Source organism: Brachionichthys hirsutus, chromosome 10, assembly GCF_040956055.1.
Source record: "Brachionichthys hirsutus isolate HB-005 chromosome 10, CSIRO-AGI_Bhir_v1, whole genome shotgun sequence".
Taxonomy (NCBI): Eukaryota; Metazoa; Chordata; class Actinopteri; order Lophiiformes; family Brachionichthyidae; genus Brachionichthys; species Brachionichthys hirsutus.
The window spans coordinates 4,112,098-4,184,186 of NC_090906.1; the positions used below are offsets into that span (position 1 = coordinate 4,112,098).

General features: G+C 43.7%; 2 protein-coding genes across 2 annotated transcripts; both read right to left on the reverse strand.

Annotated features, from left to right (window-relative positions):
- Positions 1-2,321: 2,321 nt before the first annotated feature.
- On the reverse strand, positions 2,322-23,870 carry nsg2 (neuronal vesicle trafficking associated 2). The gene is made up of 4 exons (XM_068744573.1): positions 23,742-23,870; positions 16,325-16,435; positions 4,078-4,188; positions 2,322-2,519 (listed from the first exon to the last, which is right to left on the reverse strand). Exons 1-4 carry the CDS (start codon positions 23,868-23,870, stop codon positions 2,322-2,324), a joined length of 549 nt encoding a protein of 182 aa, XP_068600674.1.
- Positions 23,871-27,878: 4,008 nt separating this feature from the next.
- On the reverse strand, positions 27,879-55,419 carry cpeb4b (cytoplasmic polyadenylation element binding protein 4b). The gene is made up of 12 exons (XM_068744996.1): positions 55,005-55,419; positions 52,940-54,185; positions 44,394-44,484; positions 39,891-39,941; positions 36,635-36,658; positions 35,185-35,355; positions 34,926-35,015; positions 34,515-34,633; positions 34,260-34,374; positions 33,331-33,512; positions 31,856-32,128; positions 27,879-28,952 (listed from the first exon to the last, which is right to left on the reverse strand). Exons 2-11 carry the CDS (start codon positions 54,134-54,136, stop codon positions 31,901-31,903), a joined length of 2,268 nt encoding a protein of 755 aa, XP_068601097.1. The 5' UTR covers positions 54,137-54,185; positions 55,005-55,419; the 3' UTR covers positions 27,879-28,952; positions 31,856-31,900.
- Positions 55,420-72,089: the final 16,670 nt, after the last annotated feature.

Below are 72,089 nucleotides of genomic sequence, written 5' to 3' on the forward strand. Positions count from 1 at the left end.
TTGTTTCTGTTTTTCAGTTAGATTAGGGCCCTTCATTATTTTTGTTTGAAGGAATTATCAGTACACCGTCGGCTGATTTGAATACTTTTCTGCATATCACTCCATATTCAGTTTGCCACAGAGACCCAGCTGGTTTCTCTTTTTTGAAATAAGTGAAGGATCAATAAGTAGAAACTAATAATTATAAACTATAAAAGCACTCAGAGAGCGCAGATCTTCCCCGAGCAGCTCATTCCCCTCCAAATTAGATTTACATCGTCCACCTGGTGATCTGGATCATCATCAAAAGGTTCTAAATCGTTCTTGGTATCTTTTTACACCAACCATTAAAAGTAAAAGTGAATCGGAGTTGAGATGTATTTTTAACTGAATTTTGAATCAGTAAATGGAGTTTTTAATGTTAAAATGTCATATTTTTTCCTGCTGGGTCCGATCCAGATGGAATTCGGTCGTGAGATGGAGGCCCCTGCCTTACACGACGGTGCCAAATTCCATAAACATCAGTCAATAACAGATTTTGAAGCTCCATTGGCTGCAATGTTAGCAGAATTTTCAAGGTGATCCTGAATCTTTTAAATATTGAATCTGTTATATTTAAACATTTAGATGTACTAACTCTTCTTTTCTTCCTTGGTGTGTTTTCTTCTCTTTTCCCCTTCTTCTTTCTGCTCAGTAATGGAAAACCATTCATCAGATTTATTATAAAGTCTCTAATTAGAAAAGGCGGTGATTCTTGTCTGTTACTGACGAAACTGCTGTTATAGTGCTGTACGTGAGAAAAACGGGCGGCTCATCAGCCTTTCAGAGGAGGACCGTTAATGAAAATGATTTCCAGTGGCCGTTACAGATGCAGGTATTCATCTGGTACTCTGTTTTGTTGCTGCCAATCATAGCGGCTCATGCAGTACAGCACATGAAACGTTGACGAGTTTGACCGGGAACATCGGAGTAATATAACAAACCACACATCAAACCGAAAGCTGTCACTCTCATTCATTCTGCAGTGCTGAAGACACAAAAGTAGGACTGAAAGACATTCAGCACAGGTCACAGCTGGTTTTATTTCCAAACAGAGAGGAGAGGGACGAGGATGCACGATGAAAATTACATCAAGTATCTCTACATATCAACTAACGACTGCACAATGTCTCATAAAAGCGCTCTGGACAACAGGTCCAGTATTACCAAATGAAAAATAACAGTAGAGTAACAATACTCGGCTGCAGTAGAAGCCCAACAGTAAACAAACACAAAAACACAGCGGAACATTAGCAGTTTTTTGGCAAGGCAGTAATTCGCACTGTAATTCCTTTCCCATCTGCGTCCTTGTGTTCACGGAAGTTACACTGCCTCTGAAGCAACAGGGATGTAATTCAGATGGAGAAACTGCACATCTGATGAAAGAAAAGGAAACACATTCTTATAGAATGTATACACACACAAGATCTAGCATGACTGCACAGTTTAATGTAAAGGCTGGGTCACTGGGATTCAAATGTATCACAACACTCTGAAATGTCACCATAAGTGAGGAATGATGTGGAGAAAAAAGTCGTTCAGTCACCTCAGGGCTTTGGGATGGGCATCAAACCTTGTTAAGACAGTACAGGTTTGTGTTTAAAAATATGTCACAGCAATACAAGTCCATACTGGTGTTTTTATGTATTTATTTGTATTAGAATATGACTGTGTGGTGTGTGTGTGTTTGATGGATATGCCTGAGGATACACCGTTTGGACACAACAGGCAGGTAAAGGAGGCTACGGCTGGGAAAAACAAAACAAAACAACACGCCAAACTTTAGAGAATGTCACAAATAGGAAATATTGCACTGACTTGTGCTGTTATACAAAGAGAAACCTGAAAATCACACATAAATCACTCAGAAATTACAGTAAAAAATAAATATATCACAACGATTAATCAATAATAAATAAGAGGGTGTAAACATGGGTCACAAGAGGGCAGACTGTGCGTGCGTGTGCGTGTGTGTGTGTGTGTGTGTGCGTGTGAGCAGATAATAACTCCAAGACAGCAAATGTTGAATGGGAAAAGCCCCTTGACAAGAGAGCGAGCACATGAATGGGCAGTCAGGGGAAATCCAAATACAACCTAGCGTGTGCTTGTGTGTTGCTTTTTTGTTGTTGTTTTTTTGTCTGCATGCAGGTTTTTACTTTTTTTGTTTATTGGCATTCTATATATGTTGCTGTTGCTTTTATGTGCATCTCTTTCTCCCTGTGTCTCTACACATTGGTATATGTTTGTGTGTCTGCATCGATCGCTGCCTGTGTCATTCCCGCCGCTCCCTCCCTTTCACCGACTCAGTGGCCTTCACCGCTCGGGGGCTTGTTGTCGCGCTGCTGGCCCCCTGCCCCTCCAGGCAGCCAGGGGGAGACGGAGTGCGAGGTGGTCTGCTTGGCCATGCTGTAGTGGCTGATCACTGTGTAGAAGCGGCCCCTTGAATTTGCGTCTTGGGCGGCGTAGTAGGCCTCCAGGGACGCTGGGATGCACCGCTTGTGCTGTGAGCGATAAAGTCATCACTGAGGTTCAGATCATTTATCAATAAACTCATCGTTTAGCTCAAGCCTATCAAGGGAGGAAAATGCAAAATCTGCCATAACCTGTTTAAAGAGGTTGCTGATTTATTTAACGAGATGGCTGAGCTGATTGGATGATGAGGAGCCTTTGTTGCTGTAGATAATACAAACGTTAACGCAATACTGTCTTTTTATGCTGATATGCGAAATGTCTGGTATTTCTTTCTTAATATGACTTTTCGTTGAGGCTGTCCAACCAGAAATCATCCATCCTTCATTTTCTTGTAGACGAAACGATTGCGATCTTTTCACCTACAGCCGCTTTAGCCGCCTTGCTGGAGCCTATCCCAGCTAACTACCAACGAGAGGCAGGGTTTCACCAGCTCATCAAGGGGAAAAAAATAGTAACAAATGTGATATTCATAAGTGGCATGTATAAACGGGGTGATTTAATTCATTCGAGGTCATAAATATATAACATACTCCAATAGTATGTTCAGTTCAGTTCAATTCAAACAGATTATCTTAACTTCATCTTTTAAATTCAGTATTTTTTTATTTTTTTGTTTCATTAGCAAAAAAAAAAAGTGCATTTATTATTAATAACCAAACAAAAAATTAGATGAAATCTGCATATTGACTGTATAGTAAAGCTCTGTGAGGAAAAAAGGTTCAGGATTCTCCTAGTCATGTGAAGGAGTTTATTACATCACGGCGCGCCTGCATAGCGTCCGTGTGCATGTCCTTTTGTGCAGCTGCAGAGAATAGACCACACTGTGTGGATGTGCATGTGACACTTCTAATAACGCCTCTGCAGATTGCAGTCAGAGCCCCTGCAGAGGCGGTGGGCAGGAACGTAGATTTATCCCCCCCCCCCTTCAGACTAGATGTGTCCAAAGACTTCAAAGATGACCTCTAACAAACCGAGAAACTTTCAACTCCAGTGGAACTCTGGAAAAAGTGGATTTACGACATAACTGGTCATTTTCATCAAAACGTTGGCACAGCAACGACGGATGAGACGCCTCCGTGTCTTTCTTTAAAACACACCGTGAGCTTACGATTGATTATTTACTGATGGCTGTTGATATTACAGGCTTTGTTGGTAACATGGTGATGGGAGTATTGTGTGTTTCTCCTCTCTCAAAGGTTATATAGCGAGAGAAGACGCGGGGACAAGAACACTCGAATATGTAATTCTAGTGCTGAAAGGTCAATTGAAATCGTCAGAGAGGAGAGACACACTGATTGATATACGCAGAGGCGTCGTCTGACATTTTGACAAATGGTTCGTCTAAAGAGGATCGACAAGAAAACTGTAAAATACACGGCAACAAGCTGCCGTCAGACGCCTGATTGTTCCCCAACATTGTCAAGTCAAGGACCCCGAATCTGATTAATGTCGGGAACCATATTTTAAAAAAACCTTGTTTTAGCACATAAATCATGTACATAATATATAAAAACGTTGTGCCAGTTATGGATGATAGCTACTTTAATTCCTGGACTGTGAAGATGTAAAATGAAATGCAGGTCTCACCTTATAAATAAATCCATCTGGGCAGGCGTGGTCGTAGGTGAAGGCTTTATAAACCACCAGGAACACGATGCAGGCGAGGAAGGCCAGGGCCAGGATGATCAGGATCGTCACCTAGCGGGAGGACAAACACCGGTGAGTGAGTGTGTGTGTGTGTGGGTGTGTGTTCCTGATGAGCTGTGTGATAAACAAAGTAGTATTTGTGATACTATGTCAAGACACAGAGCAGATATTATGATTAGTGGCTGGTTTCTACAGGACGTCTCACCTCATCCTGCAGGTAGTCGTCGACTTCCGACCACAATTGGATCTGAGGTATCAGCGTTTGCCGACTTGGTTGCAAGTCGGGCCATGTAAAATTACCGTTCGGATATCATGCTGGGTCATGATTCTGTAAATGAGGAGTAGCTGGAGACTATTTCCTCTTGGAGACTGTCGTGCACTTGATTCGCGCGCTTCCTTTCTGTAGCAGCTCATGTCTTAAAAATACAAACCAGTCGTATGTCGCATCGGTCACTACCTGTCCTGTACATGCAGTATATGCAGTATATGTACTGCACCAAGACCATTTTGTGGAGCAGTCACACTGCAGGTCAATCCTGTTCAAGTGCATTGGTGCATTCAACTACTGTATAATCTCCATGACAACGTTCCCTCTTTAATGAGGGGGAACAAAAGCTCACGAAAGCTGTCGTTGACTTGTTTCAGCAAAACACAAAATAACCCTGGAACCATCTTCGCCTCCTGTTGCGCGCACACACTCACACTCTGTCATGTGATTTGAGTTTTAATTTACAGCACAACAAGCTGTGTTTCTAGTAATAGTAATCAAGGAGTGTGTGCAAAATGTACTTGTGATGAATGGTATTCTGTTTATTTGCCCTTTGTCCAATAGGAATATATATATATATATATATATTTAATGTTTTTTAATTGTTCAGTATCTTGTCTTCTCAGATCCAGGTAACATTCAGCAGCCTTCGTGGCTACAACCCAAAGCTCGATGTTGCTGTTCTGAAGTCAGCAAGAGAAATCAATTCTTGCTTCAACAACTGTCGTAATGTTTCCAGCTGCCGACAGCAAGAAGCGCACCCACGCACACACGCACACACACACACATGCAAATGCTTCTTGTTACTCTCAATGTGGAGGCGACAAACAGATTCATAAATCGCATTTTGTCAAAGAAAAGACTGTTTAGATGAGAGTGAGACTTCCCTGTGCAAAAGGGGAAATGCTTTTCCACAGCACAATACGCGTCAGACTACAGATCGACAGCAACCCAACAAAACAATCAACTGACAGTCTGCCATTTAAGGCGGCTAAAAAGGTGGCAGGAATCAGGTCGTTTCCACAGGGAGACCTTCTGCACCTCAGATCTGCGCGCCGGAGCCCTGAGGACATCCGGGGGAGGAGGCGGGGGGATCGAGTGGGGGGTTTATATCCCGTGATACTGATGCTGCAATGAATGCTATGTCTTTATTATTAAGGCCTCTGAGGTCCGGTGAGGTTTGCAGTTTATGTTGGATAAGCAGGTGGAACAGCAGGACGGTCGGGATGAAGCTCTGCTGCAGCAGGAGGAGGAGGAGATGAGGAGCGACTTGCACTCCTCTGACTGATGACATTTATGAGCTGCTCAAAACTGACCTTTCAAGCATTAACGTCTGCAAATTAGTGCTTTCACTCGCTGGTCTAACCCACAATTAATTATTGGGGGGGGAAATGGAACAAACTCAAATGTCGTGGTCAGTTTTCACAATAACGAACTGTTTAATATTATCATAATTCTTGTATAGAATAAAGAAAAAAAAAAAAAGCAATTCACCACAAACACCCAAAAGATTGGGGTTTGATAAAGAATGCGATAATAACAGTCTTCGTGAGAAGAGTAATCCAGATTGATGGAAGAACACCTTTATTTCTGTATGCTGGTACAAATAAGAACGTCTCGGTGAAGTCTGAAGCGTGAAATATTCATTTTCCTGCCGGGCTAGACAATAGCGCATTAAAGCAGATTAGCATATAAAAGGGTTTGTTTCATTCTACTTTTTACTTGGCGCCCCGGCTGCTTCTGAACAAGCAGTTAATTACAATTATGCAAATCATCTGTAAAGGATAGATTCATTTAAATATGGCGCCGCCGCTCAAGACACAAGTCGATGAGTTGGGTGCGTTTATTTATAAATGTAAAAAAAAAAGAATGATCCTTGTGAGACAACTGAATAGAAACTTCCAGAATGAATGAACATTTCCAATGTTTCTTCTTTTTTTTGGACATTAAATTCATCCATGATTTACTGCTCCCTGTCTGATCTGTCGCTTATATGTCACAGCAATTAGTCCATTAGCATTGTGAGGGTGGACGTGGACGCAGACGCGAAGTGCCTGCTTGGTGTCAACCGGGGGGGGGACATGACTCTCAGCTTTGGCCGCCGCTGGCACTGTGCAAACGACATCTCTCGCATCACACAATGCGATGCATTAGAAGTATGTCTTCAAAGTGATGGTGAGCTGCCTTTTAGAGCAGCGGCAGATGTGGAATGTCTGATCAAGACCCAGCCGGACCCAGAGGGATTGCTCCGGAGCTCCTCACATCATGCAAGAGAGCCATGAGCGCTTTATGCCAGGGGAGAACCACCTTCAGGATCTTTGAAACATGCAAAGAAGACTTCAGCTGGTAATAGCGGAGGAGATTTGCCCCTTTGCTCCATTTAAACTGCACACGTTTGAGTTATTTTTCTGTGTTGCACCCAATTATTCCTCAACAACTAAAGCCTTCCATACGAGGTGGCGTAATATCAAGGCAGACATATGACTTGGAGTGCAGAGAGGCTTGGTTAAGTTGTAGCTATGATATGAAAGTGGCACAACAATATAGGCAACATGAAAATGCAAAATAGATTCTAATGCATGTGATAAAGACGGTTCTGATCTCATCTCGTGATAACAGCCGGGGTTTGTGTCTTTCCCTTATTCTGTCTGTCTCCCCTTCACTTCCCAGCCAACTCAGCTTTTTTACAGCACAAATTAGTCATAAGATAATTAACAGGAGATAATATTTATATTTCCACAAAATAAATAAACTATTATAATGTCCAAGCATTTACAGACGCACACTAAATGCACATCAAAAGACATAAGCAGGACCCCACAAATGAAGTTCCAACTGCTGAACACTTTTTAATGATCCTGAAAATGACAGATTGGCGTTTGATCCTGGCATGGAGCGTAACGCCTACATTGATGCTCCATTACACTTTTATTGTAGATTCCACATAGCAGCGGTTCAGGCAAGAGCACACGGCCCTTTGTGATAGAAACGCTTGCTCCAACATCCTTGTCGATGCAGCCGCGACCATGTACTGTGTAAATCTATTAAACATCTATCCTGACCTTTCTACATTATTCAGACCCCCGGCTCATGTCTGCAGCAAACCTTGGGAGGTAGTCGTAAAGATGACGGATGAAGACTTCCTCCAAACATGAGGCGGACAGATATCAGTCAAAACCGTGCCAAGACTGTGCAGCTCCATTAACCAGGCGTAACAAAAGAGAACGAAGGATGCCTCAAACAGAATGATGTCTTCTTTTGGTGCATGGCTATAATGTCTGATAGTAAATCAACGTTTTTTTCTTGTTCTCTTTGTAATACAGTCAATATGCCCTTTTGTCCTTGGCGCGCCGCTTCGTGCCCTTCTGCACCATCATCGCCTTCACCACAAGCATCATCCTGTGTGCTGTGCAGCACAGATAACAGGCACACGTTTGTTTTTCCTGGATGAAGGTACACAGCATGCTGCTATAAACTGGGTGTGTCTTTAATGAGGGTTGGCTCCATCAGTAATACTTCGACCGAGTGCATCAACATCAGTCATTTCATCGAAACCAGCCTCCAGGTTTCATTTCCCCTTTGGTCACATGAACTTGTAACAGACAACAGATGCTTATAGATGCTTATGCTGTAGAAGCTCGGATTCATTTTAGGAGGCGTCTCTTTTTAATGCTTTTCAAGCAGAAGGGCCAGAGTGCATACAAAAACACAGACGAGTCGAAGCGTCACAATGACGACATAGCAACATAGAAAGCATGGCCTGAAAGGTTATGACATAAACTTGTACAATTATTGTTGCACAACAACAACAAAAAGGCAAAAAAAAAAATTGTTTTCAAAGAAGAAGGACACCCAACATTGATGTTGCGATTTTAACATTTCCAAAATGAACCGTTCCAATTTACAGTGAAAAGTGAATTTGATATTAAAAATCTAATAAATTTTCCTTAACTTTATCCAAAAAAAACAGGACGGAACAGGAAAAACGGTTGCTTGAAACCAACCATTTAATCAATAATCAAAACTGTCAATTGAGATTTTTCGGCCAACCTTAACATTTCTGCTTATTTTACTCACATTCATCTTCCCATTTTACTCCTGCATCATAAACCCCTGCTGGTGAAACTGTAGCCGGCTGCAGGGGGAGACAGTTGTGTGTGTGTTACGGAAGGAGGAGGCAAACAAATCAATCCAGATTCTAAAAGATTCAGTGGATGTTCCTCTGACTGCAGATTAACAGGCTACCTATTGTTTACGTTTACCCACATCACCAAATAATGTACTTTCTATCTCCTTTTGTAAAAGTCAAGCTATGATAGAAAGCAGCTCACACCACCCACGTCCTCACTTGCTGGAACTTGACAAGCCATATGGGGAAGCCGACACCTATACTCGCATTCACTTGAGGAGAGAACGAAGGGAATGTGTAAGTGTGTGTGTCTGAGTGGGAGAAAGGGAGGGTGGGTGGGTGTGTGACAAGAGAGAAAAAATGATGCTGATAAAAACAGATAACACAGACAGAAAGGAGCAAAGTGAGAAATAAAGGAGGCGGCAACAGAGACAATAAAGCAGCAACCAGAAATCAGACCGAGTCTCTACGAATCATGTTCTGCTCCATCTAAATTATGCCTTAGTGCAATTATTTATTATTATTATACAATTTAGTGTAACCAATTCACCTAATTTGCATGTTCTTGGTGGTGGGAGGAAGCCGGAGAACCCGGAGAGAACCCACACAGACACGGGGAGAACATGCAAACTCCTCACAGGCAGGCCGCAAGCCGGATTCAAACCGGTGAGGAAACAGCGCTATTTATCTTGACTGTAAAAATTGCATATCAAGCTTGATGATGAATGAAATTAATGACCGGTAAGAAAGTCTCCTTTGGAACATGGAACAAGTTCATGTCACTGATTGGTTCGTGGCAAAGCACAGAATCCATGTTCCAGAAGGTTAAAGGTCAAATTAGGACTCTTAACTCCCAAACCAGCTGTGAAATGTTAAAGCAGCTCATGCAGCAACCAATTTGTCCAGATTATGGTGATTCCAGTTCAATATCATTGTGTTTTAATCAACAGTATCACATCCATATTAGCATATTACCGGTAGCCTATCCAATGATGAACATGACTAACTGCTCTGAGGTTTAGCTGGGAGGCAAAATATTTATACCGTGCATAATTTGAGAAAATATGACTTGCCATTGTGACCAGACTTTTAATCTCAAAACATTCTTCATGGCTAATAATAAGGTTTCATGTCACGCACTCTCTCCAGCTTCAGTGAATATCAAAAGGTTTCTCAGGAATAATACTTTTTAGAAATGTCTAGGGGAGTACGTGAGGTTAAACGCACCATTAGAGGGTCTAACTGTCTTAGAATACCAAGTGTGCGTGTGTGTGTGTGTGTGCGTGTGTGTGTGCGTGTATAAAGATAACTGCTTTACCTCTTCTTCCATCTTTTATAAAGTGCGACATTAAAGAACATCTAAACTCTTTCTATCCCTTATGAACACACGCTTAGATCGGATGAGTGCACATTTACCCCGGAGATCGATGCTAACTATGCAAATGCATCCTAATTAAGCACACGTCTCTTCGGAGACAAAACATCAAAGGTTTAAGTCTGAGGACATTGCTGGGTGATGAGAGTGTGCAGACATCGAGTCACATCTAGGAGGTCGGCTTAAAATGAGATAAAAAGGAACAGCGGCAGAGACATAAGCGAGCAATCAGACAATGAAACCGCATCAGCCTCGCCTCTTCCTTTACACCAATGAAACTAAGGGGGGAAAAAAAGAATGTATAACTCAATAATAACAAATCCAAATGAATCAACACAAACACACAAACTGCATGACTGTCAGTAGCAAGGCTCTCGGGACACACTGAACATCTGGAACAATTTGCTAACCAGATTGTGCACGATTAAGATGTTATTGAGACATTGTTAATAAAAGGACATGACTCACACACACACACTCACACGCACCCACAGACACACACACCTACACACACAATCACACAATTAGCACACATCCCGGTTGTTTATATCACAGGACAAGGTTCATTCCTCTCATGCATCCCTATAGATCCAAGTCTCCTGGGTATGCTTTGTGTTCCTGTGCATGCTCACCATGTGCACCTCTGTGTGTGCTTATTCCACGTGTTTGTGAGTGCATGTGATGTGCTGATGCATATGTTTGCATGTCATGTTGACAAATGACTTAAAATTCAAGCGCTTGTTCTTTTCTCATTTACAGTAGGGGGTAGCAGTTTCTGTGCACAAAAAAAGAAATGTTGTTGTTTTCAATCCACTGAAATATAGCTACACGAAAATGGTCCAGTGATTGCCCTTAGGGTTACGGGAAAAAAATCACCTTTTAACTTCTCGGGTCTTGCAGGGGCCCGATGAGAACTAACTGGACATTCCATGTAGTCAGATACACAGTCTGTACTCATTGGTGAAGGATCAGACAGAAATCCACCTCCGATTGACTTGCTAAGAGCAGCAGGGCTGCAGCCTCCACTGCACTGCTGGAGGAAACATCCCAAGTTGTTTGGTCTGGAATCCAGAATCCTTTTTCCATCATCATAAAGTAGATCCCCCCCCCCCCCCTTTTCCTTAACCTTTGAAGTAAAATTGATTTGTCATGAAATTAACATTATTCAATATACCTCAAGCTGAAATGGTAAGAGAAGAGAGACGATTTATGAATGCCTGTTCACATCTGTAAATATTGACAGGCAGACCATCCGCTCTCCTTTGAGATGCGGTTTGATATTAAGGCGTCTGAAGAAAGAATTTGGTCAGAGAGGGAGCCGATCATCCAAATGATCATTCAAGCAGTCCATGTCCACCGGTCTGTGTGTTTTATGTAATATCTAACAGAGGGACTTAGGACAGTCTCAAGGAAGACCAACAACATGTGTGCCCATCCAGTTCTGAATTTTGACTTCCAGCAACAATTCTTTCCAATGTGTTTTATATTGATTATCCCAGCCACCTGGCGCCAATACAAATATTATATTCAGCTAAGGTCTAAACTGGACATCGGGGGGGGTTTTTGCATCACATCTGGTTAGTTTATTTTATCAAAAGCCAACTTAAAACAACACAAGGTCCAGGAATATCTGCCAGAAAGAACCTGGCACAGTTTCTATCAGAACTGTGAGTGTGCGTGTGAAATACCTCACGGCATTGAGCTTCACGAGAGAGTGCAAGCCACCAATTTCTGGCTTGGCTTCAGGCAAGACGGCGAGAATATGAGAACCAGAGAGACGAGGAGAGGGGTAGAGAATGATAGAGGAAATGAAGGAATACATGCCAAAATGACATCAAGACGCTAGTAAGGCTGGCGGGTTGAATCAATTACTTTCAAGGTGGCTGTGGGAAAAAACGCGGCTGCTGAGGGGCGGATAATGAAGCGCCTTCACGTCAGCGCGGGAATTAAAACCGAGTTAGTTTGTGAAAAGTCAGTCAGAAATGTAGTCCTAATCTTCCATAAGGGAGATCTTTAGTGTTGTTTCGGTTCAATCCTCTGAGCTGATTTGAAATGTATCCACGTTTACTACGGTGGCCGACAAGGGCCAAACGAAAGAAAACGACTTAAATTAATCGACTGCTATTAATCAGCGTTCTCCCTGTGTAGTCGACATGCAGATGCATTTCAGTGTGAGAGTCTCGCCTCACTGAGGCTCCAATGCAACTCCAGCTCTCTTGGTGTCGGCGAAATATGATCATCTCTGAATTTAGACGTGTATACGAGATGATTAACTTAAAACCACAAAATATCAGCGTGAACATCAGGGTCTAAAAGTAGCATTTACAGTTTACTGTTGCTTTGCATCCTGAGAGAAGCTCTGGTGCAGAATCAGCAGCTTATTCATATGCTCCTCCTTGTCTCCTCTGTACGGCTCCAACGATATGCCGGCTCCCCTTCATGATTAGGGTTGCTTAATTAGAGCGAGCTCGTCACTGTGGGCTTCCTGCTGCAGGAAAACACGGCAACATTCGGATGCTTGTTTTAAAACCCTCAACAAAAACCAGGAGTTTGTAAATTTACCGATTTTCAAAAAAATCAATGCTGAACTCCAAATGCAGAAAAGCAGACCTCCTCTTCTCTGTCTGATGTTCTCCAACCTTCAACAACACACGGGCTTCACAGGATAATCCCAGTGTGGGTAAAAATCAATCGCAAAAAACCTTTGCACACTTGGATGTCTGTGTGCGTGAGCATCAGTGTGGGGGCGTTCAGTTTAGCGCAGATGACAACCGAAAACTCCTCCCCCAACAATCAGCGTGCTATTAGTCATCCACACAAAGCGGGAAGAGCGATCTCTGGAACGGGAGGCTGTGATTGGCTTGGAACAGCTGCAGTGATTAGCTCCTGTACCTGACTAACAGAGACGGCCTTCTGCGGAGGTGGCAGAGCGCAGCGAGGCGTTCGGCGGAAGGCAAAGTGGGGCTATAATGGAATAATTGTTTTAGATGATGGCTGCCTCTCCCACGGTTGGATGCCAACACATCTAACTAAGTAACTTATTCTGGCACCAAACAGTTCAGATTGACAAGTTCTGGCGCGCGCATGTGGCGAGAGCTGGCCAAGGACGCTGTGCTTTCTGGACAGTGAACGTGCCAGGATCCAACCAGAACAAAAAATAAATGAATCTCTTCCACATCTAAATGTTCAGAGATGTTCCTGATTTATTTATTTTTAGAAATCTTCCTGTACGTTTGTGGTGGTGGTCGACATGGAGGACAAACAGAATGGAGCTCTTAAATCAAAGACCAGGAGTGTCACTGCAGGAGGAGGACACTGGGTAGAAGGAGGCGATGGACATATAGGGAGCAATCTGACAAATAGAGAGACATGCAAAATGTCTTCTGGATCTGATCCAGAATGAGGTGAGGAAAAAATATTACATTTTAACATTAACACTTTCACTTTTCATGGTTGGTGCATAAAGATACCAAGAACCTTTTGATGATGATCCAGATCACCATGTGGACGGTGTAAATCCAATCAGGAGGGGAATGAGGGGTGAAGGTTTGCGTTCTTCGGGTGCTTTTCTAGTTTCTAAATGGTCATGCTTTGTATTTAGTTAATAACACGTTGCGTTTTTTTGTCTGCCTCTATCCATGTATGAATGTGGATTGAAGCCTTGTGAACCAAAAAGGAAATGGCAAAATGGTCAAAAAATATATACAAAGAGAAGTAGCGGAAAAGAAAATAAAGGGATGGAGAGTGGCAGGCAGGAGCCCAGTAGAGCGGCAGGGCAGATTATAGAGCGTCTCACACCGTGAGCTCTTTATCTGTCAACACAATCTGTAAAGCCTTGAAGAGAGACGAGATGTGCAAGCGTTTCATTTGTCATCCAGGGATGTTTGCTCCATACTGCACAGCGTGTGTGTGTGTGTGTGTGTGTGTGCACGAACATGCCTGCAGAATCAGCTCTGCCAGTCAAGCAAAGCAAGCGGTTTAATTGAGTACCCAAAAACCAAATGACATCGCAGAAAATCACACAAACCCAAATGCATTCCTGCCTAACAAAAGCTGACAGGATGTGTTGGAGCCACACATAAAAGTGAACTCTCATGCCAAATGATGCAAGCGGCCATCTCTTCAAAAAGTTGCCTCAGCTTTGCTGCATGGTGATTCTACAGTGTGGATGTGGGACCTCTAACTCGCCACCAAATTACATCCGGATCAGATCCAGAATGTAGATACTGTTGCGATCCGGGCTTTCCCCATTTACTTATAATAGAGGCTCTTTCAAAAAAAAAAAAAACTTCACTCACCAAAAATCACAGTCATGAAGTGGTCCGATATGAACTATCATGCAAAATGTCTTCTGGATCTGATCCAGAACGAGGTCAGGAAAAACCCCATTTGTGAGGGTTGCTATGGTGACTGTTGCTGCAGGTTGAGGTCTGCTCCTGCGCAGCTGCCGAGGCTTGTTGAACTGAACAAGACGCACCTGTTACAGATCTCACCTGATCAGCTCCTGCCTCTCTGGACCTGCCTCGCTTCCAGAATATCCTCTGTCCCTCAGTATTTTCAGGCTAAATCGCAATATAGAGCGACTGAGGCGCTCGGCGGAGGTCTGCGCTCTCCAAGTGCTTCTCCAGCGAGTATAATGTGTCTATTGGTTGAATGTTGAGCACTAATTAGTCTATCAACACTAAATAATCGACTGGAAGCGTTGCGTAACGTATCAAATAAATGAGATTTATCTTGTGGTGGAGTAGAAATATAAAGTAGCAGAAGTACAACTTTAGATTTTTACTTTACATATACAGTATATATAGGTTCCATGTATCGGCCTGCTTACAGTTACCACTTTTATATTTTATATTCACTGCTATGAAGTATTTGTTCTTGATCAGATGTTTATTTATTAATCAACATGTCACACACATTCCCAGTATTAATAAAGTCTGAATTTAATTCAAATAAATCTTAGCATTTGATAAAGATGTACGTATTATTATTGATATTTGTGGTTACTACATGCAGCATGGCAGCTGCTTTTATCCCTCCCTCACTTCTTCAGCCACACAGCTGAAGAAGCGTGTTCCTTGTGCTGCCTGTTCCTGTTCCGCTTTCTTCCTTTCGACCTGTTCCCAGGCGTTCTCTGTGTTTTGTACTCATGAGGAGGATTTCCCCACTGAGGAATAGGAGGTGTTTGAAGTGGGGGCGCCTCTCAGCCAGTGATTTGTACTGTTGTTGTGTTTTTTTACATGGTTCATTTTTGGTCATCTTTGTTGTTTATCGTTGCGTTTATGAATCCCGTTGATGTGCTCGTTTTTGAAGGTGACATTCTAGTTAATTTGGGTCAGAGCTGCAGTCATTTTCTCCCCACAGCACCACTTAAAGTGTGAGTCATAACAGTAAAATACAGCTAATTATAGGCTGAGGGACTTCCTCTCCTTCACGTGGCTGGATTTGAAATTGATGAAGGTCTCCAGAACTTCATGGACAAAAGTGATTTTATATGTGGAAGATTCTCAACAGCAAAGTTTCTGAGACACCGAGCATCACTGCAGAGTTTATAGAGCACCATGTGATGCAGTGTTCTACATGACCTTGACAACATGATCTAGTACAATGTGTGTGTGTGTGTGTGTGTGTGTGTGTGTGTGTGTGTGTGTCATCCAGTCAGATTTCACAGTCTACTTTGGTGTCTGATGTATAATTCTCTCTCTCTCACTCTCTCTCTCTCTCTCTCACTCACTCACTCAATCAGAAGACAAGTTAGCGTAACCGATTCACCCAACCTGCATGTTTTTGATGGTGGGAGGAAGCTGGAGAACCCGGAGAGAACATGCAAACCCCTCACAGAAAGGCTGCAAGTGAAGCAACAGCGCTTACCACTGCGCCACCCCGTCCTGGATTCAAGCAGCTCCTTTGGGGCCCGAGTCGCTTAGTTTAAAATAGAGTGAACGTACCCTTACAGTTTAGTGCGGTTCTCAAGTAATCGACTTTCATGCTTGTGTGTGAAAGAAAATATGGAGGCAGCCATTCCTGTTTGAATGAGATCGTAATGCTCGCAGCTCTTCTACTTGTCGGTCTGCTGCTGTGCTGGTATCCATGTATGCGTACACAGAAGGTGTATCTCTAAAGCTGACTGAGAGTATTGCCTCTTCATAGCTGACTTAATTTCATAATAAATATCCTCTTGTACTCAGAGCTGAATATCGCCCCACAGGAGAACAGTTAATGCAACCTTCTCTCTCTCTCGATCGTAACCGCGGGGTTTCCCGCTGCTGAGTAAATGAACACAATTTCCGTTATTGCGTTGACGATGTAAACGCGTTTACATCCTCGCTGCGTCTCTTAACAGCACCGTTATCGCTGCAGACACCGATGCAGCATGTTGGATCCGTATGGCTCTAACTTTAGCACCAACTCCTACCTTGAGTCTCTCAGACACCCCGTCAGTAAAGCTGATGGTAAACTCCTCCACCTTGGGAACCTTCAGCCTCTTCTTCTCTGTCTGGTACTCGGTGCGAGTTTTCACCACCACCTTGAGAGAGAGAAAACAAAAGCGTTGGTCAAATATCCGGGAACGATAAAGGCAGCGATAAGGAGGGATAAGGATCCTATTAGCAAGTTGTCCACCTCCAGGCTCTAATTCTTAACAGTAATAAAATAAATAACTGGAAGATACTGTGTTTTGGACTCTGTGACGAGCTGGCGACTCGTCCAGGGTGTACCCCCACCCTCTCACCTTTTAACCCTGACCATGATTATTGTTGTTTTTTTTACTTTGACCTTTGTCTCTGGACTAACTGTGTTAGTTTTGTTCCTAGTTGCATCCCTTTAAGGAGTCTGAAGACTTGATGATCAGACGTGACGCCAACTTGCAGGCAGATTACGAAACAAATTGAGAGTTGAACAAAGACGGCTTGTGGTAATTCTAAATTGTCCATTGGGTAGGTCAAAGTTTTCCAGGAAGTGGATCTGAAAACTGCAGCGGATGAGAATTTAGGTCAAGATTTGACTTCTCTTTCTCATCAACAAACTTGCTCAGTAAATTGTTGTAGTTCTTCCATGCTGGGACGGCTAGCTTGACGTGGCTGGTGTTGTTTGTCAGCAGGACAATGGAAAAACTACCAGCCCAAATTTACCTGAAACTTAATGGAGGAGCAGGAGGGTCGGCGAAGAATCCATTAAATTCCTGAGTGGATCTGAATCCCTGGGCGAATAAACAAATTACTTTCTTGAGAATATTCTCCCGCGAGCTGTCCCCCCTCCTCGCCGACCCCAGAGAGCAAATTGTCTCCTTAACTTTTTAGCTTTAGCGGCACCTCCGTCTTTCGTGCCACTGACAGAACCGAGGAGAATAATTTCTGTTCCCAGGTTTCACCTCATTACTGCACGCACTAGAGAGAGAGAGAGAGAGAGACTCTGCTGCTTGGTACGATATTAATGGCCCCCACTGGACGGGGCAGACACAGAGATAGATGTACAGATCACATGGCAGAGGGGAGGACGCTGTCTCACTGTCCTCGCGGGTGATGGCGCTGCTTCAGCTCAGTTCGCCGTCACTGAGACGAAGCCACAAACTGCTACTGTCCACTGTCCATTGGCTGCAGAAAGCCCTTATCTAAAATTTGAAGGCCGCGGCGCATAAACCCCGACGACAGCACGCTTGATTGGGCCCCTGGGGGGCGCCAGACCCTTGTGGCGTTCAGTGCATCAACCCCCTCTCAACAGGCTCGTCATCGGCGTAACTAATCTCGCCTTGCCTTTCTCATTCTCTGACTCGTTTCACAATAAACTGCTGATGGAACCTCTAGATTCAACCACAGCAACACTTAATATGTCGCCTCATTACCCCCCCCCCCCCCCCCCTTTACTCGCTCGCTCCTTTATTTCATATTACCGACTGAACTGACGACCAATCAATGTTGCCTCTGCCTCTGTTGCATTTGAAGATAGGTTTGGCTGTCCGACAGAACAAGTTTACCTCCTCTGCACAGACGGAGCCATTCTGCCTCGGAAAGCTGCCGTATACGAACAAACACATCTTGTCTTTATGTTATAATACAGAAAATGATTCCACGGATATCAATTTGCATTTCTTATTCGCAATTCACCGATCGATCCATTTGTGCTGCTGTTGCAAGGGCCCCTCGCATGCTGGGTTTTATTGTAGTGCACGATAATCCTTCAAGAGGACGCTTGAAGGATGAGCAAAATTAAATGAAATTAAAAATGATATTTTTAGTTTATTAATCGATGAGGCTGCAGATCTGGAATATTTTAAGGTTCCTTGAAACAATCCCGAATGTGTCGGTTGTAGATAATAGTGTTTACGGGAACAATCCGCCTCTTTGGTCTTTCCAAGTTCTTCAAAATACGCTATGTTAGCGGAATATCGACCACGCGATGGATTTCTCGACAGCTCAGTTGTTTCTTTCCTCTAACTTATTTATTACTAATCAGCTGATTAATGAATCGGTCTTCTCAGAAGTGTTTCAGCCCGACGGCAATGACTTTTTCAGCACTGCTTTTGCAAAACATATTAAACTTGTGGGGACAGGGCAAATTCAGAAATTGTTGTCATGGTAACATTGCGAAAGTGAAAACTTTTCAGTACTCGTGAGTTTGTACAGAAGGGTCTGATCCCCCTCCTATAATGACTGCAGACACGTCTTATTTTAAATTCAAACCTTTCAATGCATCAAAGCGACTGTCTGCGATTCACGTCTGGACGAGAGCTGCACAGTTTCTCTTCTGTGTGTGGAATTGATTGATTGCTGCCGTTCAATGAGACGTCGTTACGGCTCTTTCCGTCCGTCCTTCCCCGGCGTGCTGCTCTTCCGACCTGTTGTCACTGTGATTACTGTTTCATTTCTCATCCCCAACAACGGCGCTGCAGGAGAGCCGGTCTTGGTGAAGTTTCAGTGAGGAAGGCAGCTGCAGACATTTTTTCGACAGGGTTGATTTTAATCCTTCCTTGTGAACAAGAGTGTGTGTGCGCGTCTGTGTGTGTGTGTGTTGGCTGTCCTCGCGACTCGAATGGAAGTGATGTTATCAAAAGTGATTAATGTTACATCAAGTTATTTTTTTTATTACCGCCGCTGAGATGGCGGTTATGTAATCGCCGGGGTTTGTCCGTACGTCTGTCCTTTAGCAAGATGGATCTTGATGTAATTTTCAAGAACTTTTGGGAATGTTATCAGGAACAAATGATTAGATTTTGGTGATGATCCAGAAGAGATCCTGGATTCTGGATCACATTGAAATTTCTGGTAACATTGCAGTCAATGGAGCTTTAAAATCCCCAAAATCTCTGTTGATTATTGTCAGGAACCCAGCCAGAGCCTCCTGGTCCATGTGGCTCCGCCTTCCTGCTCCAAGTAGCTCCACCCTCTCGCCACTCTGCCTGCCACACCCGTTGTCAGCTCATGCACATCACCTGTGCTGCTCTGGACACCTGCTGCTCATCAGCCCCGCTGCATTTATATTCTGCTCAGTCCTCTGTCCCGCCAGTCAGTGACTTGTTCCTACTCTCCAGCGCCCTAATCCTGATTCTGATTCACGTACCTGCCCTGCTTGTTTTTTTGGGATTTTCGTCTGTTTGCCTGATTAGACTGATTACCTGGTTTTGTGAACTCTGCCTGTTTCCTGGAACTTGTTTTATTGCCTGCCCCTATCCTGATTTGTCGGTTGGTCGGGACTGACCACCTTTGCCGGAACATTAAAGTTACGTTTCTGTATTCCCTTCTCCTATCCTGCTTTTGGGTTTTCTGTGACCTGACAATTATCGACCAACATTTATGTAATTTGACACAGTCATGTTGGGTCGGGATCTCTATCTCGCGGCTGAATTTCATCCGCATCGGATCCAGAATGGCATTGGGGAAAAAAATTAATCCATAAATGGAGTTTTCAATTTTAACATTGAAAACTCCATTTATGGATTCAAACATTTATATCTATTGTTTTGTTCTGTCCTGCACGTGAGATCTGATTGTTGTGGCTGATAATGGCAGGAAGCAAATAAGGTTTTTCGCATCTTCCGGTTCACGGGTGGAGCCCGTCCCAGGTTTTCTATTGGTGAGCGGCGAGGTACACTCCAGAAGTGTCGCCAGCCCATAGCGGGATAAATCTGCACCTGAGTTTAGATCCCAGAGGAATCACATCATATAACAGTCAGCAAGCAAATGAAGGTATCGGTGAACAGCGGCGGCTGCCATACGGCGTTGCCCAGATGGAATCAAATCTAATGCCCCTATAAGCCCCGCCCTCTGTAGGCCACAAGCATTACTTTGTTTCAGACGTGAGAGTAAACGTCACTTTGAGCATACCCTGCCCTTGAAAATATCTCTGTATTCTAAAAGGGGAGGGGGTGCACGATCATTCGGAGGCATAGGGGGGGGGGGGTTCTAAAGCGGATCAAAACCATACAACTGATCTGATGGGCCAGTCAGGTCATGTGACCCAATCAACTGGGCTTTAGCTTTATAGGAGAAGAAGCAAACTGGTCTCAGATCAGACAGATAAAAGCTGATTAACTCTGAACTCTCCCCGGACATGGAAACAACAACAACAACAACAAACATAAATTCAGCAGCATAATGGAGATTTTCATCATCAGCAGATAGAAATCCACACACACATATTTATCCCTCCAACGCTGTCCCTGTGCTATCAAGCTATAATTAATGTTAAAGCAATATCAACAGTGAAAATAACGGCTTGTATCTCCCGCTCCCCTCGGCTTTACGGCGCTTAATGAACTTCAGCGCGTTAAGCTGTCGGGCAGATTTTAGCGATTGGGTTCGCTCTCATCCTTTTTTTATATATCCGCAACAGAAGGCTGTTCTAGACAAAGAACCCCCCCCTTTTTTACAAACTACCTGCTCAACACCCAAACAACAGACGCACGGAATGACCAGATGGCGAACATAGCGGCGTGTTTACGAGCTGAACATAGTTCACTTAGGAGCCGTTAGAAACCGTAAGAGCTGGAAGAGAGACTCTCTGATTAAATTAGCAGACCAAAGTATTGGCTGACATTTGGTCATCGGTTTGTGCTAAAGGTCATGGGGTCATCGTTATCAACATCATCTGTAAAAAGACAGTCCTGACCCCCCCAAGGACATAGAAAGGACAAGGTCATTTACGTGCAGCTGGTCCTCACTTAACGACGGAATCACGTTCCGGATACCCCGTCTCTAAACGATTCCGTCGTTAAACGAAACCCCCCGTTGGCCGACATGTTGTGTTGTCAAAAAGATTTAACCCCGCGATGCGCTGGCAACGCTTCCGGGTTATATCCTACCTCTCGTCCACGGAAAAGCCGGGATGGGCTCCGGCAACAGCCATGACCCGGACGGCGGATAAAGCAGACATGGAAATGAATTGATACATGAAAAAAGCTTTGTATTTGCATACGTATAGGGTCATCTGTATCTGATGACAATGCATATTGAACACCTCGCTTTGGTAGAAGACCCTAGGCTAGAGCCAAAATTGAGGATTAGGGATTGGGAAGTCCCAGATCCAGACTCAATTGAGCCAAATTGTATTTCTGCAGGCCGTGCATTAAAGAGGCTAGATTATAATCTGCAGCAGTTCACACATAATCTGGGATTGTGCCAACTTCATGAGTAACGTCTGTGATGCTACTCACTGATCAACAGCTGGCCATTTATTCAAATGTGTTTTGAACAATTTCTGGCCCTTCTCACACATATTTTTTGTTATTAAAGCAAACAGCTGTGAAGCTAGAGCCTGATTCTCCACGCAGGAAATGAGATTAAACGCACAACTGCTAAAGTTGCAGCCATTTTATTAGCACTGTGTACTATTTGGTGTGGCTTTCAGGATGCGCTCGCTCTCTGTTGTGCAAATAACAAACGGTTAGGATTTATTCCGTGAAATTTATTGCAGGACTAAAAGCCGGTGACAAAATACTCCAGTGTGTCATTTTAAAGGGTGGGATCATACAGTATCATACAGCAGACACTCATTCTCATTAACGAATCGACCCCCCCCATGCGCTGACCTCTAATTACGGATTTCATTATTATTTCTGTCAGCCTCTGCTGCGTTCATGCATCACTGGCCAGGAGGACAAATTCCCACGCTTGCAGCGAGAGACACTTTTTCAAAAGATTTAACAGCAAATGACCTTTAAAACTCCCACACTTGTCCCGCCTGAAACAAGTGGACCCAACTTCATTTGCATAATTACATATGAATATAAAACCTGAAACTTTGGCTCGATGCTTGTCCGGACGAGCATCAACTGTCAGCCATCCGTAAATGCCAATGACTACATCACAGCTACTCGCGGTTCACCTGTCGCTCTCGCTGTCCAGGCGATCAGTAAAACACCTGAGTACCCCCCCTGTGCCGTCACGGCGACGTAAATGCGCTCTGTGCTGTAACACAGCAACAGGCTTTGCCACATCTGCAGCAATGGCTGGCGTCTCTGTTAGGGTGCTCAGAACTGCTGATTGTTGACAGGATTGATTTGTATGCATGGCACGCCTTCCTGATGTGTGTGAGGGACAAGGCTCATATTAACAGGTATTTAATATAGGGCGGGGGGGGGGGGGGTAAAACGAAGCCTCCCTCATCAGAATAGAGCAGGGAGACTGGATTTCGTCCTTCTGCCCGGGGGTTGTCAGTAGGTTTTTTTCTGAAACGTTAACCACAAAATATTTTATATTCTATATAAATATATATTATATTCCACTCCTATTAAACAGCATGAAGTAAATCAATTGCCTTGCCTTTATAAAGACCGGATGAGGTCCATTGCCGCTTGGACAACGAGATCAAAGATCAAATGTGCATTCAAAAGGGTGAATGATACCTTTCCTCTATACGTAATGATAAATGAATAAATAAGTGCTCTAAGGTAAACAGGGTCTGGCACTGTCAATATATGGCTGTATTATTCTACAAATACTGTCGTTTAGAGCCAGCTTTTGGTTTAGGGGGGAGTGTACGTCTGCACTGCGGCCTTCAGCGAGGGTGTATAACACTCTAATTGCTGCAGCATTACAGCCGCTAGTAGAGACATCTTAATAACCGTAACCTTTATCAGGCATTTCTGCTGGGAAAATAGTTTCAACTGATTAACTATTCAAAACGGTGGCATTGACTTTTTCTCGCAATTCACTCATCAAATCCAGGGATGAATAATTCCAACATAAATCAGACGGCTTTCTTGAAGCCTCCCTTGCATGGAGGACGATGTGCCATTTTAATGTCATGCAATGATTACTCGTTATTATTCATCCGTGCATAATGCTGGCGATTGATCGGCGCAGTGCAAGAATCGCTCACTGTGAGGCTGAATTGTAATGAGAGGCCAGTCTGAGTGGGGACGTTCCGATAACGCTGTGTGGACACAATCCTTCTGATTCATCATGTTCCTTTCTCAGAATCAGCGTACAAATATTCAAATGGCTGCAGAATGCAATCCCCCCACAGCAAATGCAAAGTCAAATGTCCTTTCATTTTCAGAACGAGCAGCCTCTGTCCCGACCCCTTGGAAACACCAACAGGCGCTTCATGTTGCGCTGCCGCCATGGTAACCGGATTAAGGAACTGTGGTACAGTTATGTCGAGGTGATAAATGACTCTCTGTCTGGCACCAGATCTGTCTCTGGGTTTCTGCTGCAGAACAAAGGACACGGCGGAGACGGCGGAGACGAATGAATACGCCAACGGATTAAGGGGCCGCGTGTGGGTGTGTCCTGGGAGGGCGTGCCGGGTGTGATAAAAACAGTGAGGTATTAGAGGTTAAAGGAGATCTAGTAGACTAGACTGACACACACATTATTTGGGCTGTCGTCGCTCACCTTGTCAGGTGCTTGGCTCTGGAGGCTGCCCACATCCAGTGGGGTGATGAGGGGCACATTCTGAAAGCCGTCCTCCACGCTAACCGGTTTGGCCCCTTTGTCTTGCAGATTACTCCCCAGTTTCACCATCTTTCACCGCCCTTTTGTATTCACAACCCCCCCCCCCGCTTCTGTTCCTGAAGACTGTTCCTGGACAGAGGAAGAACGATGTTTACCCCACAGCAGGTCAATGAAACCTTGCAGACTGGTTAACGGAGACGATTCTATGAGCAGGATTTTATAAATGTGCGATTCTAACTTGATTGCGAGCAAATTGGGAAGATTGCAAAAATATTGCATGTGATAAACCTGAATGTGAAATAGGACAGGAGATTATTTAGAGATTATTTCCCTTTGCAGTATTAATGTTTCTCTGACTATTTTTATTTTTTCCTGTCACAAATATACACGCCTTAAAACCAGTGACTTACGGCTGCTGCGCGTCCTTGTCCGTCCGTCCGCTCCCTCTGTGCTGCGGCAGCGTTTGAGTCTGGACAGAGGCGGAGAGAAGCGCAGAGGACCCGGTGAGGCTGGAGGCTGCGCTGCTGCTGATGCTGATGCTGATGATACTGCGGGAGAACGACGCTGCGCGGCCGGGGACCGAGTGGGAGTCAGGCGGGGGCGCTTCCTACCAGCAGACAGCCCAGCTCTTCATCCGAACTGCCTCCAACTTCACCGAGCAGCAACTGCACCCGGCCGCTCAGACTGCCGCTAGGGGGATGTGAATCCCCCCCCTTCGGGAGTCTCGTTTTGTTTAGCCGAAGTGGAATGTTGCCTTCACTGTCGCTCGTAAATATTTTATTCTTTGCTGACGTGTTGTCAGGATTTGTCAAAAAAATTAATTCAAATAAAATGAATGCATAGCGCTCGGTTTTATGTTTTGGAGATGTAGGATAAAGGCTCAAGGAAGAACACATCCGATTTATGATAGATTATCTATTCTGTATTCCACCGCTGTGGCGCAGATTCACAGAACAAATATTAATAATGCTGAAGCTGAGATCAGAATGTGTCCAAGAAAAAGTCAAGCTTTGAGAGCTAATTACTGTAAATCAATGGAGAGCGATTGGGGGAAACTTCAAGAATCTTACAAATGTAACAATGCGACTATTCTATTCCCACTCATTAAAAAAAACACACCCGAGAGGACATTTCTTTCAACAGGACTTGAAAGCAGCATAAAACATCACTCAACCAACGTTTTGGTCATACAGCGCCATCTAGCGGCTCAATGATTAACACACAGTTAAATATTCATTCAATCACATTTAAATGTGTGAGTGATTCAAAAAAAGAAACTGGTCTGTGATAAAAGTTAAAAAATAAAGGTTTTTTTTCATCTGCAGTTATTAGCTATAATGCTATTTTTGTGATAAACACATTATCCTCAAAATAAAACAGGCATGCTCAAATAATATATAAAATAATCTTGACCAATGTATCAAATTAACAAATAAAAAAGACAATTCTAGGAGTCTGAATAATTCCATCAAAGCGAGCTGGCTCCAGGATAATTTACATACAATAATCTGTAAGGACTCGACAAGATTTTTTTATGCTCATCTGACTTAATCTCTCCTAACAAGCACAAGCCTCAGTGAAATCTTCTTTAATCCCGGGACAGCTTTTAGACCTCCTTTAAGCTGCCCGTGGATACGAACCCTGCCTGAACCTGCTCGCCAGCATGTCTTCACTCCGATCTAACCTTTCCGATGCCTGAACCACCTCTTTTTCCTGTCCTCCTGGACACCAGGTATATTTGCATGCAGAAACAATGAGGGCATGTTTTCATCTTCCACAAGAGAGCTATCATGTGTCCCTTGCTTCCCGTCCAGCGGTGTTCGTGCCAGGCTTACCGCCGCTTCTAAAGTCTGCTGCCAACATCTTGGCCCTTCATCCTGAGCGAGCGAGGGAAATCAAACCTCTTCCTCCAGGCAGAACTGATCTGAACTTGAGGTTATTCCACAGGGCTCCCAAAGCAATACTGTGCCGGAGAAACTGCTTCCTCCAGTTGCGTCGTGTTAAAAGGTAATACAGCAGAATTCCCTCATTTCATGAAGGCAGCCTGACAAGAACGTTTGCTAATCAGAATACTTGAATAATCCCAGAGGGAAATTCTATCAGCAACATTGCTCCACTCAACAATATCGGAAAAGCTAAATTAACAGGATGCACATAGTGCAGTAATAGAAATAGATTGGCCCCGGGGGGGGGGTCTCAGTCTCCCGAGTGCTCCTTTGTTGTAGCAGGAGCTGATGAAGGGGGTCGGGGGTGTTGTCCGGGATGCTTCGTAGTTTCTGAAGCATCCTACTCTCCATAAAGAGTCCAGTTTCACCCCCACATCATCACCTGCCTTACGGAAGAGATTGTTTAGTCTGTTTCCGTCTGCGACCCTCAGCCTGCTGCCCCGGCATACAACAGCAAACATGATGGACGAGACTCATAAACCAGCCTCAGCATCATCCGGCAGATGTTGAAGGACTTGAGACCTCAGGAAACAGAGGCGGAAACGAGAACTAGAGTTTATTCCTTTGCCAAGACCCATATAGTCCCTTTTAATTCAATTAAGCACTAATTATTATCACTATTATCACCATGATTATGATCGTTATTGTCACGACTCTGCCAACACCAGAATCAAATGACCTTTTTCTTGCCCTATACTCAACTGTTCTAACAAGAGTCAAGACAAACTATCAAGGAGTTTTTGTGTCATCCTGCTAAACAAGCAGACATTAAAAGCACCGTTACCGGATACAATCATTCATTATGATTCATTATAATTGCTGCATTCATATGACTTTCTACAAGGAAGATGTGCATTCGGTCGATTCTAAATCAATGTTCCTGATCAGGGAGGTATTGTGCGCTCTGCTGAGATGATGATGATGAATATATTTATTAGATAGAACATTAGAGCAGTACAGTCAATCAGTAGCATGTATTACAGTACAAGTACAGTCAAACAGTAGCATGTATTACAGTACAAATACAGTCAAACATCCTGTCTAAGAGGAGCATTTCAAAAAAGCCCTTGCGGTCTTGTTTCTGTTGAAAGTCCTTCGTACATATTTCATCAACATGACGTCAGATCATATATCCTGCTGTTCATCTTGTAACGAACCATAGTTCAATAAGGTTTGGTACAGAATATTTTTTGTTAAACTTACCCTCATTATAATTAAACCAATAAAGTTAAAATTGCAACTTATAGGGGGATCAAGAAGCCTAAACTATTCAAAGTAGTCTTCACACTTTCAACAACCAAGCTAAATTGCCCAATTATTATTATGCTTTATTTTAGTATTAATATATAACTGTTTAAACTGTAATCTACTTTCTATATTTTCGCCACATTGAACCCATAAAAAAAGGTTTCAAACAAGAAGTGTTTGTGGGGCCGGAGAACGGATTCACTGGATGTACATTCATTTAAATGGATTAAATTGGTGAACCGAGGTTCCACTGTGCAGCCATGCCACAGTGTTAACCTTCATTTCAGTGCATAGAGGTGTCTTCACTGCGACCAGCTGGCGGAGATGCTGAGTCATCGGCCGGTCTGTTCAGGTGTTTCTAGAACCTGAGGAACCGCATGACTCGGTCAGCCGTGCAGCTCCTATTGGTCGATGGCCTGTTTTCATCAGTCCGCAAGTTAATGACCTGAATGGCTGAGTCGACGTGGCCCACCGCCTGCTGCCAGTACACCGTTTAAAAAACCCCAGCATCAATTCTGATGTTTCTGTTTCTGTCCGATATGAGAGACAAATCTGATTCCACTTGATGTGACCGCAGTCAGATCAGATTTCCTGTGGCTCTTCTCTCGCCTGGTGCACGACGTCAAACACAGGAGACGGAGGTCGTCAGTTTACGAACTTAAATCAAAATTGCTTCAGCCAAATACCCGTTTTGTATTCTCAATTTAAACCGTCACCTCACCCAATGCATCAAATGAACGGCTGCATCCCCTTCCGTCATGCGGGGGGTTTATTATCACCAGATCCAACAGTTAGCTGCACAAAAAAAACCTGCAAGTGTTTGAATAGAAATGTAAACGTCAAGGCCTGAAGGCATAAAACCACACCAACACACTGTTTTCTGTCACAGTTAAGATTTATTTCATTCAACATTTCACATTACAAATATTTAAAAATTATGCATACTGTTATAAATAGTTGGCTGCAAACAATTAAATAACATTAGATTTGTCTTTTTCTTTTCACTAGCACTTCTACAGACCAACTCCTAGAAATATGAACAGATCCATATAACATAACTTAATTAGAAAGGAAAATACAAAAATAGGAACTTATAAAGTGAAATGACAATAAAAATTAAGGTGATATCTTAAGTAAAAAAAAAATGCTATTAATAAATACAACAACCTTCCCATACACAGTTAAAAACTATTCAAATCTTGCCATTAAGTAACATCGTTAACAGACAAATATTTAAATATTTATTTTCCTTCAGAAAATGTGAACCATATATTGTGGAGAACAATATAGCAATTAGTAAAAACTAGACACTTTAACATATTAAAAGCTTCACCTCAAAAATATAACAAAAATCTGATCAAAATTATAAAAATCAATTATACATTCCAATTAAAAATATACCAATAAACGGCTAAATACATTGTTGACCTAATAATTACAATGCAATCAATCACAGTAGCTTAAAAGAAACAAAATAAGCAAATGAGCACAAAACCTTTAATGTTTGAAAAATAACTTCAATTATTTATATTAGTACAAATAGTTTGATTTCTTTTCTTTTTTACAAACACCAGCATGAAAAGGATTACAATAACAGTAGAAAATGACTGTGAAAAACATATTAACATCTTCTTTAATTAAATGTCTGCAATTAAAAATGGCATTTAAAGAATTACATTGCAAAGAGTCTTTATCTGGAAAAAGGTTCAAAAGAAGTATTGCACATAACAACTTGAAGTTAACTTGCAACATTTACCACATTCAAGTCTTTAAGCTCCCCTTCCTTCCAGATAGGTCTACGTAAGATCACCTCAACACGCAGCGGGGATCAGTTCTCAAGTCTTTTAAACAGTGTTCATTAGGATGCTCCGAGTCCTGCACTGCCAAATGGATTTTATAAGTGAGTTTCTGTCTTGTTTCTCGTCTTATCGCTCTGTCGTGTGCATCCTGCAGAGGTCTGCGGATTGGGAAGCGAGAAGGTCGACCATGTGGGGAAAGGACAGGGATGAGGGGGGGGGGGGGGTCTAAGGTTGTCCTTAATAACTTAATAGTTGAGAAACATTTGGTGCACACCACAACAGTTAATTTTAATAGCTAATTCATGTACTTGTCATTTTCTCTTTTTAGTCATGCATGCTAAGGATTACAATAGGTGCTAGTTGTCAAGTTCAAGAATATATATATTTATATATACTTTTTTTTTTTTTTTCAAATATTAAAATATCTAAACACCAAACATCCAATCTTGTGATACAAGATTCAGCATTTAAGCGTGAACCGAATTTTGCATTCTTATAATAAGTTACGCTCCATCTATGGAGAGGAAACCAAGACAGAAGCTACCATTTCCCAACTAGGATAGCAATGTTTAGAGATGTTAACGTCATTTTCAAATTCTTTTTTTGTTTTGCTTTTTTTTAAATTTCTCGCCATGCTGTTATTGACCAGACTGACTGGAAACATCGAGTGTGCGAAAAGCTAAGACCAAAGCGAGCGATACACTTTGGCCTCTCCTCCGATCTGAAGTCGCATCAACACAAGTGCGCACTTAGTTGTAAAGTTTCCTCAGCACTGAAATGTATAAAAAGCATAATTGAAAATAATATATATTGAAATCACTCCACTTTTTTTTCTTTTTCTTAAAATGAACATTTCCATATATGCAGATCTCTCAGTAACAAAAGTACAAAAGCTACCTTTCACAATGTGAAAAATTGAGGTATTGCAAAAAGGAGTTTCCCCATTTGTGAAAAATGTGCCTAAAATGACTGTTGGAAAAAGAAAAAATATTTAGAAAAGTAGTGCATAATAAATGTTTATATGTGCATGACAAAATAATTTAGCTAGAAAACACTGTACCAAAAATCAGCAGGCCATGTATAAAATAATCTTCTTCTTTTTTTTTTCATCTCATTTAAAAGCAAATTCTTCACAAAGTGTTTTAACTTCTTAAAATGCTCACCCACCAGACTAATGCTCAGGGTGCCAACGTGGTGCGACGGCACCGCGCCGGTATGAGGATACGCTTCTCACTAGTGTGGGTAAATCAAGTTTCTGTTCTAACTCCCTGACATAGTTAAACGTTCGGCTAGCAAGTTGCCACTGAGTGACCTCAAACGTCAAACACATGTGAGGATTACTTATACTTTTGTTATCTGAATGTGCACGTTTGACTTTCCCCAAACGCGCAGAACTACGCGAGGCAAAAGAAACGGTGCCCCTCAGCGTGCACGTTCATTTGGAGCTATTGAGAGTGTCTGCAAGTCCTGTCGGTTTTCCACTGGTGTTCTAATGGGTCTTGACCACACTGTCAAATATACTCTATATATGTGTGTGTGTGTGTCAGTGTGTGTGTTCCAAGGCCAATCTTTGGTTTGCCGGGCTTGACAGTTACGTGTAATGAACGGCATCTCTGAAGAAATGAGCGAGAAGAACAGGACACAAGAGCAAACCAGAAACGAGCTACAGTTATGATCCACAACTCCAAAGCCATCTTTGGTTCCCAAAAACGCCACTGGGGAAGAACAGAGTGAACAAAGCGCAAACTGCATGCGGGGAACGAGTGTCTGGTAGCAGAGCACACTGCAGAAACTATCTTCATTTATGCTTCAAAAACACTGGATGCTGAGTTGGACTCGCTTTCGGCAGGAGAAAGGGCCGATTTCCTCCACGACTCGAGTGTGTGCTGACGATTCAGAAATCAGAAAAGCTTTAATTGCTCCTTTCTCTCCGGGGGTGCGGAGTCAAACTTAATGTAATGGGCTGGGAGAACTGCACAAGCGCGTGCCAAAAGAAACCTAACAAAGTTGGGAATTCTCTCTCTCTCTCGCTCTCTCTCTGGGGGTGGGGTTGGTTAAGCCCATCTGTCTCTCCGGTAGCATCGAGACGCTTACGATGCGATGCTACGCTCTACTCCGGGCTTGATTACAAAAATAAGGAGGTGATGAAGTAAGTAGAAAACTGTGCCAGTCACACCACACTGCTGCACCCCTCCCTTCGTTCTGGGGGGGGGGGCGCACCATTGGTTGACGATGCTTTTCTTCCTGCCGGTCATTCTTTCTTTAACGTATTCGGCACATTAGCAGCTGAGTTTGAGGTATTGGTTTTTTGTATGTCAAAATGGAGATCAAAACCCAAATTGTACATTGCTAAAATTTTGTTGTGGTGTTCAAGTAATTATATTATTCTGAAAATCATAAAAGGAAGGTACAAACATTTTGTTGTGGGAGGGGAAATCATTTCATTCTGCTGTGGGACCCTCTCTAGGGTATTCAGATTCAGCTTTGGTTGACTAATACGGGTTTTCATATGTTGGATCTGCACTCTTGAAATTGGAAATAAGTGCACTCTTCTTCAGCAAAGTCTTTCTCAATTGTAATTTGTCCTGGAGCCTGTTGTGTTCAATAGAAAGCTTCACCACACCTCTCAGAATCAAACGGTCGATGATGAACTGTTTGTTCTGGAGATGCGATCAAAAAAATAAAAAATAAAAGCAGCTCTGCCACAAACAGAAGTTAATCAAATGACAAAAGAAGTGAATTTGTTTGGGGGCGGCTCTTAGCAAAGTCAAATTGATTAGCAGAGTACCGTATCACACCTCAAATCTTCCAATACATTTTCAATGAGTAATGAAAGTATTTCAAAAATCAAATACAAAAATAAAATCATGCCACAAATCTTTTTTTCCTTTCTGGATACATTTGGATATAATTCCAGTTTTTCTTTTCTATCTTTGAAAATATAGTTGTATATCAACTAAAAAAAAAAAAAAAAAAAAAGAATTTCAGTGAAATTAGCGTAAAGAAATCAGCAACAGAAAAGTGCATTTATTTGTACAATGATTTGCGACTCCGGCACTACCTGCCCTCCTGCCCCCCCTGTTGCCTCTCCCTCTCTGTCGTCCGCTCAGTTCCAGCGGAAGGAGATGTGGCGGGGTCTGTCGCCCCCTTCCTTCACCAGGGGTTTGTGAAACTCCCGTCCGGCACGCGAGTGGATGGCCGCCCAGCAGTACTCGCAGTAGTACTGCAGACAGGTGACGTTGGCGCAGAAGAACGGCGCAAACTTCCCGCCACAGCGAGTTCCCTGGCACTCGTCACAGAGCTGGTCGTCCAGCACGTATGGCTTCACTTCCACCTGCAACCACAAGAGGGCGCAGTCCAAAGTTAGCGAGGTTCATTTCAATGTTGCAATTATTGCTACGTTTTTCATCAAGGATTTCAATTTCGGTTCATTTAGATTTTGGTTTCACACTCCCTTTGTACTCTGCGTCATTCTCTTGGCATTGGTGTCGATAGACTGCGTTATTATCAGGCACATGACACCAAACCACAACGGAATTTGCAGAGCAATTATACAAACGACAAAACAAGTCGTGCTATTTTTTTTATGTTGTCGCTTCGCTTGATATTTGTGTTTAAATTGTACCTCTCTTGTCTTGTCCCCTTCCTCGCCATTGAATAAGAGTAAACACTACTCAAGTCGATTACAGGCAACCTTTCGCTACAACTGGGCGACTCTTTAGCTGCTGGCAGTAGCGTGAGTCACTGATTGGTTCAGCTTGCAGGTGTACCAGAAGTACTAACAGACATGACCCAAGCCGCCAACGGACAGCACCTCTCACATGGGAACACGGACCACGAGAATTAAATCTCTAACTGCAACACTCGAGTCTTTAACTCTTGTCCGTCCGCATGGAAAAGGTTTACTTCCTTCCGTTTCTGTTCTACAAAAGAGCGCCTGTTCCTGTTTTACTCATCACTAATGTTTTAGAATCTATTCGCAATTATGCATGTTGTATTTATTTAATTTAAATGGCGTTTTGAATGTTAAAATGTAATATGTTTTACGAACCGATCTGGATTCGGTGGTGAGTTAGAGACCCCCACCCTACATGACTGTGTCAAATTTCATAAACATCGGTCAATAATCAACCGAGATATTGAGGAACAGATCTTAAAGCTCGTTTGACTGGAATGTTAACGAATTCCAAACTGATCCAGAATCCAGGATCTCTTCTGGATGGTCATCAAAATCTAATCATCTGTTGCTGGTAACATTCCCAACATTTCCCAGAAATTTCATAAAGATCCGTCTGGAAATCTTTGAGTTATCTTGCTAAAAATCGGATGGACGGACAGACAAACCCACGAGGGGGGGGGGGGGGGGAAACATTACCTCCTTGGTGTTAGGAAAATATTTCTGTATATAGCGCAGTCTCAGAAAAGGCAAGGAGAATTAGAGGGGAACAAAACAGGAAGTGAGATGCGGTCGAGATAGATGGAGAAAGAAGGGGAGGCCAAAAAAAACCCACTGAGCTCTCTTTCCTTTCCACTCACCCGTTTATCGATTTCTCCATGCTGCAGCTGCACAAAGCGAGCACTGATAGCAGCAATGTAGCTCTGCTGATTAGAGAAGGCGACCCGCCCTGCTCCCTTGGGGTACTTCAGCTCCGGGTCTGTGTCGATGCCAGCGTAGCAAACTCCGCCATAGAGGCGGTCCATGATCATGGCCAGCTCCACTGCACAGGGGAGGGGGGGGGGGTCAGCGCTAACTGCACATGTTACACGCACACACTTGTTGATCTGAGATCGTAAAGTCATCAGCGAAGATGGGTTGAAGTAGAGTTTAATGAGACGTGTGGGAACAGTGTCCACTACTGACGTGGCTACAATAAATCAATACAACTCTGTCTTGTTCTGTATAATTCTTAGCAACTGTTAATAAAAGTAGTAAAGAAAAAGCAGCTGCTTTTCCCTGTGCAGACCAAGGTAGCACGTTAAATGCTCTGCAGATCGTTATGACCTTCACCACAGACGGGCGTCATCACAAAACACAGCAAATATTAACACACCACACATAGCATCACTATCAGGGTAAAGAGGAATTGAATATAGTGCAGAGCCAGGCACGACACAGAATGACTTCCTGATTGGACCGGTGTGGGTCAACGGCGATTTCACCGGCACAGCGGTCCTTTTATCTCTGCCCTCGAGCAGGCCTGACGCTTATCATCAACAGAACCGCCTCACAGAAAGCGGAATTGGGCTCAAAGCTGGAACCTAATCACGCATGAGAAGTGTGGATGTGTAATTACTGTTGCTCACGTATGATTTACAGTCGGCAACTAATCAACGCTTTGCTCTGTTGACATAATTAAAGCATCTTGTGAGCCTGTCAGCCGACATTTTGCTGCCACACAGATGGCCGACATTTTAGTTGAAAGTCGCAGACGCAGACGTAACATGAGAAAAAAATGAGGGCTTACCTGCACGGAGCGGACGAGGGACACCTCCCACAAAGATGGTTTTTCTCGGGTCCAGAGGCTGAGATCCATCCATCACAAAATCGCTATCGTTCAGGTTCCACGGGCGGATCTGGACCTGTCGACACAAAACCAACAGGTCTCAGCTCTAGAAGCGTAGAGCTGAATATGGAGTTCAGTAAAAGTCCGGGTTTCGCTGAGGTCAGTCAGCCACATCGGGGGGGGTTGTAAACAGATTAGGGGTGTGTTCCCACTGACCGGCTTGTCTTTGATGGTGGGGCTGGACACGCAGAGGTACAGCTTTCCGTCCTCCTCGATGCAGGCGTCGATCAAAGCCTGCACTGAGCTCTCATCCTGGAAGAGGAGGAAGGCGTAGCCTACGCAGAACACAGAGGAGTTATTCATGGTGCTGGGGACGCACGGGGTTAACAAAGGCATTCTGCATTCACAGCAGGAGGGAAGAAGCAAACAGAAAATTAAAGCATGGTTACACAGAATACTTCACATGAAAGCTTAAAGACAAAGCCACACACACACACACACACATTTCCAGTGGTCCTAAACGAATAAAGCTTAGAAAGTTTTGACTCAATCGCTCTTCAATTAAAAAGTATAATTACTGGATGACAAAGTGTAGAATGAAGAAGCTGCGATGACTCTGAAACTTACCTTTTGGGGGGAAATAAGATTTGCTCTCCGCTTTGTGAGGCCAGTCAACAAACAGGTGTCCAAAACGGCGAAAACTGGCTGTAATTTCATCTGGAATGACGCAAACAAAATGAATTCTTATCAACATCCTGTAAAGTTGTGCTGCAGGTGCAGCTTTCTTCTCCTCCATTCTCTACATTACATTAATAACCCTAAAAAAGCCACAAAAAAAACACACAACCGGTACGGCTCCGGGGAGAAGATCTACGAATAAGTTTACCTTCGTCGATGTCTGGGGGCAGCCCTCCAACAAAGACCTTGCGTGAGTAGCGTTCAACACGCTCGCCGTTCTGGTGTGCGAAGCAGTGTGGCGAGCCCAGCCCTGCAAGGCCCTGATCGCCACGCTCATCATCAGGAAAACCATCTTCCATGGGGAAGAGAGAGGAGTGGCCTGTGAGAGGGAAGACGTGGAGGAGAGCAGGTAAGGTTCACTTCCTGAACAGAGATCTCGAGGACAGTGACACAAACTCCACACAATCACTTTCATCTTGAAAGACGTTTCATTCACTTTTGACTGCAGTGGTTATCCACCGGCTGAGTTTTCCTGACCGCCTGCTACCATTAATGCATCGAAATCTCTTTATCAATGATGCACTGAAAGAAGTCTTTGTTTCCTATGGCACAGCTCGCCTTTAAGATTCTGCAGTGCAAACAAAATGTGTGTTTTCAACGCCAATTTAATATCTGAAGGCATGATCAAGAAAGGTGATGCTAGCATCAGGTGGAAACAGTGCAAGTGGCAGTGAAGGGTATAGAGAAAACAGATTGGAAGGTGATTATAAACTAAATTATATTAAAGATGTCTGATTAAAATAAATAAAAACAGACAAAGCAAACAAAAAAGTTGAGGGCTTTTGGGAAAATGCTATTCGTGTAGCACGGAGAGATTGCAAAGGAAAAATAAACTGAACCAAAAATGCAAGTAATCTTTCATTATGTTAATGAGCTGCTATGACTCATACACAGCCAGCGTTGCCTGTGGAGGATTGAACATGCATGCAGGTCGTCTCCAACACAGCAACTTCCCCACTGAGCAAGTCTAACTAGTTTGACATCGAACTGAGTGTGTGTGTGTGTGTGTGTGTGTGCGATGTAGAGGGTAAGCCCTCGCTGGCTTATTCCTGCTCCTATACAACATGCCCCGAGCTGCTTTATAAAGATTTATGCAAGGGGGTTAGCTTAAGCTAACAGTGTGTGTGTGTGTGTGAAAGTTTGTCTACGGCCATGTGTCAGCGATTCTGTTGCAAGTGAGTGTGAATCGCATTCAACACTTTCAATGCCTCGTTGTGTCGTTAACTTTCCACTGTACGTGACACCGACGACCGTCGTCTGGTTTGAGAATCTCGCAGGATGTGTATGAAAATGAGCAACGGAGCAAAGCAGGGTCAAGTGCAACAACAAGCACACACTCAAGGATGACGGATGCAAAAGATCACATCGCAAGCTTGGAGCAAGGCTTGACACTTAGAACAGTCGTGCAGGCAATCAATGGACACAAAGACAAGAGCTATTTAGACCTTGAATGGCATTCGTTTGACAGACAACACCCCATAGCCGATATAATTACAGCAGCACCAATCACCATAACAAAATATGTCAAAATAGTAAGACCTACGAACTTGAATTTGACGTTAGAGAAGTGACACATAATACCCATCGTTATATTTTACCTCGTCTCCTGCCATAATTCCTGGCTGCATGTGGAATAAGGACAAATCAAAGAAGAGGGTAATTATAAGTTATGCATAATATGCTGCACCAATAAAAGCAATAGGTGGTCCTGTTAATGCAGACCGTTTCCTGCCCCCCCCCCCCCCCCCCCCACACACACACACACACACACATTTAATCAGCCCTGACTTAGGATCAGCCATTAGAACTAGAACCGTGCATAACTTACATTGTTCTAATAGTGGAAAGTCTTTATCTACAGGTCTGTGTAATCAGGCTCAACTTTAGCACAACTTATCAGTTCACTCACTCAAACTGGTTGAAGGGTACGAGGAGAAAGAGGAGAAAATCCAAGGACTGACCCTTGAGGGACACCGTAGATACTAATGATAAAATATTATGACAGGATAATAAGTGATGTGCTTTACTATTCAAACCAAGCATCAAATACTACATGAAGGTCAAGAAGTACTTAAATCCACATTGGAATTGCATTTGATAAGAATGGGGGATCCAGCGCAGAAACAAGATTGAACTCCAACCGGTTTGTCACTAGAGACTAAGCTTGTCATGTGGCAGTGGTTTATCAGTCTGTTTGATCCTGTGAGTCTTTCAGAGGTAATACTGGAGCATGAACAAAGCTCAACAACAACGATTGCCCTGGGACGTCACCTCGGGCCTTTAAATCTAGTGGCATGTCACTTTTTGAGGAACTGATGGTGGACGTACCTGCAGGATTGAGCTGTCTGGCTATATTCTCATTTGCAAGACAAATCAGGAAGTCACTGAGTTAAAGCCTTTGTCGTGTGAAGAGAAAGTGAAAATTGTCATCACTCTAGCACAGGGGTGGGCAAACTTTTTGACTCGCGGGCCACAATAGGTTCTAAAATTTGACAGGGGGGCCGGACCAAGAACAGATGGATGGAGTATTTGTGGGAGCTAATATAAATGACACATGAAAGCTATTGCATTAAAGTATTTGTCCTTTTACAGGTAGCATTAAAGAGAAAAGGTCAAATGAATGAGGTTTAATTATAATACAATTTTGTTTAATGATATGATTGGACAAGCTTGGCGGGCCGGATTAAAAAGACCAACGGGCCGCATATGGCCCCCGGGCCTGGGTTTGCCCATGCCTGCTCTAGCACCAGGAGTTCAGCTGTGTGGCAATGAGGAAGGTGGTAAAATAAAACTCCAACTATGCATTGGGAAGTGTTTTGCAATTTTATGAACAATGTTCAGACTTACCTTGGCAACAGAAATGTTGTGTGTGTGTGTGTGTGTCAGTGACGTGCAGTCAGGGGAGGCGGTGCCTTTTAGATTATTATTCAATTAAAATCACTCAGTTTTCCACATTTATCGGTCAAATACTGAGAAGAGACGCGGTGAGGCAGCAGCCAGCTGAGCCTCACCATGGATTAATCAATCACTCAGCTAACTGTGCTACGTGCTATGCAGCGAGACCGCATTGCTGTCTCTGTATGCCACTATTTACTATAGCTATATGAACTACTTTTTGTGAACTGTATATGCGTAATGTGTTTCTTGTTCTGAGCAATCATAAAACAGCTGAAAGGGAGGTGAGGCACGTAGTATTTGTGCCTCATGGTAGGAGGTGCCGTGACCCCAAGGATTCTATTTGGGACTCGTTGGCTACAAAGTAAGTTACAGCTAGCGATTGTAGCTAGTAGCCAATAGAGGGGTTCGTCCTTTCAGTAAGTAGTTGCTTTTGTTCAGGAGGAGCGCCGCATGGACTTTATTTATAAGTAAAGGCATTTTTTTATTAAATGTGTGGTGGTTATATATTTATTTAAGACATGCTTTAAAGCCAACTAACAGGTTCAACAGACAACAGTTCAGTTCCCATCATGTGTGTGTACACAAGGCAATGCTCTTTACAACTCATTCCAATTCATAGTGTTTCCTTGAATCGAGCTGAAGCTGAAGCTCCTGAAAATGTGAAGAGACTGAAACCTAGACCCATTGAAAACTGAGAACGGGGAGAAGATGAAGAAAAGCACAGAGTACATAGGAAATAAATAATAATTTTTAACCCAGATAGAGCGAGAGAAAGATGTGAACGGGTAAAGATTGAAAAATAGCAGAACACTATAAATATGATGTACGTGTGAGCGAGTGAGAGGAAAACTAGAGATGAGAATCAAGCTGATAAAAAGCTGGGAGGGGGCGAGAGAAAATGAGTGAGAGATCAGGAGAATGAGGAATGAAATCTCTGTACGCTGAGGAGAGAGAGAGAGAGAGAGAGATGGTGTGCAACCTCTGAATCCTGGCTGTCCACCATCTGCCTCAGGGCTCGAGGACAAGTCCTGATCATGTGACCAGCATGTGATACAGTGATCTTGTGAGCAATCTACTGTTTATCATCCTGACCCCAAAAACCAGTCGGCAAAAGCTGCAACACGATCGATGAAAGGGGAAATGTGAACCGAAAATGAAACTTCAGTTCATCAGTGGGGTTTAATGAATTCACATTTTATATGAGGGGAATAAAACTATGAAATCCAAGCAATAGGCATAAAACCATCGTAACACAAATGTAGAGCAGTCGCATCCTAAGGGAACTTTTTGTGTGACATTCTAACCCTTAAAAAAAACCTCTGTCCACTCATCCGCTTTAATTCTTCTTAATTTATTTATCTAAGGAACCACGTCAGCAGAAACATTTGTTGGTTCAAGCTATTTCAAAGGAGGCGAGAAATAGACCATTTTTATTTCGTGCCAGCATTTACAAAGCAGAGAGGCTCTGAAGGGAGACAAAAAGCTTCGCTTGGGCTCTGTCCCAGAAAAGAAAACGCACAATGCCTCAAAATCACCAGACAAAAAAACAAGGTCATCTCACACCATCTAAATATCTCCACCTGCAGTACTTGGGACCAGTTAACTGCCAATTTAAAAAAAAAAGAAGGGAAAAACTGAGACACAACGATAGAAACTGAGTGAATACGAATCCACTGAAGAAGTACTGGCATGATTTACTGGAGGGAGGACAAATTTAGTCTCACAACAGGGTCTTACTTCTATTTCAATAAATCTTTATTTAACCTTCTACATGGGGGGGGGGGGGGGGAGGGAATTATTTTCACATTAAAGAGTTGTTGTTGTGTTTTGGGGTCTAAAATTTTTTCAGCAATTTCTTAGAAATAATTATTCAAATTGTGCATGCAAATACTCTCTGAATTTAAGCCCTGTGATGTTCGTGGCCCCTGGAAAGCCCCAGCAGGGTCCCGTACATACCGTTGAGGGGCAGAGGGTTGTCCCCTCCAGGATGAGGAAAACCCAGGCGACCTGCACAGAAAGACACAGAAAGCTTTAAGTATAGCTCAATGGGAAAACAGACAGGTGAAGGATGAGCTTGAATTATTCATATTTATCACGTTTAGACTTTTGCTCTTATGTCAGTCGATCTACAACTAAAGTAAAACTACAGAAACGGCATTCAGTGACATCACAGACAAACTGATCAGCTCTGTAGCTTGTAGTAGTTTTATGCCTGAGATGACAGTCTTCATTAATGATATATTTACTTTCCTAATGGGAAATATTTGAGCAGTTCTGCATACAGTGGGTCAATAAATGGGTTCTGAAAAGGTTGGCTTGAGCAGAACATGTTAAACATTGTGTGTTTGTGAAGGGCGCATCATGGCTGTCACAGACACATGATCACACCAGTGTTCCCAGTGCAACCCCCCCATTAAAAAAACACAGGCCTATTGACTCAAGCTCCTCTCTGCTTGGGGCTGGGCTGAACGCAGTATAGGCTGCAACTATGGGATATTTTTTTCCGATGATCAGGCTGAAGATGTAAATCGAAATAAATCTGCATCTATATTCGTTGTCATTTTGCATGCGCACGCACAACAAAATAGCATTTACAGCATTTTTTTTTTATTAATGTAACATTACATTAACATTCATTTCATCAGCATAGCCTACATTGCGTTGCAAGCACAATAACAATAATTAAACAGCCTATACGGCGCAATGCTGATGGTTAAAAATACAGGACCTCAAATATAAATGGCTTGCTGCGACTTGTTAAACACGGGCCGCTGAAGCCCACTGAAGCTCAACACCAGCAAACGTATTTTTGCATGATTTCGGGGCTCGGGAGTTAATTCAAATGATTTAGTTCAACCAGAAAGTTTTCACAGAAACGTAACTGAAAAAGAAAAACTGGAAACATAAGTGAGCGTCGTCGGTAAGGCGAGGATGAACACAGGGAGCCAGAAAAGTCTAATAACAGGGGGGGACGAGCAAATGTTTAGAGAGCTGGGCGTCTGAGGTATTATTAATATTGTACATGAAATAAATCCAAATTCAACATTTCTAGAGTCCTACAATCCAGGTGAGAAGTAGGCTGGATGAATGATGTGATATTCTGAGGCTATGCAGAAAGGAAGACGGATTCTGTGTGACGCATTTGATTTGATTCTCTCTCTCTCTCTCTCTTTGTATATGTGCCACTTTCCGGGCCCGACACACCCACCCCACATCGACGCAAATGCATGTTATGTTAAGATGCAAAACAAGCTTCAAAGTTATGCAAGGCTCGCTAGCTGCAGAGGATAATGAGATGAAAGAGCTGAAATAGTGAGGCCATTGTTGTGCGGGTACGGCCCGCTCTGCCATTGTTGCATTCCGATGCCTCGGGTCACGTTGAAATGTGCGAGTCCTTCCTGCACATCTCGCCTATCGAGCCGCTCCGTAGAACTCAGAGACCCGCAGGAAGCCGGGACTGGCCACCCGCGACTTTGGGAGCTAAGTTTCTACACCAACGAGGATTTACATGCGTTCCAGGACACTTATAGTAGGACACTTATGTATTACAATATAAGGTCGCTCTCTCCATTGTCATGGTTCACGAGCAGGGTGGTGTGTGTGTGTGTGTGTGTGTGCCCCCTTGTCTGAACGCCCGGCACGGTAACATAGCACATGCGTGCAGGCACACACACACTAGGCGGCGTTGTGTTGTGCATGTGCGGTGGCTGAACAGAGGGCTCCTTTCTCAGTCAGGACAATGCTAGAAGCAATTCAAAGGCACTTCCACCATCGACATCTTTCCTCAACTGTTCTCTGGCTTCACTGGCCTCACTTTGGCCTCACTCTGCCGCCAAGAGACAGTTGCGCTCTGATTATATGTATCTGAATGTGTTCGTGCACACATAAAAGCCATGTTCATGCTATGTGCGTGTACGTGTGCGTCTAAGCGTGTGCCAGAGAGCAGGCGAGGGCAGCCGTGCAATTAGGTCTGAGAGCAGTGAACGCTCAAAGAATATGAGCTGTAATTATATTTTTCTGATTTACTTTGCTGCGAGGGAAAAGGGAATTGACTTCGGTTGCTGCCGCTGCACTCGGCACGCCATTGTGCAAGTCCTGACTATAATTATGAAAACAAGGAAATGGTGGAATAATCCTTTTGTAGCAGGTCGAGGGCTGAAAGAGCAAAAAAGATGAGGAATACGGGACGGGATATGGCGTGATGCATCTTGGGAAAGCAATAAAGGGACACTGGGTAAAAACGATTTATTTGTTATATCGCAGATAAACCAGCCAAATGAGCATTTTTCATATTCGAGTCAGTCGGGTTCCACGTTACTTGTGCTCGACTTACTCAGAGCGCATACCTCTGAACAATCCCGCACGTCTGTTTGCTTTTCCACGCCCACGCCCCACCCCTGGCTCCGGAGTTCATGGAAATTGATTTCAGTGCTCATCAAATGTACTTTAAATTCAAGGGAAATTAATTTTAAAAAGAAATTCCGCATCTGCCAACTTCATCCAGATAAGAAGCAGAATGTATTTGGTTTTATTTCCTGTCCCGCGGGGCCAACATCACATCAAATTTCTTGGAAATCCATCCTGTAGTTTTCGTGTAAGCCTGCTGACAGACAGACAAACAAACAAACAAGCAATCCAACAAAACCACCCAATGGGCAAGTTTGTGGTTTCCAGCTCTGTGCCGGCACGGCTGGAACAAAGACACCAGACACGTGGCTAATAAGCTCAGCCTTTGTCTTCCCTTCATACTAATGTATAGAGATAGGATCGATTTTGGTAAATCATTAAAACATCAGGCCACAGCTGGATGTGACTAAGCCCAGTGGGTGAGAAGCTAAACTAGGAGCAAGGTGATGGGAAAATATCAGGAGCTCAGACTCACCTTGTTTGGTATTAAACACCTAAAAATGCGTTCCTTTGTGGGTTTCTGGCTCTTAGCTGTGTGATGACCTAAAAAAGACGGCCGTCTATTCGGCATTATTAGATGAATTCTTGTGATGCGATCAAATAGGGAGAGATTCTGCTCTCAGTTCGGACCCTAGTCTATAAGTGAAGGCCCAGGCTGTCTTTCCTGAAGGTTTGCTTCTTTCTAAATGATCCCTAGCAGACTCGCTGCGACAACAAACACTTCCCTTGACCTAAAAGCTGATATTATCCAAAGACGTTTCTGCCACATAAGCACTCCTTATCTATAATTCTATAATTGCTGCCTAAACTACACCCTAAAACAATAAACCACGCTGGCACCTGCATTCAAGAAAGCGTTTCTTGGTCAGCATCGACTCGTGCTGTCACGCAATAACAGACACCGGCTCATCTCTGTCAGTCAAAGACAGCCCGTGCCCAGTATATGCCTACTGTATGTCCCAAAGAAGAGACGGCTCTCTCTCTGATCGTGACCTCAATGAAGGGAAAGCTTATTGCAGCACGTCTATATTAGGCAGCAGTTTGGCTCAACCTCAAACTAGCAGGTGGATGGAAACATAGTAATCACCCCATTCGTAGAGCGCATGAAAAAGCAGGAACGCAGGTGCGTGAGAGACTGATGCCTCCTGGCTTGCTCAAACATGGACGTCCGGTCTCCAACAGTCTACGTGTGATGTTCATTGTGTTGCGCGTTTGTCCTTCTCGTTCTCATGACTAAATTGGACACACTCTTCTTAAACTTACCAAATGCGTTTCTCTGGGTTTTAAATTTGTTTGTTCGAAGAATTCCAACTAAAGTAGGCTTGTTCCTCGTATATCTATAACTTTAAAGCGTCTTAATGCCTCCGGAGACGGAGGTGATGTAATCGCCAGCGATTGTTTGTCTGCCCATCCGCCCGTCCGTCCGTCTGTCTGTCTGTTAGCAAGATAACTCTTGGGATTTCTTTGGGAATCGCTGCAGCTGGAATCAAGAGCCCACTACTTCTTTTCAGATCAGGGAGGGAGACCTGCCGCCTCTCTCAAAAATCATCCCTTAAATACGAAGCCTGAGCTCCCACAGAGTTTCTCTGAATCTCCAATGGCGGGGCTGCCACAGCCGAGATAATTAATGGAAAAGGCTGCTCTTTCATCATTTTTCCTCTGAACACAGAAGAAGAGACGTGATGTCTGGTTGTCTGACCTGCGAAAGCGTCTCTGTTGAAGTGAGGCATAAGAAGTGTGACGGTGTGAGCAGCTCGCGGCTCTTCGAGGCCAATCGGACGACATGGAGCAGCACACTCATCAGTATCGCGTGTTTTATTTCAATTTACAAACGGGGCGGGTGGCGCTACAATTCATTTTATATGTTGCAGACATCAATGCAAGTCTAAAAGAGTTGACAGGAATTGTGCTTTCACGTAACATGATATGCACCATGCACCACATTTCATGATTATTTAATGAGTCTCTCGATGTCGAATTTGAATATGGCAAAAATATTCTTACTTCAGCCGAGTGCGGAATGAAAACTAGCGTGAAGGCCAACATCGTCACCTTTCAGAGTGTCCTGCTCGGCCCTCATGATGTCGATCAGGGAGCTCTCTAGCGTGTTCATGTTGAAGCTGTCAAACGCCCTGGTGCGATCCTAGAGAGAGGAGAGAGAATGGGAGGAACTCCGTTTAATTTCCCCCCCCGGACACATTTCAACAAGGCAGACAAGGCTTTTCCATCGGCCAGCTGGGCAGGTGTAGCACACACTGTTTCCTCTTTGCATATCCACAAATCGAGAGCATCGAAGCACATGATGGCACAGTACAGACAAAAAATAAAATAAATTAACTTAAATCTCCAGTGATTCCAGCAGCATATTCAGCAAAATAAAAAAGATGCTTGACTTTTGCACATCTCAGGTTTTGCCTTTCTATTCACCCAACTGCATTTCAAATGCATGAGCGTGAGACGGAGTCGAGTCACACAAGAACCTGTGGATTGAACATCATTTCTTCTGCAGGGTTTTTTCATCGACTTAATTCTCAGCACACGCAGCCCGTTGTGAGTTAAACCTGTGATAGTTTACTGACTAACTAAGCCGTGAGGTCCAGTCAGGCAGCACAAATGGCTGAAAGGTGCAGCAGAACGGAGCAGGAGCGAGTCTTGACAGCTTTGTCATCTGCAACAAGGAACACCTTCAGCATACCAACCATGCTGGAAAGATTTGTACACAAAATATGCACAAACACGCACACACGCATACGCAAAGCGTCACGCTGATAAGACGTCTGTCCGGACTCCGCCTAACGAAACAGGCGGTCGCTGACAACAACTTCAACAAACTGATCAAGGTGTTTGACTCCCTTCTCCAAAACAACCATGGATCAGGCCAGCAATGCTGCTGAAGCCATCATGAAACGCACATCTTTAAGTCTGCAGTTGGCGCCCAAGGTCGCCATCACACGATTATCCATCTGTCACATTTTTCCAGCCAGATGTTGACCTTTTAAAAAAAAAAAAAAAAAAAGATCTGCTCCTCATTTAAGTGTTCCGGGCCTCACGCGGCACAAGGCCTAAGACTCCTCTGGCTCGACACGGTTGTCCAAAGAGCTGCATCTCACCATTAATGGGTTTATTTCCAATAAATGTGCTTTATTTTTTTGTGCAGCCATTAAAAAGGCAAAATAACATTTGATATTTGCATTGTATCAATCTCAGCAACAACGATTAGCATCAGACAATAAAGATGATCACGAGTAGATTTCAGGTAAATGCTGACATGCATTTGAAATGTTAGCATTTTAGCAAGCAAGTAAAAATAAATAGTAAAATAATTAGGACAGAAAAGGAGGACCTGCCCTTTAAACATATAGGCCTGTAAAAAATCCATGCATGAAATTGTTACTCAGATTATTTTAACAAAATGCTAACCTGGAAAAGACCCACAATAAAGTTCACATATCGATATATAAGGGGTTAAAATAAGCGTACAATCGTCACGATAACCCTAAACATGCCTGATAAGGGACAGACTTTACACAAGAATTGCCCAACATGTCTGTCAGCCTGGACGTAAGCCATTTGTAAAGTCAGTCTCGCAGTTATTCCATTCAATACGTCGTCTTTTAAACAAATACGAGAGACAAACCGACCGATCAGCGACCATTTTATTCATTTTGCGTGATCGGCCAATTCCAAGATATGAAACCGATCTTATCCACTGATCTTATCTACCTTCACAAAGGTCTGAGAGTCAGCCGCTGTCCCCCTCCTGCTCCGCCATGACATCACTGACAGGCCCGCCTACTTGCACGAGCCTATCGCTCTGCCCCCTGCACAAGCGTTAAAAGCTGGCTGGACATGTAGAAAAAAAGAAGAAGCCTGTCTGGTGAAAAAGCAGAAATGCTTTTTGTTAATGCTAAAAAAAAAAAAGCCACTAATGTACAAGAGACTGCAACAAGTCTGTGCAAACAATGACCTGTGCCATGTTAATTCTTGTTACCCGATGACTTGTGAAAATGTTACACATGCTGCACGATTTTTTTGTAGAATAGTTTTAGGCATTTTGTCTTTTTGTCCTACAAGAAAGAAAACCAAAAACTCAGGACACCTTATTGGTGGTTTAGGTTGTTTTGTTCGTTTGTCCTGTAGATGCTTGTCATTTCCTTTTATTTGTAAAATAAATACTGCAGTGCACCTTATTTTTGGGTGAAAGGCTCGAAGCAGGTCTGCAGGGTAACCTGTTGCACAAGTTTTGTTTGTGTTCAATAAAGTCAGACTGGAACATTGAAGGAGTGTGCGGTCAGTTATTTAAAAAAAATCAGAATCGGCAGGTCAGGCTTTTTAAAGATCGGTGATCGACCAGAAAATTGAAATCGGTGCAGTCCTAAATACAACTATTCCTAACCCCTCCAGTGTGTATTCATTATCCGGTTACCATGTCAAACTAAAGGTCAATGTCTGTGGAGAACTGTCCGACAGCAAAGCCCCCTCAGCCAAAGCCCAAAGAACGATTAATACGCCATGAACTCTGTGTCGATGGGTTCAGACAAACAGCCCTGCGTTTGTGAACCATATGACAAAGGGTCAGTCAGGCGTGCAACTCACGTTTCCATCGGCTGTCTGGTTGCCTCCAACGGTTCCAAAAAATTCAATCGCTCCTTTAAGATCTGATCAGGCAAAGAGGCCGGTTGGATGTCTGCCAATCTCGCTGGAGAAATGGCCCAGCTTTCCCGGCTGCAGCCAAAATCTCTTACCAGCTTTCTGCCTGGTGTGGATTTCCCCAAGGACTGAAGGGAAAACAGGCAGCAGGGTAAGAAGGACACGCCCAGTGGCCCCTCAAAACAAATAGCAACACTGGGACACAGGCCAGATTACGCTGACCAATTTCCCATATCCGCTTCGATGTCTAAGGTGAACTTGGGTATTGCTTTATGTCAAATAATGATCTAAAGGGAGGGTAAGCAAGAAAAACTGGTTGCCGTGGGATGCGAGCCCACTGGTGATCACAGGAAATGTTTTGGACGCTGAGATCAGCTCTTGCTGCTTTTGCATTACTAAACTCTAGTAAATGTATTGTGCCGTCTTCCCTAGTACAGTTATATTCTGTTCTACTGCAGGATGGTCCGGTAATATTGTTCCAGGCGAAATGAGACTCATTCTGCGGCGAAGGCAGACTCCGTCCGGCGGGCGCGAGGTCTGGACAAGCATCGCCCGGGAGAAGTGTCGACAGATTAATCCCCAAAACGCGCATCCTCCTCCTCGCAACTGGCCGGCTGACCAGCGAGGTACTCGTCTCTGGCAGATTGCAGGGTTGGCACGAATACACACAGTCGGGGGTCGCCTGTCACAAAGCACTCGTCGAAGATTTCCACACAAGAAGACACACAAACTGCATGTTTATCTGTAGCTTGTAAGCCACAGGTATAAACTTAGGTGACAATACCTGACATATATTTTTTAAAAAGGCGCCAGTGATACGCGTCATAAAAACAAATACACAATGATCTTATACTGCCAGTCAATAAAAAGCATGCTGGGCTGATTTGCATTCAGCAACACGCCCTGCAGCAAGTCTTGTGGCTATTTTTGAATATTTGACCCTGAATCAACAAACGTGCGCTGAGCTGAGCTACACACAACAGGGCGCTTCAGAACTGGAGGTTTATTCCATATCATTTTTGAAGCGTTTAGTCCGCATTCACAAATTAGTGTCCTGGTAATGTATATACAGCAGTACAAATTATAAATATGCTATACAAAATAGCTACTGCCTCTGTAGTAGGTGAATGGAAAAGGCTACTTAGCTAATGCAGGTTACGACCCTGGAACTGTTCAAGTGTGACAGAAACAACACTTGCATCAAAAATTGACCTGAAAGTTTGCAGCAGCCTCTCAAGTCTGAATAGGATGCAATCTAAAGCGCCATTAAACAAATGGGGCGACCTCCATGACATGAAGGTGAATAGTAAAGGATGAAATACAGCATGCCGAGTGTCATTCACTTAGACATCAATCTTCTGTGTCAGCTGCCCATGAATTTGAAATGGGCGGCGGGGGGGGGGGGGGGTGAATGAATGGGTGCAATACGAGTTTATAGGTCTTTAAAAAGGATGGACATGGTTTTGATCTTCAATTACACACACGTGAGACAACAGGCCACAGAGAGGAAGCCCAAATCAAAGAAGGGAAGGGGGGAAATGGCAGTTGAAAGAAAGAGGGTGACGGAAAGAGAGCAAGGGGGAGCAGTGAGGTAATGCAAAGCAAAAGGTGAAGAAAGGAGGTCGGGAAAGGGAAGCGGGTCGAGCTTCTGAGGATTGTGATTCGGTTTCTTCCTGGTCAAACTATTTCAAAGAGCAGCAGTGACATTAAACACTCCCAACTGTCAAACAACTTATTACCCTGCACTGGCTGATTTGCTGTGTGTGTGTGTGTGTGTGTGTGTGTGCGCATCGGAGCTAGAACACAAGTGGGGGGGGGGGGGTCCAGGAGTTTCTGCGCTACCTGTTGGATTAAACTGAACTAACTCCTTTCATGGTAGGAATTGAGTTTGGCTAAATACAACATGACCTTTTCCACATGCCTTCTGATTCGCCTTTGTTCCCTTGTTTAGCTTCATGGTGAGAAGACAGGGACCAGAGACTGACCCGGGCTGTGGACGCATGGTTGGTGCACGCATGTCACCTTTCTTCCCGTGTCAGGGCATCCCGTCGAGGGTGTGAGAAGGGGCACAATGAGGCCGTATGAGCAGCAGAGCTATGCGCTAGCCAGCACGGCTCAAGTCTCTCATTAGTCTAAAGCCACATTTCCACTACGTAGCGCCGGCTCTACTGGTCCCGAGAACGGTGCCGTCGCTCGTTTTCCATTACAGGGAAGCAGCACCTCGGGGTGGAAGGATATTGCACAGACAAAAAAAAAAGCCCTGGTGTAGTGCTCTATACACACACACACACACACACACCTCATGACCCTCTCATTAGCTATAAAAGAGCGGAACGTCTGCACATCCTCAACATAGCCGACAGAACCTGAGCGTCATAGCGCCTCTCCAAAAATCTTTACTCTCTGGAGGAGATTTTGAAAGAGCCAACTAGTACCCTGACAAGGATATGAGCTTTTAATTACGCAACGTGACCCCCGCCCTTCAGAATGGACGTCTCACACCAAGCGCAGCTCTGACTATCACGCCAACAATGACTTTCCTAACTTCCCTAAACACCGATCAGGCGACCTTTCAGACGAGACACTGAACAGAGATCGCATATTTAAGTCGGTCAACGGGCAACGCAACATTTGCTTCCCTTGCAGGCACAGAGGCGGTGGTTTCATAACGCGCCTTCATGTAATAGCACTATAAAAGGCTGCAGCGTATCTAAGCTACACAAACAGCGAGGAGGGAGCCGTTACCAGCGGTTACCCAAGTCCCTTACTGAGACAATATCCTGCCCCGGCTTACCCCCCAGCAGGCCCGGCAGCTCGCCTGCCCACATTTATCGGCCTCAATCTGCCAAGTGCACCTGACACAGGAAACTGACCTCGACCTTTCACAGGTGAGGAAATAGAGAACAAGTAATAGTATACTTTCAGGTGCTCTGAGCCCCCCTCTCCCCCATTGTCCAAAGGCAGGTGGGTTCGGTTCACTTTACAGTATGCGTCCTGACCCATGATCGGCCAAGCGACCTGTCCAGGTTCTAACCCTGCCGTCTCAGCTGGGATCGGTTCCAGTCTCCTGCAGTCCCTCCAGGATAAGGATGCACAAGTAAGGGGCCGATGGACAGAAACAAGAGAAGAAGAACAGCGAGACAACGTCCTGGCCTAACCCTACCCCCCCGTGTGTGTCATGGTGCCGTTACTGATGTTCATTGGATGAAATACCTGCTAAATGCTGTGCATACTTGTGCTCAAATGGCGAGGGCTCCTCGCCTCGAGCAGCAAACCGCCGTAACGCACGCGAGCGTCTCGCTGCTCCTGTCTGCCGAACAGCATTAGCAAACCGATTGAGCAGCAGAACTCTGAGGCAAAAGCTACTGACCATTAAACTATTGTGTTCAAATGGAAACTACGTGAGGAAGTTGGAGGAAGCTCACAGAAGACAGACATTTCATAAAGCAGGTCCTCGTGAGGGCCGGGAAGTCAGACGAGTCGGAGGAGCTGTGGTATTTATATCACCAAGCCTCGGCGGCGGGGGGGGGGGGGGGGGGGGGGGGGGTTGTCTAAAAGCAACGTGTGACATCAGTCATCTGAAGAGTGTGTGACCATGACAAACAGCATTCTGGGGGTTTTTTTTATTATTTTTTGAGGAGCTTTTGTTCTTGGTTTGAAGAAAGAAACCGACGAGACGCTGACTTAATGGCCAACAGCTCTTTCAGAATGATTTGCACCGAGGAGGCGTCCTGACAAATAAACTTGACACTTGGCTGCCTGTGTAATAATTTAACAGTGGTTTCCATGGTGACGTCTTTAACGCTGCAAAGTGATCCCCATGCTCAAAATACAATATTGCATTTTTATATTTTTTTCCTTTTCCCAATTACAGGAGGTGAAACGACATCAGACATCAGTTCGGAAATGCAAAGACATTACGTTTGTGAGCAGGAAACAAACGCCTCTCTTACAACAAACGCATTTCCAAAGCGTCTGTGGCGAACGCTTCCTAGTAGTCGCAATATTTACACGCAAAAACAGCCCGTTAGCACCAATAAACACAGTGGAGATACTCCTTGATTTATGTGTCCTTGCAGTATCAAGAGGCCAAGAACATAGCCCTAGCAAAGCAGAGCAGCATACTGCACTTAGCAGTAATGCTAGATTTAGCGTAACGCCGAGACAGAAGGGACGCTCCGCTGCACGAAACGGACAGAATCGCTAATCAGATGAAAAGGAATTAGCCAAACATAACTAAGTTCCTGTTCCATCAACACGCTGCTTTTATCTCGGTCTTGCCGTGATCTTTGAATTTAAATGTGATGCTTTTTAAAAAGGTTGACCTTTACAACAAAATAATTCCAACAGATATTAAGTCCTAATGATTCACAGGTCAGATGTGAGCCTGAGCCTGTGCGCATAGCAACAGTAATTAAAACGGTCAACTGATGCTAAATTGTTGCCTTATTCTGTAAAATATACCCCAGACAAGTCAGGACATGTCAGAACAACGTCTGCACTGTTTGGTCTGTGGTTCATTGTGAGTCAACAAGTACGTATGTGGAGCTGAAGCAGCACTCAGGTCCGGTCACAGTGTTCATTACTATGTAATTACTATCCTGACATGTCGTCATCAGTGCAACAGTCCACCTCGCCACCCTTTGTCCTGAGCATCCGTCACAAGCGATACAATCCAGCTTTCAACGCTCTACGTGTATATATACACAACAACTACAAGTAGTTGTGCCTTCTGACATTTAGCATTCGGTACAAAGCCTATACGAGTGGTTTCCATAGAAACTTGTTCAAGGTGACTCTGGAGGCTTGTCATGTTTTCTGCATCATATCTCCCAACACCTAGATTCCAGCTTCACCAGCCTTTACACAGAAATTAGCCACTAGAAATCTTTGTTTCAAATTAAGATTTTCAAATTAAGATTTTCTAATTTTCCATTGTGGAATTTTTTATGAAAATATTTTTTTTAAGTGACACAATTGGAGGTGATTATTGGAAGAATAATCAATTTTTTAGGAGACATGGGTCCGGGAGGGGGGGCGGGGGCATCAGATTATTCCTGTAGAAAACATCATCGGTAAAATAGCAATGCTACTAAGCAGATAACGTAGTCATGGCTACCCAGAAGTTGAGGAAGACAGTTCCTGGGTAGGGGGGGGGGGCAGAGGTTACGTGCAGCACTTAGAGAAACCTTTCATCAGACCTACAGACCTCCCCTCCCTTCACCACTGCCTCCTTGCAACATCCGACACAATCGTGAGCTGGAGCGGATCAATAAAATGGCTGCATCTCCGAGTTCTCTTTACCGCTTTCAAATCAGTCTCCCGGCGCAGTCTTCCCCGTGTGCAGACCCACGACCAAACCGACTGTGAAAAGGATGGCATCTTGGAAATGAATAGCTGGGCTGTTCGTCAAACAACAGTGTGGGTGCCATTTTCTTTTTGCTTATTCATTCAGAAACAAATCCCAAATATGTCACTAATATTTAGAATTCGCCTTCCGTCATTTCTTATGCCTGTTCTCCACAGACTCGCTGACGTTACCCATTTCTAACCTCCTCACTTACATATTATTCTCCCCATCCATACATGATGCCACCCCCCCCTACACACACACACACACACCCTCACTCTTCCCTCCGCCTTCCCATCTTGGCTATGTGGCACACAACGCTGCCCTCTGCAGAGACACATTAGTCATCATCCGGGACATACAGCTGTGGAAGTGGGGAACCCAAAGACGTATACCTAAGGTAGCGCATTAAAAAAAATATATATATAATCAAACTCACATTTAATCAAAAAGAAGCACCTACTGCAGACAAAAAATGCATGACACAAAAGGAGACGAAAACACAATTCATTCAGAAAAAACATTAGAGGTAGTGAAATTAACCTAAATGTAGAATTAAAGGTGAAATAAACAACAAGATGATGAAAGGAGAACTGACCTGAAAGGGAAAGATGTCACTGCGGCCGACGCCGTCGTCCATCCAGGACTTGGGGTTGAAGCCGGCGGGGCTGTTCCGAGGGTACTTCTGGGACGCCACGTGGTTGTTTGGGAAGGTCTTTTTCAATGGGGAGATGGAGTTGATGGGTGTCATGCCGCCATTCAGCCCACGGCGATAATCTCTGCCCTGGGATCCTCCCCACCCGCCACTGCCATAGCCCCCACCGGGACTCCAGGAAGTGGAGGAGCCAGAGGAAGGAGAGGGGCTCTGATAGCTGGCTGGACCCCAGGGGGACGGGGGCTTGTTCAGGCTGTTGGATAAATGCGGCAACTGGCTGAAAGCCGGATTCCTGTGCGGAAAGGGGGGCGGCGGGTGGGGAGAGGCTGGGGAGCGCCGATGTTGCTGGTGTTGGTTGTGGGGGTGTTGGAAATGAGGGTGTGGCGGGGGAGCCGGGTGGTGCTGGGACAAGGCTGTGGCTGGTCCAATCTGGGGGGAGAAGTTCCCCCCGAACCCTGGGCTGACATGGTGAGAGAAGTTCTGGAACAGCAGGGGCCCGTTGTTGGCAGACGCCGGGTTGAAGAAGCTGACGTCCTCATTGATGATGGTTGACGGCGCTGGAGGGATGGCAGCTGACCAGTTGTTGAAGCTAGCGAGTGATGACGAGGTTGCACTGGACTGGACCGGGCCGGCCCCCCCGAGACCAGACGTCTCCTGGTAGTCGAAGCCGGTCAGGACGGGAGACTCGAGACGGAGCTGCTTCTCCTTCCCGTTGCTTCCTTCGGACGCGCCACTGTCCGCCTTGGCTTCCTCTGACCGGGCCTTTTCCAGTTCTGAAATGATCCCGCCGCCGCCGCCGCTTCCACCATCCTGGTGATTCCCCGGAGACAACTGCTGCTGCTGCTGCTGCTTTTCTTGTGTTTCTTGTATTTCCTGTTGCTGCTGTGCTTTGGGCTTCTCTGGGCCCCCCAGGATTTCGTCTTGCACGCTGTTGTGAGCGGCAGAGCCGGGGAAGAGCCAGGGAGATCCTCCCGCGGTGCCATTCCCTGCAGCTGCGGTGCTGTTTATGAAGGCGGCGGGGCTCTGCGACACATTTTGGTGGTGGTGAGGGGGCTGCAGATGCGGGTGGATTCGGACCGGGAATGCAGATTTGTTGCCAGTGTTGTTTTGAACTAGGACTCCAAACCCGTAATCCCCCATTTGTTTTCTTCCCCCCACGCACAAAATGCTATCCCGTGATCGCTCGGTCCTATTGAGAGAAGAGCACACAGGATTGACATGTACTGAGTTAGCAGTCTGTCGCTATTGTTCCGCTATAGATCAAGGGATTTAGATGCAACTGTGTGACGGCCATTCACATTTTCTAATGACAAGGAAAATCTTTTTCTTTTTCTTTTTTTTCTGATGGGTGTTTTATTCCAGCAAATGATTCCTAGAACTATATTATAACACTGTTATAAATGAACTCGTTCTAGCACTAAAAATAAAATACACCCATCAGTGAAAAAAAAAAAAACTCAACCAGTTGACGTTACATCTTTAGCCAATTATAACCCCGTGACGTCGACAGCTTATAAATCCACAGCTGACCTGCTGACAAGTCACCGATTTCGATCTGTCGCGTCGAACCGACGCGTTTTCCCCAAATCCAGAGACGGATTCCTCCCGCAAACCAGCAGACAGACAAAGCACGACCCGCAGCGTGACCTTTAAACGGAGCGCAGTAACAAAATAGATCAAGGAACGCCGAATATATGAAGAGTAAACCATTCGACCTTGTTTGACAGCTGTCAAGAGTCCATGGAGAGTCCACCCTGAAAACGCGATCAGATCTCAGACGAGTCAAACGCTCGTTTACTGCCATCGAATTTAATGGTTTCCTGCGTATTACACGATTAATTATTTTACACTTGAGGCAACTGTCCCGACAGTCAATCGGAGAAACCGGACACGTTAGCTGAAAAGCTATCTCTCGCTGCTAACGTTAGCTAGCTAGCTATCTGAGAGTTAGCGCAAATGCTAGCTAGCCGAACAGCTTCCAAGCAGGCAAAAAAAAAAAAAATGTCACCTTATGATCACCACCTTCGACCCTCGGCGATGTCTTTGTCCAGATCCTTCGCTCGGGGCAAGAGCAAGGCGGGTGTCCTTGAGAAAATAGTCCGCCGGGCGAACGGCTCTCGGAGGCGATATGAACGCTGACTCGCACAGTGCCGTCGGTCAGCTTTTTTTTTTTTTTTTTCCTCCCTTCTCCTGACGTGTCCTGCCTGCTCAATGACACAGCTCCGCCGCTGCCGCTGCCTCTAAACCGGACCGTGGAGCCGAAGGAGCGTCTGTTAACAGCGTGACACGTCAATCTATCCGCGGCTCTTTCACAAGCTCGATTCGGTCGGTTGTCTGATTTCAGTATTTTTTGTTATTTTTTTTTGATGAGCTGACTTTGCTACAGATCCAACCGAGTCCCCGCGGTGCTTCTTGGTTGCCCCTCTCTCTCGGAAACCGACTGTGGCCGAATGACAGCGAGAGATCAGCCGAGACACACTTCCGCCTCTTTGCGCCACCCTTTTCGCAGTGGCCACGCCCCCCCCCCCCCCCCCGACAGCCACACCTCGATGTGCGATTGGTCAGATCGTCGTCGGCCTCGCCCTGTTTCAGCGACCATTCACGGTCATGCACCAATAATACAGTCACACTCCGCATAGGCACCGCCCACTGAGGTCGGGAAAGACGCGGGGGGGGGAAAACCATCCCAGCAGGGCCCTGACGCGTTTCAGCCGGCATCAGGTCGTGAGAAAACCGACAGCATCACCCCCTCCCCGCCTCCTTCTCGTGAAAGGATGGGAATGCGTCACAGAAAGAGCATCGTTTTTGCTATTTTCTATCACATGCTCATCCATTGTAAATGTGGGAATGAAATTGGAGGCATGGCGTTGTTTCATCTTTTGTAAAAAAAAAAAAAAATTCTTGGTACCTCTCCATGGTATCGTGTGTTAAATTGAGTAAACGTTCTACATTAGCGCCACAAGAATCAATAGCATACATTTTGCTTTATATACTCCCTATAATATTTTTGTAATGACAAAAGAGGATCTTATGGCTATTAATTAAGGTATATTTATTAACACCAAGGTTTGGAACTAGATTGCATCATATCCAGTATTAGTTAATAATGCAGTAGTAGAGTTAGTAATAAATATATAATTAAATTTAAGCATGTTCACATTTGAATTTCCAAAGACACCCTTATCATTTCTTGGCTGAATGTGAGAGAATATTTTCTCTATTTTAACATTTGGAATACATCAAAGGCAGGTTTTCTGATCATTCTTGGCGTACGAGGTTTGGACACACTTTTATTTTATAAGTATTCTTTGGCCACATAAATTTCTGATTGTGTAATATGTTGTACATGCTATGTTTGTCACATGGGATTTATGGTACTCGTGTTTTTGGGTGCCCTGCCTTGGTTCCATCTCACCTGTGGTGTACCCCACCCCTCACCTTTTGACCGCTGCGATAGGCTCCAGCATAACCGTCGACCCGGTAACAGACAAAGCGGTCAGGAAGATGAATGAATGAATGTTTTTGGTTCCCTGCAATGAGGTTCCGTCTCACCTGGGGTGTACCCCACCTCTCACCTGTAGCTGTGATAGGCTCCAACAACACCTGTGATAATGAATGAATCAATGAATGTTTTTGGTGCCCTGCAATGAGGTTCCGTCTCACCTGGGGTGTACCCCACCTCTCACCTGTAGCTGCGATAGGTTCCAACAACACCTGTGAGCTGTACTTCCGACAATGAATGAATGAATGAATGAATGTTTCTGGTGGGTTTTTTCACCTCTTTTATTGTTCTGCGTTTTTGTTATTGACAAAATTAAAAAGTTGTTATGGAACAAACTGCAGATTGTTGTTTGTCATGTATAAATGACAAACAAGCAAATTGGCTAATAATTCAAGTGGGTCTTGTTGAAGCTGTACAGTGTATTTAAACAATACTAATATACACAGGATATAATACCTTTTTGATCTTCATGTGTCTATAGCCGAGATGAACGTACTGACCCTCAAGTTGTCCCCATAAAGTCAAATTCTTATTTCGAATGTATATAATCTTCATTTTTTAAATTATTATTCTATTCCCTGATATAATAGTTTTAATCATAATTTCTTCCAATTTGTGCAGAATCTGTCACACTCTTGTTAATGCTATTAACTCATCTAAAAGTCTGGTCCTCTTTATGCTACGAGACGCCTGACTGTTCTCCTCTGACCCAAATCATCACAATATCTTTTTTTATCTCCTGCTCTGTCCTCCTCTGTGTCCTTCTCACCAGGACGGTCATGATCACCTGGTGGGTCATCAAACAGCTTTTACTCTGTTAGTCTCACTGACTCCCAAGTGGCAGCATCACATGCAGCAGCAAATCACTATCTAATAAATCTGTCACTTTAAGTCCAACTGAGTGTGTGATAAATTGGGGAATCGATTGTGTTCCGCATTAGTAGGTGTGCAGAGCAGGGATGGGGTTAATTGCAGACATTGGCATGGTGAGAAAGTGAATGGTTTGAAGTATGCTAAGCCGACTTTAAATTAAATTACAAAATGTCTGACGGCAAAATAATTCACTTTTCGCTAGCACAGTGGCGCTGGGCAAATACCCTTACAAAATTAATATCTAATTTTAACGCCACTATTTTTCTTACTTCCTGGAAACCAGTCTTTTATCCAAACCACTGGTAACTGTGAATCAATCTTTTGTAAAAATTTAGGGAACTTAACTGGTTTTATTGGTGATGAATTTTATATATATATATATATATATATATAATAAATATAAACACAAAGCACTATACATATATTATAACATGATTGTGACTTTCCCATCTTGTGTTCGGGACAATTGTTAATCAAACACTGGTGAGCAGGAATAGAATGATATTACGTATTCTTATAGGACTAAATTATATTCCATCTTCCATCCTGAGCAGTGGAGTGTATTCCTCTGACAGTCGGGTGGATGCTGAGGCGGAGTGCTCTGTACAGCGAGAAGATTTCTCGGACAGAATAACCGGTCTTGCTGGCCTCACTGAAGGAACACCGCCCTCTCCTCCTCCTGTCATTTCTTCTGCATATATTTTTTCTCTGTCACACACACACACACACACACACACACATTTTTTTCTCAAACTCCCCATGTCCTAAACATAAAGCTGAAATGTCATAAGTTTCAGCCTGAAATGTTGCTGTGTTAAAAGCTACTGAGATGTGAGATTTGTGTGCTTTATTAACGACTAATAGCCACTTGTACCATGTGTTCTCTTATTGGCAGTAGTTTTCCATGTGCTCTTCCATATCTGAGACTGGGTAGATGCTTTGAATAAAACATTGAATCCATTAAAAAATTAGTAGCAGTTTTACCCTAGTCAAAATTATCGTGCCATTCCTCTCAGAGTGTGAGATAGAGAATGTGTACATTCATTTGTGTGCATGCCTCTGTGCCTAAACACACGCTGGACTTCCTTTACTTGTTTCATTGGCCATACTCAAAATGTATGTCTGAAGACTTGTTAGTTTTTCAAGTTGTTTTTTGCTGTGAGCAGCTGTTTTTGTGTCAATCAAGTACCACTAGATGTGTGCATGTATGATGCCTGAGAGATGGACAGATGCTGTAACAGAGCCTCACCTTGTGCTGTTACGGGTTCCTGTTGTGTCTTATGAAATATTCAGAGAATGCATGCTTCTAAAAAAACAGTGGGGACAAGCTTCTGGCCAGCTGTAGGACACAAAGATGGATCTCTGGGTAAAAGGCAGAATGGTGGTGGTTGGACGATGCAAAAATACAATACAGATGATAGAGCTGTCATTGTATACTTTAAAGGTATGTAAATGCTAAGAGACAAGGCAAAAGGATTTAGCTGACTTACTAATAGCCTGAAAATAATTACATTTACATTTAAATTACTTATTTAAATGGAAGTGCAATATTTTTCATCAGACAGACATCTCTTGAAGATTAGCCTAGGAAAATAAAGGTGAAATAAAATAACATGTCCCTGAGGTTTAGCTGGGAGTGTGTGTCCTGCAATGTGTGGTGTGATGTTGCATAATGCAGGTATAGTAATATATCATGCAGCTCTGGTTACATTCACATTAAACGCCATTACTTGCAGTATATTTTTCACACGCATGTAATACCTGACAGATGTAGCAGAACCTATGTCAGTCTTCAGATATTATTATCACTTATTGATCTTTCTGAATCTATCATTCATAATCATCAAGACCAGAATTTGAAATAGAGATTTTTTTAAAACATCAGGGGTTCTCCACTTATCATATCAGAAAGCAATTTCTTTCCTCAGTGTTTCTTTTTCCTGACAACCTGAGATCTTTCACATCCCTCATCTCTCTGTGTGTGTGTGTAGGGACGACTGATTTCACGACTCCACTGGGTACAAAAGGGTTAATAAATTACACCAGAGCCCCAGCTGGGGGTCTGAGAAGTGAGTGTAGTGTGGGTGTGTGTTTGTGAACATTAGATTGTGCAAATAGGTAAATGTCTTTCTGTGGGTTAACCGATTTGAACTGCAGCAAAACTTGAAAATGTCTGGCGTTTTTTTAGTCGTTCTTTATAAGAAATTTTCATTTATCTTTCCATATTAATGAAGGAAACAGAGTCGTGTTGAATAAACAGAACGATGATTATTGTCGTCTCGTCATTTTTATGATGAACTGTTTGAACATCATGTTTCGCTTTTTTTGTGTGAACATGTCAAAGTAAGCATTTAGCACAAAGCTAAACTACGAATAGCTAAAAAGAAGAGTCAACTGGACCAACTGTTCAAGTTTGATTGACGATGTTTCTCCTCTCATCCAGTTCTAAATGACTGGTAGAGAATTTAGATACTTATACTGCTGTTGGAGAAGAAAACAAAGAAACAAAGGAGGGAATGAAACCACGAAGGCAATCAGACTCCCCAGGAGTATTAGCATTTCCTTTATGAACACTAATGCCCCCCCATAGTCATGAAACCTGACTAACGAATCCCCTGGAGTCATTAGCATCCATAAGGTGAAGGGTTGTTGTTGTTGTTGTTGTTGTTGTTGTTATTCAATTGGATTATAAAGTATTAGGCCATGTGAAGGATTATTTATTTTTTCACAAGAAACATCAAATACAGTATTTCTGACAAATGTCCAACGAGTTACAACAACTAGGAGTTTCACATTCCTGCAGAAGTCTTGATTTGAGGCTATGTTTGTTGGTGGGGGGGGGGGGGGGGGCACATATGTTACGATATGTTAATTTTAGTTAGCTCCACCCCCCACAAATTGTTGTTGTATGAGGCAGGAGCTTGGTTGACATGCCAGTTGTAATTTGACTTGGTCTCTGCATCCTGGAAGATCTGTCTGGTCCGGATTCGTCTTTTTGTCCCTCCCTTGTTCCTCTATCTCTTTCCCACCCACACTGCTGACTGAGACTAAATCAGCTAAGGACATTAATGCTGAGTCAGAAAGACCTTCGCCACCTTCTGCCTTATACACACACACACACACACACGATGGGTATATATATATATATATATATATATAACTATATATATACATGCATATGCCTGCAGGATAGATAGATAGATAGATAGTGTGGCCCGTTGGTAGTTAGAACCATTGATTGGAGTATATCATACAGATGATCAATTTAAAACCACACTGGCTCAGCCAGTCCCTCGGCTCTGGGGTCATGGGAGGCACTCAGCACATGACTGTTTGGAGGTTGGGGGTGGGATCCTAATTTAAACAAAAGAGCATTTTGCATGAACCCATGCGTATCTTGTTTCATCACCAGAAACACACAGCACAGCAATGAACTGAAGATATACATTAATCATGAATGCACCACATACACTCTCTACGCACCAATGACATGGCAACCAACTATCAATACCTCACAAAATCCATAACAAGCTGCTTAGCATATTGTTTGACCATCTGAATGAGAGGAACTGAATTGTTTTGTGAAAAGAATGAGGAAACTGTTCTTGTTTTAGCGTGCCAGCTTTCACTGTCACATGTCGGTGCTTCAAATCTGGAGTGTTTGATGCTAACGGGCGAAGAAATTCCCATAAAGCACCACATTCCACAAGGACAAAGCGAATGTGTTGAGAAGTCAGCCGGAGAAGCAGATTCGATTTTCTTCAAAATGTTCTTCTTTTTTTTTTTTTTTAAACACTAATATAATGAAGTTAAAAGTTGCTCGCTGTCTCAAGTGTTAGGATAGAAACCATCTCAGCTATATCGCGCGAGTGCTTCATAGTCTGGAGGTGACCGTTGATATCCTCTGGCAGAAAGGAGCAGTGTAAGTCTGGGGCACTTAGCTCTGTAGCAACGGGCTTTGCTGATATAATATACACAACGCTACATTATGCTACGCTAACATTCGCCATGCTGTAATGATTCAGTTCATGCAAATCATTCAAGGAAGAGTCGTGAATCCCATACTGCTGCAAACGTTTTCATCTCCCTGCGAGTGTTCCTGATTTCTACAGTCGTCCAAACGCTCAGCTTCTCCGTTCCGAGCCGGCACGAAAGGACAGATGGTCGGATCAAACCCCATCAAACATTTACCACCTCGCAGGAGCAGTCTGATCACGCTCTCACTCAGCAGAACGGTCCATCCACATCACCCGCACATGTACATCATGCACACACATGCTCGCCCCACAAGCTCGGCTTTTTTTTGTGTGTTTTTTGTTTTCTATCAGATTGTGCTTCGGCAGAAGTCTGAATGGTGTAATAACGTTTCCTTCCCACAATCATCAAACAAAATACTGTGTGATGGACTAAACTACTCCACCATGCTTTCTTTACGCTGGTAAAGAGCTTGGTCAAGGACTTTCATCAGGACATATTGGAAAGCATTTTCCCTGTACCCTTGAATCGCCGGAAGTCACCTGCATCGCAAGCAAAAAGAGAAGGATGATACAGAAGAAGGGAGGACAAGAATGATGAGTCAAGGGAGGGAGAGAGAGAGGAGGGGGGGAGGGAGGGAGGGAGGGAGGATGACGGTGTTGAGTAGGAAAGGAAGAGCGAAACGGATGATGAGCAGGCAGGGGGGGGGGGGAGGTGGAGGATGATGAGAGGAGGAGAGGGAGGAGGAGGAGGCAGTAGCTAAAATGGATCGCTGCATTGCTGTCATGCCACAATGTCCTTCAGGCTTTCAGTGAAACAACAAGCACCCACTGAATGGTGACGATATGCAGCAAACTCTTTTGCACACGGAATAAGATTCAGCCCAGCATGGCTTGTAAAAACCATCGATGTTGCTTCCAGTCCAGCATCATGCATGCATGTTCCCGACACGGTAAACTGCACGGAACAATTTTATTGCAGCTATATGACACAACGTAATGAATGGAACACATGGCAACACAAGTCGAAGAAAAGAAAAATCATGATGATTAGACTGTTTCTAACCAGCACCTCTGCAGAGATTTAGTTTCCAAGTCAACCGCAGCCACCCTTGTCATTACCATGCAATAGTGTTCTATACCGGTATTCATCTGAATCATATCTGCTGATTCTCGCTTCATTAAAGTGTAGTTTTATTGTCCTCTTGTCGATAACATTACAGTTTAGCATGTGAGGTTTGGTTTGGACCTTAAGATTGCAGGAATCTTTAGCCTACTGCCAAAACTGTGGCGTAGGAACAATGTACGTATTATAAGTAAGTAAGCCATTCATTTTAATAATAAGCTCTAATTATTGACAAGTGATGCAGTTTAAGATGCTTTAACTGCTTCATATGGTTTGTTTGCTGCAAGTGTAGATTCTGCAGTGCACCTCCTCCGGGATCAATAAAGTTTTATTTTAACCTATAAATACATCATAATTTACAATCCAATTTGTGGACTTGCTCACGACGTAGAGCAGATCGCTTGCTGATTGAATGATTGGTTGTTCAATCCCCAGTTCTGGCTGTATGTCAAAGTGTCCTTGGGCAAGGAACTGAAAAAAGGCTGAACATAGAAATACAGTGAGGTTGAAGTCGCTTCTGATGCAGGTCTGCATCCATCCATCCAACCATCCAACCATCCAACCATCCTCTTGTCAAAGAGAAGACCTCAATCTTCTTATCTGCAGTCGCTTTATCCGCCTAGTGGGTCATGGGAGTTGCTAGGGCTTATTCAAGCTGATAACGGGTCGGAGGCTGGTTACACCCCGGATGTGTCGCCAGTGCATCGCAGGGCCACGCATAGACAGACAACCATTCACGCACACACTCACACCTACGGACAATTGAGATTGACCAATTCACCTCGCTGGGAGCGCTCGCAAGGCTCAGCCGTTTAGCGTCAGCATTCGGAAGCGTGCTCGTAGCTTAAGGCGTATCTCGGTATGCTCGTATGTTGAGGTATTATTTGTATTTGTATTTTGCATGCATAAAATTACCAGATGTAGTCAACATAAATACAAATTTAATACGTAATTTATTTTCTTCTCTTTTCTTTTTTGTCAGAAACTTCAATAAACCCTGTAAAGAAATTTGCTGGCACAATTCTATCACGCTTTAGGGCTTTACAAAGCTCAGTAAATACTCGAGTAAATATGCCAATAGTTCTTTTCCACTGCTGGTGATCAGTATCAATGTAAAAAGAAGAATTCTTTAAAATAGGTTGAATCAACATTTTCATTTCCCTAACTAAATCTTCCTCTCGTACTCGTACTTCCTTTCTGTCTTCCCACTGACCTTGCATCCAACTGATCTCTGTGGGGGATGGGGCTCCGATCGGTAACCAAACACGAGAGAGAAACGTATGCACTAGAATATAATGTCATTCACGTCCACTGATGAAATAGTCACGTATGAGCAGGAGTTTTGCTGGGAACTTTATAAGCGGACTAGAGCAACAAAATACTTTTGAAGAAACACTGTCTATCTAAAGCAGTGTCTTATTTATAGCCCCCCACCCACCTATGTTACTGCTGATGCAAACTGCTAACTTACAGCATGTGGCCTCGCTGGCATACGATCTGCCACCCAAAGAAATCAAACACAAGCCAACAGGTCACGGTTGTAAAATCATTATGGGCTGTACGCTATTCAGTGCAAACAGGCTGCAAGTGTTTGAAGAGTTTTCAAAGACCCTGGTGAAACAGTCATGAACATACTCACACAACATATTCTCACTCGCATACGTGGATTTACTCAACGCCAACCTTTGCTGGTCGTGCTGCGCATTGTCACAGCTTGGCCTATAATAAGCTGCGTGAGTCAGCAAGCCATTTTTTTTTTCTTCCTTCAAACGGATAACTACCCACATGTGATCATGTGAGCTCCAGCCGCCAGGGCAACACGGGTGCAGAATAACACAGCCGTCACGGCAACACATCATCTCTGTCTTCGTCTCAGGCAGGACATCTGTTTGTTTTAAAAGTCAATTTACACGCACATACACACACACACACACACACACACACACACCTTAGCATTCAGAAACTCAGTTCCAGCGCCAGTGATGAGTCTGAACGCTAGCCCAGCGTCAACAGCGCTAAGCTCATTCAGCAGTGTGTCTGCAGTCATTGAGATGCATAGCAAGGTCTGAGCTGAGTTCTGCCAAGATGTAGGTAGGCAGCCATTTACCATCGCCACACACAGAGCAAGCAGAGGAGAGCAGAGAAGCGCAGCGAGGGAGAATCACATGCATCTCAAAGCGTTTGGATGCACGTATGCACAGCAGGTTTTGTGCTCATTCTCAACATATGACATTTGTGCATGATTGATTGATTTAAGAAGAAAGGGGAATCAAGATTGTTAGAGAAATAGGCAACTTGATTTTATCCAACTAATCCCAAATGACCACTTAATTAAATTAACAACCCTTTAAAAAGCCAAGTAGAATTGGGAGGAAAATGGCATTTGCAAAGATGCCCCAGCTGGGGCAACATGACTGTGATTGTGCCACTGGTCTGCTGGAGGTGGTGGCCGATGATGATGCCCGACCAAAACTCTAATGAAAGCCTGTGGGCTTGGTACCTGAGTGCAACATCCTCCGCGGACTCAGCAGCAACTCTGGGCAATTCAGGCTCAAGAGTGGACTGTCATCCCACAGCATGACATCATCACAAGGATGCACCAATCCATGAGGAGGAGGATTACCTTTGTAGCATTTGCTGATGACGTACACATATCTGATTGAAAATGTTAGGGATTCCTATTTTTCTACCTGATAAATGTATCATGATTATGCAATTTATGTTTTGTTTTTTTTGTCACGTTGATGAAGTCGTCAAGATAATCAGTATTTATTGTGCTTAGTTCTGAATAGCAATGATACTCGCTGAAATAGTGAGAAGGGTAAAGAGTCTGCCAAACATCATCATGCTAGTGTTGTCAATGGGAGCGTGTTAGCAATCTGAAATCTAGCTCCAGTATTTGCAAGAAGGCTACAACCTCTCTAGATTATATATGCCGGTATGTACATTAACCATCATGTTAAACACTAAGAATTCAACCTCAGTCTACCAACATTTATATCATTTTATTTTGCCGTTCAGGTGAGATTAGGGCCAGGATGCCGTAAGGCAAGGACACTTCAGAAATGTTTTGTATCAGTGTGAGAAAATTTGCCTTTTTTCTCATTACAATTCAGACAGGTAATGCTCCCCTTTGCAATTCTCGCAGCATAATGAATGTCTGACACTTTTTTCAAGACAAATGGAAATCCTGCTGTTATAATTGGGGTCAAGGAGAACTGATTATTTACCCCCTTCTCATCCCTTTCTCTTGCCGTCTCTCCTTTCTCCCCATTTCCTCATCTTGTGAGAAGCTGACATGGAATGTGAGGAAAATAACTGTGACCTTCCTGCTCCTCTCAGTGTGTGTGTGTGAGGCTTCAGAAGTAGAAATGTCTCAGAGGCCCTAACTGGACCACAGACTGACTCCATGCACAGACACACACTGACACAAAATGGATGTTGCGTGTTTTGCATTCATAATGACTTTCAACGGAAACAAGACCGCAAGGGCTTTTTTGAAATGCTCCTCTTAGACAGGATGTTTGACCTTATTTGTACTGTAATACATGCTACTGTGTGACTGTACTTGTACTCTAACATTCTATCTAATAAATATATTCATCATCATCATCATCATCATCACCCTCATTTTCCAGGAAGCCACTCAGTTATGCCTCAACAGCCCCCGTAAACAGTCTGTTCAAGGTGGACTGTCCAGCCGATAGTTTGGCTTCACCGTTCTTTGTAAATGTTACAAAAGCACAACGGAGGTTTTTGGTTGCCCCCCCCCCCTCCAAGAACAACTGCATCCGATGATATCAGCAACGACAGCCAGGTGGTTTAAATTTAAATCACAGTTTTTTCATTATGTTGAGCCTGTCTGTTCAAACCGTCTTCAATTTGATGAGACGTTATGAAACCCAGGCGCTCCTTTCGCCAAACAGATGAAATCAGCCGCCACTTAATAGGAGACGGTTCAGCATATATTGTATGTAAAATGTCTCACGAGACACAAACACTGCCTTTTGCTTGCAGAACACCAGCTCGCTGTCGGTCTGACATCACGGAACGGAGCAGCGTTTTGCCATCGATAGATTGTTCAGCAAAGGCCAATAAGACTGGCTGAGAAGGGTCACCGTTGCTTGATAGCTGTGTAAAAAAAGGAGGATGAAAGAGAGACTTCATTGACCTTCCTCATACAATTTAAATTGTTCTGCACAGATTTCAAATATTGCTCCACCTACAGATATGTCTCTGGTATTAAGCAATTTTCTCCTCAAATAATTTTGCAGCGTAAAGTATGCAGTACATTTCGGCTTGTATCCATAGGAACACTAAACTCTCTTTCACTACTGAATACTATTTTGATTACTTTACACTAAGAGTTTTTCCTGTGCAGCAGATGATCCTACTCATCCCCTTTATATATTTCAGCAGTCTAATCTTTCCCTCTCTTTCTTTCTTCCTGATGCCTCCGGTTGCCACAGGTAAGGAAAATAAAATGAGATTTCCATGACAACACGAGGGAGTGACGAGGGGGTCGTTTCTGTGACCACTCAGTCTGCAGAGACAAACTTTATGACACTGATGAATCATCAAGAGAAAAAAGGACCAATACGTGAGACACGCGTTTGCTCAACGGAACCTTGCTCAAGGGAACCTTGTCAGTGATTGTCACAGGAGGGAGGGGGGGAGTACTAACCATTGGGTTGTCGTTTTCAGGAGTTTTTCGCTACACCGTCATCATCATCATCATCATCATCATCATTAACACTTTTATCCTAACCCTTCATGCGCTCTTCTATTTTTTGCACCAGCATCTGCTATAGCAACAGATGTAACTGCATAACCTGCACACCAAGGAAGTATTTTATGGATGATAGCATATGATAGGAGAAAAGATAGGAGAGGAGAGGAGAGGAGAAGCAGGGAATGGGAAGGCAAGCAAGAGAGAAAACAGGGCTTAGAGATGGAGGGAGGGGTTGCAGAAAGTCATCATCTTGGTATCTAAAAAGATAAGTAGGTCATCCTAATCTGGGGTTCAGATAGAATATAAATATGTAATGAAGCTACCTTCACAGGTAAATAAGCATCCTGGTGGAAAAACCTCTCAATATGAAGCAACCTAGTGATGTCCTCTAATCGTACATGCAACACCGGGCACACGCATACGGACAGAGGATTGGGGATTGGAGGTGTTTCAGACAGAGGAGGAAGTGATCGAGCAAGAGGAGAGGAGAAGTGACAGCATGAAAAGCGTTTGATATTTCTGCTTTCACCTTTTAATTTCTTTACCATTCAGTGGCAAAAACTTATAAAGGTATTTGTGGAATGTACAATATCCAAAATATTTTAATAATTCCCCTCCAAGAACATCTAAAACCGAATTATCTGAATTATTTACACAGGGCTGCTTGTATTTTTTCCCGAATACAAGCAGAAATGTAAACATGCTTTCGTCTTGAGACGAGTGTTGAGTTCTTCCTTCTAATATATATATATATATATATATGCATATATTCATCTTTAGCTTGTGTACCTGTACCTCTCTGTTAAACTTACTTAGACTTTACAGTAAACATTTCATCATATATGTAAAACATTTACACCATGTAAATGTGAGTATAAGAGTTTTTATTATTATTATTCTGACTCTGACGTCAACACACAATTTCCTCCAATAACCTGGTTCCATATATTTAAAAAGAAAACAACAACAACACCAGTACTGAACCCTGAGCTGCCGTCGAGGACATGGCTTTTCCGCCTGACACACTTCTCTGTCACCATTGGCCTTTGCTGATTGGATATATTACCCTTTACCTTAATTAGGTATTGTAAAGCCGCCTTCCGTTTCCCTTTGAGCTTAGGCTTCCATTTCCCAGTCTCATTTTCCAGTGGCTCTGTAACCCCAACCACACCAGCCCTAAAATCTCAAGGGCCTATAGATCACCATGCAACATTCTACGTGTAGGTCGGTTAATGCATGGAGTCAGATTGCTGCTTTAAACCATTGTAGTGCCTTGCATCATGAACCGATGCTTCTAAAAGTGGCCATAAAAACAGTGGTTGTTTTTTTTAAGTTTACATGCAATAAAAATTCTCTTTATTTGCCCTGTGCATGCGTTTCAGAAACAAGGAAGTGCTCAAGCCATGTGTTCCCCTTACGTTCTGTTTAAAGCCTACCGGTAATGGAAATGACCCATGTCTTATAGATGGGCATCAGCTGACGTGCCATCAAAGTTGATTAGGTTTACAGGATTGTGCACAGATTGAATTACTGATGATGAAATGAGCAACTTAACTCTACAGCAGTCTGACAAACATTAACTGCTATTTACATCGTAATGAGGAAGAAGAGGTGGAGGAGGAGGAGCTCACCTCTCACCTCTCCCACACGTCAGGTGGTGTGTGTTATTATAGTCATTGTGACTAGGCAGTAGCTTTACTCTAATCTCTAATGCATAGTTAGATTTTATTATATGTCTATAACAATGCATATATTCCTTCTTTGACGTGGGATTATTAGAATGCAACAAGACAATGACCATTTTCCAAGGCATGCATGGGAACATGAATACTCTACACAGTAAATTAGTTACACAATCTCTAAGTTCATGAATTACATACGTTTCTACTAAAAATATCTGTGGAAAGCTTATATCCGTGATGATGTTGCTACGAAGGACTTTCAACGGAAACAAGCCCGCAAGGGCTTTTTTGAAATGCTCCTCTTAGACAGGATGTTTGACGTTATTTGTACTGTAATACATGCTACTGTTTGACTGTACTTGTACTGTAATACATGCTACTGTGTGACTGTACTTGTACTGTAATACATGCTACTGTGTGACTGTACTTGTACTCTAACATTCTATCTAATAAATATATTCATCATATTCATCATCACGTCAAGTCCTGTAAGCCCATCAAAAAACGAACGTGTTCTGTGATTTGAAATGTGGAGCTTGAACCGCTGGCAACTGCCTAAAAAAAGTATTGGGAAACAAAACTGGACAAAAAGCAGAGAAAGATGTGATCAAACCCAAATCAGTTGCATTTATGTGAGTCTGGAGGGATGTTTTTGCTTCAAGAAACGCACACATGCTTTACAGGCTTAGACTTGTGGCTCTGTGCTATAAAACCACTCAGACACTCTGAACTGGTCTGATGTATAAATAGCTTCCCAGAGCGCTGGCTGTAATGGGTGATCTGATTCTCCAGGACAATAGGTGACCTCAGCATGTGTCTCTGTTGTCTCTGGTTACCATCATTGGAGCAACAAGCTCTAATGGTGCATCCAGATCTGCATTTATGATGTTATTAATCCAGACCTGCTAGCAAGGGCTTTATTTGTATTTTTTAATTACCGCTAATAATTTAAAAAAATATATACTGTTTGATGTTTGGAGGACCAGTGAAAGTTTGCGACTCGGCCCCCGAAAGCCATTACAATTCGCCATTTAGTTGATGTAGAGATTTTTCATGCAAAAGGTGAAGCCCTAATCTGGAGGCAGCGGAGCAGTTGAAGCCTGGGAGAAATGCAATCATTAGTGCTCATTATCTGGGATCAAGGATAATTGTACCAAATTCAATTCATCACAAACCACTTCATGCTCTCAGAAACATGTCAGCCTGCATAACCAAGCAACCAACATGCACTGGCACCCGTACGGAGCGTCGTTGCTCGTGTGGCTGAATAGGAAACTAAAAAGCTGTCAAATGCACGTATGCAACGCGCTCATGCAGCTTTCATCACTTTGTCTCTTACCACAAACTGCCCTGCGCAGTCAGAGCGGACACAGCTGCCGATTCTGGACTCCTGTTGTTATTCCTGCCCCGTTTGGACACCAGAGAGCTGATGGAAACAACAAAGGCGGCCTCTCACACCAGCACAAATATGTACACACCCATAGCAGGGTATTGGTTCTAAACATGGCAGCTACACAACACCTGTCTATGAGAGCTTGAAATATACATTACAACCAGGAAATGCATGATTTATTTGGGGGGGGGGGGGGGGGGGGGCAGAATGAGCATGGTGCAGTACAGTAGGCAAATTAACAATTTAAATAATGTACATATTTCTCATCTAGCCAGTTTAATATATACTAATTCATATAACTTTATTGTAAATTTAATGTATGCTAAAGGTCAATGAACAAATGTATCAAAAAATGCCTGCCGCCTGACTTCTGCCTGAAAAAGCACTGTTTTGTGTTTCTTTCTTTTTTTAATAAAACGAAAAAAAAAATCTGCTTGTGGTATTTTTACGCTTTATTTGTTTTATGAATCAAGCATTACCAACTTTTTGGAAATGCTATGTTCGGTGATAAAAGTACATCTATGAATGAGGCCTCTGCTCCGCCCCCAAAACAGCAGACAGACAGTTAGCGGTTAGCTAGTGCACGCAGGTAAGTATTCAGCCATTAAAGAGCTAAACGTCTCCTTCATGAGTACCTGAGCGCCTGAACATCAGCTAAAGAGTGAGCAAATAGCATTCATCTTAGCATTCATCAGTTGGACACTGAAACAGCAAATGAATGGTGACGTTGTCTCAGGGATGTGGGAACAAACAGGTCGTCGACGTGAAAAGGTGTCGGCCGGCGTCAGTCGTTCTCCCTCTGAGTAACCAAACCAGCCGATTATACCGGTTTGACAAGTGACTCTAGTGGAAAACCCACAAACAAACAGAACAGACAAGAAGACAAATAGCTGCGTCTGCTAAGCAAACAATTACATTCATCAATGATATCATCCGCATGAGAAAGGTTTGAACATGCAATTGGAAAACAGGAGCCTGAACTTGCATCACCTTTTACAGGCACGAGTCTTTCGTGTGCTTTTATCAACTGACCGATTTCCCCGTCCCTTGCTCAGCTGCTGGATGCTGCGACTCAGAGATGTTTGTTCACAGCAGCATCCTTCTAAAGTCAGCCTTACTAGTAGCCTAGCAGCAAAGAGGCCAGTCAGATAAACACAGATACACTTACAGGGCTGTTTTTATCAGCGCAATCACACGCTGACACACCCACTGAAAGGACTGCTGTGTGTTCACAAGACCTCGAGCAACAGCACATGGTGAGCCCACGTGACCACGTCCATGTGACCCTCTCTCTCTCGCTCTCTCTCGCTCCTCACTGGGGCATATCTGCATAACCACAGGCCCGACAGAACATCTGATACGCATAACGCATACATATACTGCAGACAGTACCGCAAACAGGCACCTTTGCTCGGAGCTGCAAGCACACACCTAATCTTTTCATGTGACCCTGATTAATATTTAATTCAACTTGTAAAGTCATCTATAGTCAAATGTTCCCCGTCCTCCACCCCGTCCTGTTACATTTCTATTTTGAGGGGATTTAATCGCGTTCCCGTTGTGAATCTAGGTCACGCTTCACGCCTGTTTCGTGCAGTGCGCTTTAGAAAGAAATGTCAAATAAACAGCCGGCTGTTTTAGCGTCAAATAATTGTATTTTATTTTCAGTTTTGTCGGCTCTAAAATAGCGTATTTTCACAACGCTGGAAATGTCTTTAGTCAGGAAGCAGCACAGTCTGGGATCACACGCACCACGTGACGGTGTAGCTGCAGGACTGCGTGTTTCTGTGTGATAGCGTGGATGACGCTGC

What these genes read in the sequence shown, in the direction of transcription:
- cpeb4b (XM_068744996.1), bottom strand. Translation starts at nt 54,136, where the DNA reads ATGGGGGATTACGGGTTTGGAGTCCTAGTTCAAAACAACACTGGCAAC. An exon ending in CAACCCTCTGCCCCTCAACG is followed by an intron (nt 36,659 to 39,890) that starts GTATGTACGGGA and finishes TTCCACATGCAG; the next exon opens with CCAGGAATTATGGCAGGAGA. An exon ending in GCCCCCAGACATCGACGAAG is followed by an intron (nt 35,016 to 35,184) that starts GTAAACTTATTC and finishes GCGTCATTCCAG; the next exon opens with ATGAAATTACAGCCAGTTTT.
- nsg2 (XM_068744573.1), bottom strand. Translation starts at nt 23,870, where the DNA reads ATGGTGAAACTGGGGAGTAATCTGCAAGACAAAGGGGCCAAACCGGTT. An exon ending in AGAGCCAAGCACCTGACAAG is followed by an intron (nt 16,436 to 23,741) that starts GTGAGCGACGAC and finishes CTCTCTCTCAAG; the next exon opens with GTGGTGGTGAAAACTCGCAC. An exon ending in GGGTGTCTGAGAGACTCAAG is followed by an intron (nt 4,189 to 16,324) that starts GTAGGAGTTGGT and finishes TCCTCCCGCTAG; the next exon opens with GTGACGATCCTGATCATCCT.